Below are 50,510 nucleotides of genomic sequence, written 5' to 3' on the forward strand. Positions count from 1 at the left end.
GCCTGCCACACCAAGTGGTCCTTGGGACCAGACCCTGAAACCACCCTCCCAATCCTAAACCTGCTCCTCTGAAATCTTTTCTCTGCAGGAGAACTTTTACTCCCCAGAATGTTTGGCAAGGCTGTCTGCTAAGTCTTGGAATTTTATCACGAGCTATATGATACTTACGGCCTTCAGTAGGAATTCATGTCAGAAAGGTTTGTTAAACCCCTACAACTTTCAGCTCATTTCATGATTTGTTGAAGCCCAAATTTTGACATTTGAAAGGTTGGCATTAATACCAGATCAGTGTAAAAACTGAATACCACCATCATGAAAAAATAATAAATAAATAAAACACAGGGAAGGAAGTGCATGAGCTCAGCAGCTTGTGTTTGCTCCATCCCTTGGCAGTGCCAGGCTTCTCCCCTCCCGTAGTAGGAGCCGAGGCAGTGACTGATGGGCTCTGGGAGTTTCGGAGGGCTTTGGGAGCGTGTGTCCCCACTGGAGTCACCAGTATTTGGGGGGTTTAGGCTCTCCAAACTGGCAGCACGTGCAAGAAAACTGCTGTGGCTCGGTGCTGCCCCTGAGCTGGGACCAGCTGCACTACCAAGACCCTAACGCAGCACCAACCGGCATGGCTGGGTCCCCAGCAAGGGCAGGAGGAGAGGATATTTTCTGTGACTGTTTTATACAGGATTTTGAAGGAGGAGGGTGGTAAACACATAACATGGTGGCTCCCGCAAAGCCTGCTCCCAGGGCAATGTGTTCCTTTGAGACATAATTGATTCCTGCCATCAGGCACCAGCCTGCTCTCCCCCAGGGTCAGCGCTTTCCCACATCCAACCCCATTATCCCACAGACCATGCCTTTTGTACAACACACTCCAGCTATTCATGTGCAAAGCAGCTGTAATCCCCAGACCTTTCAGAGTCAATATACCAGGAAATAATAAATCCCTCTTGTGCACTCTTGAATATGCTGAGAGGTGACTTGTGGGAATTTCAGCTGGGCAGAAAAATAATAAATTCTCCTTAATTTTTAATTATTTGTAATACTCACTGTAGTAAGACTATGTCATTGGGGCATGACGATTTCAGGGTGACCCACACAAGCAGCTATGGAAATTGCTTTTGCCTCTAACAACCCTGAAAATGCAGATCGAGTTGTCTCATGTGTTTCTTAATGATCAAAGTCCACTTTCCTCCCCTTATGCACCTGGGAATGGCAGCATATTAAGCATTCTGAATCCAAAGAAAAACTAATTTTAAAGGTTAAACATGTAAAGAATGTACTTTACAGTAATTAAAGGTATTTTTGGCCAAGGTTCTGATGTCTAAAGAAGGCAGGATGATGCCATGCTAATGACATTTAATGTAATATTTTATACAGTCAGTCTAACAACAACATAACCTTTTCTCCTGGAAGAGGCAGGTTTCACTACACTTCCACTCTGTTGGTTCGGATGGAAGAATTATGTTTGGCTTGTGCTAGTGGAAGAGGCCAATCCTGAATAGCAAGCTCTGCAAGGTAATTTCTGGCAGGCAGGGTGAGGTGCACCTGGAGGGCTGGGAGAAGGGACCTTCCTCTGTGACACAACGGCAAGCAGTGGCTCATAAATTAAAAAAAAGTGTCAAAGAATTATTAGGGATCCCCTCCAATAGACAGCACCCTGTCTTTTCAAACCTCATCCAAGAAAACACCATGAAGCAAATCACAGGAGGATAAAGCTGAAGGGGTGTGGTGACACTGCAGGGATTTGAACCCCTAGTGCCAAAACCTAGGAACCTCAGACACTAGGTCACGTCTGCACACGAGTGTGGCCCAACAGACAGACCCTTCAGTTACACCAGGCATTCAAAGATACCGTCAGCAGAGATCTATCAGCATTGGTCTATGTGTTCTAGGTGTTCTCACTGCTGTCTTCCTCAGCAATACAGTTGCTATCACGGTACCCATGAAAGCTAGGGCAGAGCTGGTGCAGTCCTGAATCTCTTCTCTTTTACGTGTGCCCACAAACCTCTCCAGCAGTGCTAACCAGGGGCTGGCCTGAGGGAGAGGAGCTCACCAGAGGTCAGGCTGCACGCAGGACAGATCCTGCCCGGCCCTGCTTTGCAGCAGCGGTGACAAAGGGATGCCCCAGTACTGCAGCTGGCCACCCCGTGTGCGAACCTGAATCCCTGCCCCCTTGCCCCACGCTGCCCCTTTCTCCCGGTGAACACAAATCCCTGAGAAACTCCTGCCCGCATGGCCAAACACGCGCTTTTCAGCCGTGCTGAGTGAAAAAGCCGTGCGGGTTCAGAGTGCCCTGCTGACAGCGCGGGCTCCACAAAGGAGTTATTAGCACCAGGCTGTGTGGGTCTGAATTTCTCTGCGTTTCCCATACTTTTCCCCTATTGATAACATTTCTTGTTGGGACAATAGAAGTGTGCCTCGCAACTACTCACAACATTAGTGATGGTGCTTGAACCTGAATGATTTAAAGGGAAAGGATCCAACTCCCAAAAGACCATCTGGCTATCAGTTATAATACAGCAATAAAGGTCGGGGCTGCTTCTCAGGAGTTGGGAGAAAGATGTTCTTTGACATCGAAGAGTCTCTTTAACCAGCTTGGTACCATGCCTACCTGTCACCTCCCAGCTTCCAGGCCTGACACCCCTGCTCCCTTCTGAGGAGAGAGCGAGCACAGGACGCCCAGTGCTGGAGGAAGGCCAGTCAAAGACTACAGAAGAAAGGGCAACACCTTATTGTAGCTGGCAAAACCCAGGGCATGGTCTCTGAGCCGTATCTTATCTTGCATCATAATCTTTTGACCGGTTCAAAGTCTTCCTGAGATGACTTGTCTCCTGGCTTTCCCACAACATGGGGATAAAGGGCTCGGAGGACAACATCTGCCCTTAACAAAGAGCTAAGCCCATTCAGGCTGCACAATGCGAGCCATGAAGCTGGCTATTGCGGTGACACCTCCCTCCTTCCTTCCAACTGCCCCTTACGCGGGCTTTGCTTCAGGATTTCCAAGCAGGAACGTGTCTTTGGCTGTCTTACCTGGCCACACGCTTCCCCTCTCTGCTATTTCCATTTCCAGACCCTTCCAGGTGTGCAGGGAGCAGATGAGCCCACCTCCATGCAGCTTTGCTCTAGAGCTTCCCGGCTGGCTTTCAGTGCTGCCTTGGGACAGAAACCAGAGACAGAAACCAGAGGTGACTCAAGTGTCCACAAAGATTCACTCTTTTTCTTGCCTTTCCTACAAAATAGGTAACGTTGGCTTAATTTTTAGCCCAGTCTGCAGCGGAGCAGGGCGATGCTCCTGGCTGGGACAAGAATGTGGCATGCCAGGAGCTGCTTGGCTGCCCTTAACGAAAGCAAAGGGAACACTGGTGCGATGGGCTCACTGCCCCGTGTGTTAATGGGGAAGAGACAGAGGTCACAATCTCCACTGGCTTCCCATTACTTATTTATTAACCCTGTCCACCACCCTGAGTGGCACACGTTGGGCCAACAGACCTGTTGTTTCACCACCTCAGCTCACCCATTACTGCTGCAAAAAAGTGTAAGAACCGTATGGAGAAGCCCAAACACACGCACAGCCCCCAGCAAACTGCAGCTGGCAAGCTGGCTGCAAAGCGCCCTCTCAAGAAAGAGCAGCGAGATGTCCCTGGTGCTGTTGCTTTTCACCCTAAACAGCATTTCCCTCTCTTTTTTTCCTGCCTTCCCCCCAAAAGTGTGCCTCCTCCATGCCACAAATGTGCCTGGCACATGCAGGGCCTCCGGAATGCCACCGACCCCAGACAACCAGCTGGAGGCTCGGTGCTTTCCCAGATCCCTGGGCAGCCCCAGAGAGCTGGGCTGCACGCTCCACCAGTCGGCGTGGGCAGAAGGTTATTCTCTCCGGGGCATTTAGGATCAATGCACCGTGCACTGATGGATGCTTCCCCTATTGTTCGGCTGCGTGCCCGGATTGGCTGGAGGGCTGTGGGAAACACCAGCGACCCCGAGACTCACGTAGCTGCCAAAATGCTCCGAGGTATAAATAGAGGCGGCCGGTCGCTGCCAGAGCACAGCCGTGTGCTCAGTGCCCAGGCTGGAGAGCACCAGGAATGGCTCCCAGTAATGCTCTCATGATCCACGTGGAGGAGAAACTGCTGCCAAAAGAAAAGAATAAAGTAAGTAGAGCCCCTAATGGGATCGGGCAGGTATGGTCAGGACTGGCCTGTGCCCCGTGCAAGGCGCTGCCTCTATCAAACAAGAATGACACGGGGAAAGATGAGATGAGGAGGGGGCATAAAATAGGGTAAGGAGACAGAAAGGGAAATACAGATTCTTTAAAATGAGACAACAGGTAGGCAGCATGGCAAAGGTCTCCTACAGAAAGCGTCCTGGAACTTTGAGCATGTCACGGCCTGGGTCAGGAGGGGCCAGCAGGCCAGGTGTCAGAAAACCCTAAACACCCTGCCCTGTCTCTTCCAGCTCAGGAAGCCGGTGGTGGAGAAAATGCGCCGGGACCGGATTAACAGCAGCATCGAGCAGCTGAAGCTGCTCCTGGAGAAGGAGTTCCAGAGGCACCAGCCCAACTCCAAGCTGGAGAAAGCCGACATCCTGGAGGTGGCTGTCAGCTACCTGAAACAGCAGAGCCAGCTGCAGGACCCAGGTGAGCACAGACACATCGATCACGGCCCACAGCCCACTCCCCTGGCCAGCACCACGCCAGCTCTGGTCCCACAAGCAAGGCTTGTGGACTTGGGCTCTTGGAAAAAGCTTCATGCATGGATCTTAACCCCCTGAATGTGCTTTTCTCTCTCTTTTCTAGCATTTGTCCACAAGAATCCAGAGCAGGACTTTAACAGCGGATACCTGCAGTGCCTCAAGGAAGCGATGCATTTTCTGTCCTACTATGAACCCAAGAGGGAAACCCAGGCCCAGCTCATCAAGCATTTCTGCAAAGCCCAGACGGGTACAGATGTCACGTACTCTCCTGCTCCTCGTAGGCCACCTCTGTCACCCTGTCTGCTCGCCAGAAAGCAGCCTGCCCAGAAGACCCCAGCTCCTACCATCTGGAGACCCTGGTAGACCTGCTGATGAACTTTGCTTTATTCCTATGTTTTGTTACAAAAAAAAAATAGAGGGACCTGTGATTTAAGAGTCCCTCTTTACAGTAGGAAACATTGCTTTCCAGAGGTGGGAGGTCGCTCAGTAGTTTCCCTTCACAGTGAAGGAGTGTGCTTGTATCTGGCAGCAAAGCTGCTGCTCCTGGTGGTGGCTCCTTGCCAAAGAGAGGGCTGAGCGCTGTGGGGACGTGGAGCAAAATGCCCTCCAGTTCCCACCACCCCTTCCCTTGGCTATTGAGCCCGTGGCTGTCAGTGGAGATCTTTCTATGAACTCCCTGGGTCACTGGTTCAAGTGTTCCATTGTCTCCCGACAATGTGCTGGCCTTCCTAAAGCAGGAGCACTTTGGAGAATGTACTGTGTATCATAAAGAGAGTATTGAGCCTTTACCTTTTGAGTGAAAGATGGCATTCAGGAACGCCGATTCTTCTGAAGTTCCTGTGCTATTTTTAGTGGACCTCCTCACAGATCGTTATTATGATAACAGATAGCTGTAGGGAAAATTCTCTTCATGGCCAGGATGTGCTCTCTCCGTTGAGGGATAATTGATGCCTTTTGTAAAGGAAGTACCTGGGATATATCTTAGGTGAGGGCTGGGGAGGAAGGCAGGCAGTAAGTACTGTGTAAGCATTCACTGAACATGCTAATGAGCTTAAAAAGCTTTTATAAAGTCGTGATGTATTCATCCTGTGTGATGCTCAACTTTGGAGTCTTCGCTGTACAATACAATAAAAATGGTTTGAGTCCTTCAGCCTTTGGTTTGAAGTGATTAAAATGGATCATGTTCCAGGACTAAGAGCTGCACGTAGACACCGCAGTGGGGCAGCGAGCAGGAGGTGTCATTTTTTGAGCCCCTCATCCCCCTATTTGTGAAATTCACTTGGCAGAGCAGGGTTTCAGATCCTGCAAAGAAGCAGCCCCTGGAAAAGCTATCAAAACTAAAGATGGAGGTGAAGTGGCACACTGAGCGGTGTGGCCCCAGGTACTTAACAGCAGCCTGTTCAGACCTCAGCAGATCACTGCTTTCACAACCAGCTTATTTCCCCCATTCCCCATTAATCTGCTCACCAACCTGAGCCCAGCCTTATGTTTTCTGTCCAGTTAAGAGGTGCTAACATGCACAGCTCCTAACAACTTCCACAGTTTGGTACTTGGGGATCTTACCCAAGTAAGACTGTACCTGGGGATCTTACCCTTCTCCTGGAAACTACCCACAGTGGGGTGAGCTAGTTGTTGTCTCTTAATTTCAGCAACCACCTTCTCTTACCTAAACGTGGATTTTTTTTTTTAAGCTGAAATGAAAGCTACCCACATATGGCTAAAAGAACACACACTTTGATAGCGATCAAAGATTAAGACAGCATTTCTTCTCCTAAGTTATTTCCCCATAATCTTTTCTTCAGGGATGTCGCTCTCTTCCTCTGACACCCACCTAAGGGTCCCAAACACGCCTTGGAGCTGAGATGCTCCGCCAGGCTTCAGCGGGTTTCTACCAGCCTGGTGAAGAGTCAGCTTCTGTGCTAATTTTATATCATCCTCCCTTGGTGTTTTCAGCCCACCCCAATCCAGAAAACAAACCTGCCATATCCTCTTAAGGGGAGATTTACCAGAGGCTGCCTACGCGGCTCGCACCAGCTGGGCGACCCATGGCAAGGGATTTGATTTGCAGCAGCACAATTCCTCCCTCCTGAGGGCAGTGAGAGCTGCACGCTGGTGAGGAAGACGAGCACCTGTCCAGAAGGATGAGCTTGTCCTCCTCCCACACAGCTACACAGAGACTGGGCAGGGTGAGTGAGCAAACACGTTCAGAAGGTAGAAGCAGGAAGAAAAGCCCAAGAAGGGGCTCCTTGAGTCACCCCAGAGCACCTGGACACCAGCAGCCTCACCAAAACAGCGCTCCCCACGGCAACATTCACTCACTTCTCCTTAGAAGAGTTCCCATTTTGTGCGTGGTCAGGACTCTTCACCTTTTGTTTTCCCTTCTCTTCAAAGTAAACTAAACCTGCACAAACCATCAGCTCACAATACTATTACCTAATCACAGTAACGTAATTACAGTAAACACAGTAATTTGGATATACGACAATTCTCTCATTCTTTCAAAGACATGCTAATGGCATAGAACTCCACTGGTCAACACTTCCACCTCCCGCCAGAGTGCCTGGGAGGGATGCCCTTGAAAAACTTCACTTCTGGCACATGTTTTTTTTCCCTTGAACGCGATGAAACCAAAAATAGCTGATGTCATCAAGTGGCTGCTTATTTAGGGATCAAACAAACTCAGATCTCCTAGGGTGACCGGATCAGAGTGGATGCACACGTCACTACCTGCACCTGGCCAGTCCTCACCTGGTTTGGGATGCAGCCCTCAGACAGACAGAAAAGGCCAAAAATCCACCTCCTGGGCACACGGAGAACCTCTTCCCCTGCCTCATTATGGCTGCATGGAGCCCTCTGGTTCTTATTTTACCCCCAATGCACAAGCTGCTTGCGTGCTGTTCACCTGCCTGCCAACGCAGCGCAAGGTGGGCTCTTTGTACAGCTCTGCAATCCATCGGGAGCTGCCACCCGTGCTGCAGAGAGATTTGTTCTTTCTAACAAGCTCCTAAATAATTCAGAGGAGATATTTATAGATCTCCGTGTTGCTTGGTGATCTTGAAAAAGTCACTTCACCTTGCTGTGCTTGACTTGTCTTTGCCAATTAGTACAAGCTCCTGAATCCCAGCAACATTCAAGCTGTTCACCTATGCCTGTGTTTTTAAATTAAGCCTAATTAAGGCAGCAGATTGACAGCAGGCTGGGGCAGTCAGGACTCAGGCAAAGGGTCCCAAAGCCCACAGCACCCTGACCAAGAGTGGTGGCATGGGGCTGCTGCTGTTCTGTGCTCTGCCTTGTTTGAAACACATGGGGAAAGCAGAAAAGGGAGATCCACACCTACTGTTGGCAGGGCAGGGTGAGGGAGCGAGGGTGAGCTCCTGCTCTGCGGGCAGCGGGGGGATCCCAGCCCCTCCAGGGGTTCAGCACCGCCATACAAGTGCAGCACTTCTCATTTTCGCCTTCCAACGCCGCCTTCCTCCGAGCTCAGGCTCCCCAGTTACTTGCGAGCTGAGAGGCAGACCTCCGGTCCCTGCGGTCCCTGCGAAGCCGAGGTTATGTTTACAGTTTATTAATTATTATCACTTCTAATAATTGAATGCAAAGCTGCTTATTGCTACTCCGTCCCCTGGGGTGACGCTCCCCTGCCCCGACACATTCCCACCCTTCGGGAAGATGTTGTTCATTATGCTGATCCCACAGCCCGGGAGGACTCCCCCGACAAAGCCCCTATTAACCTCAGAGTGTGGGCCTGAGTTTCGCGGAGTTTCCCACACTTTCTTCCCCATTTATGACATTCAAAGGGCCCACAAAGGAAGCGTGCCTCACAACAGCCCGCATTAGTGACGCTTTTTGGCTCAGCATTGTGGTGACCAGCAATTCCTGTCCCGATGGACCATCTGGAGGGCTCTTTTCCCAGGGAGCACATTGATCGATCAGTACTCTGCGAGCCCTTTTAGAACTTGGGAATGTTATGCTCTTTGACACTAAATAGGTGTCTTGAGAGGGCTTGTCAGAAAGATTTTAAACCATTTAAGGAAGGGCCAGAAAAAAAAAATAAATAAAAATCGTAATTATTTCTTCAAAAACGCCATCAAAAGCCCTCATGAGACAGGCTGACATCAGTGGAGGAAACGGCCTGGAATAAAAACGCTCTGCAAGCAACAGGGAAAGGAAAACCCTGAGCCAACAAGCAGAAAGCCCAGCCCCAGCTGTACAGAGGGCTGCTTTCCAAAGCCACCTGAGCGCCCAGGAGGGGCTGAAACGGGCACCTGCCAGGCAGGGCCTGAAAGCTCCCAGCCCTGAGCTCCTCCAAATATTGAGCTCTTACCTTTTGGAAGCTGGGGCTGGTGCCTGACACGCAGCACCCACGAGCACTGCCTGCAGGTTTCTGACCCCTAAACCCTCCAACATCTGCACCAGGCGAGGCCGGGAGACCTCCCTCTCCTCACACCTGATCTCGTGCTGCACCCAGCTCCGTAACAGACGGAGAATTTATGACCCGGAAACATCAGCTGGGAGATACCTTGTCGCCACCACATTCCCAGCTCTCAATAATCAAAATAAACTGGAGAAAAGGGAAAAAAAAAAAGGCTCTGGAGGGTGGGAGGCTGGCTCGGGAGGAGCTATGGGCTTGCTGCCCTTCAGCCGACAGCGGGGGGGAGAGAAGCCGGGGGCCGCAGCCCCAGAGGGCCGCCAGGCAGCTCGCCTGGTTCACCATTCACATGGGACGGCGCGAGCCGAGGGCTTCCCGCATTGTCCCGTTCACGGTGTTAAACTGCCAACAAAAGGCGTGTGCCTCCGCGGGGCCTTGCAGAAAGGCAGCGCCTGCTGCGCCAGCTGCCCGCGCCCAGCCAGGGGTAAAGCCTTCCTCGGCGCGGGCTGCGGCAGCCTCCCCGAGCCCAGGGGCTGGAGTGATTTAAAAGCGCTCGTTTCAGAGCTCCTGAGCTGGAAACGGGGTCGAAGCCGTGCTCCCACCGGGCCGGGCCCTTCGCTGCGGGTCCTGCACGAGACCCCGTGCCCCACAGAGGTGCCCCAGCTGCCGGTGATGCTGCCGGGGACACGAGGGCAGAATAAATCAGGGAGGTGATTTTCTGAGCGGGGCTCGTGCTCTGTGTTCAGTGCTGGGTTTTTGCCAAGTGCCACCAATGAAAACTGTGGTCCAGGAAACGTAAAGCGGCTCTAGGCTAGGAAAGGAGAGCAAAAATCACGGTCACGGGAAGCCGGGAAGCTCCAAGGGGCTTTGTGAGCACCAGTTGCTCTCGTTGCTGGGCTTTACTCAGGGGCTCCGAGCCAAGGGAACGGTGAGGTGTTCGCAGAGTGCCATGAAATCAAACAGGACGTGTTGGGGACGGCACGGGCTGCCACGGGAGAGCCCAGCCCGCCCAACAAAAGCAAGGAAGAGCTCTTCACACAGCCTGTGGAGGGGCTTCACTCATTTAGACAAGGGAGAGGGAAATGTTTCAAGCTGGCTGCTTAGAGCAAGTTGTTTTAAGGGTTCTTCCCTTGATTTCAGTCACTTGTTGCCTGAAAATTATCTGGTACTGTATTCATCTAAGCATGGTTTAATGTCAATGAAAGGCTTTAGCCCCTCTAAATCTGCGTCTTTTCCTTTTCAGCTCCTCTTTCGGTCATGGGGACCGAGCATTATCTCTTCCTGGGATCAGTCTTCTGTGCTTAATTTCAGCACGGCCTGGGAAAAGGCAGCACATTGAGACGTTGCCGTCCCCAGCACCGGGCAGAAGCTGGGTTATAATGCCGCCAAATGCTTTCCCACGTCCTTACCCCAGTGCCCTCATGCCAAGCCCTATTGTGTCGCACGCTCCTCAGTCCACCTGCTCCTTTGGGAGCAGGGTATTATCCCCAGGCAATTCACAGTCAATTTACCATGCTGTAATAGATGCTGGCCCTATTGTCCCACCGCATGCCTGGATTGGCTATCGACTGTGGGAAACTCGGAGAAGCTTCGGCCCCAGACATTTGTATGCAGCTACAGCGTATAAATAGAGGAGCTCTCCCTGCCTTCCCCAGTGGCCCTGCAGCCAGCCACTCGCGGTAATGGCACCCAGTGCTCTCTCCCTGGAAATCCTAACACCCAAAGAGAAGAACAGGGTAAGTAGCCGCTCTCTGACCGCGAGGGTTTAATGATGAGAAGGGCTGAACCGCTTCAGCAGCAGGTTATACAGAGATGGAAGGGGGAAGTCTGGTCACTAACCGTCCTCCTGTTTTGTGTTACAGCTCAGGAAACCCATCGTAGAGAAGCTGCGCCGCGATCGGATTAACAGCAGCATTGAGCAGCTGAAGCTGCTCCTGGAGAAGGAGTTCCAGAGGCACCAGCCCAACTCCAAGCTGGAGAAAGCCGACATCCTGGAGATGACCGTCAGCTACCTGAAGTACAGCCGAGGTCAGTATGCTCCCTGATCACCTGCCCTTACTTTTTTACAAACCCCCAGCCTGAGTGTGCCTGTCTAACACCTCTCTTCCACTCGTTCAGCTTTTGCAGCATCTGCCAAAAGCCTTCAGCAGGACTATTGTGAAGGGTACGCCTGGTGCCTCAAGGAAGCTCTGCAATTCCTCTCTCTCCATTCGGCAAACACAGAGACCCAGATGAAGCTGATCTGCCATTTCCAGAGGTCACAAGCAGTGCCCAAGGACTCGGGTTCTTCCTCTGCACCCACTTCCAGCCAGCAGCCCTCTGCAAAACAAGCACCAGCGAAACCCTTCTGCAACCTCTGGAGGCCTTGGTAGGCCGAGAGCACGCTTCCCACCTGGCCTGGACGTTGGCTCATTTTCCAGAGGAGACCGTGACTCGCTAGAGAAGTCCCCTGGCTCCTCTCCTATGTGTAGGGAAGAATGTTCTCCTTTTACAGAGCATTACGGTGCTCGGATGCCTCCCTCCCTTCTTCCTGAAGGACTGCAACGATCCCACCACGTGGAGGGAATGTAATTCTGTAGGAATGCAAAACGTAACCCTCCTGCTAGGAGGAGCGGGCCGTTCAGAGAGGAACGCCGCCGGTTCTTAACCTTAGTGAGGTTGCCCGGGTACTTCTGGTCAGAAAGCTGTGCCTCCCGAGACGCTTGGGCTAGAGTTTTCAGGGGTGTCCACCCAGCGGGAGCCTTTCCCTGCCCCCCTGAGACCCCTGAGGTCCACCAGACACCTCTGAAAACCTAGCCCTCGGGGTGCCGTGAGGGGTTCTATGATATTTGTAGACCGTACTAAGCGTGCTCTGGAAATGGTCGAACCATTCCCCAAAGGACGTAGAGGAAATTCCTCGGGATGTCTTGCTCACAAAGCCAGGGTACTGCTTGTGAGGTGCAGGATGCGTACGCCTTTTATAAAGGCAACAGCTCATGTTTATTTCCTTATAGGAAAGGAAGTTACGGCTGTGCTGTCGATTTTGCAATAAATATTTATCCAAGTCTTTTATGAAAGGCAGGTGTACAAATTATATTTAGTTTGGTACCCTACCCCCAGGGCAGGATGTAAATTCAGCACAACCCGCGGATGCTCTGACACACTGTGAGACGCACCAACCGCATAACCCGCGACAGAAACCGCTGTGACCTTCAGAAGTTGCACAAACTTTCACTGCCATGAAAATAAATAAAAAATCTGGCTAAGAACGACTTGCTGGCTTCATTGCGTGGTTTGTGGGGATGGTTTCCCCGCGGTGCCGGGCTGTGGGGGCTGCAGGAGGAGGGACCGGCTCGGGGAGGGCAGCATCACACTGCCTGGGGCCTCAGCGCCTCACGGCCCTGAGACCAGACCGCCGGGCACGATCGCGTTCGGGCGGCAGCCGAAAGGCGCTTTGCGACCCGTGGCCGCCACCAGCCTGACGCGGGGGGATTCTATTGCAGGCGTGAAGCCCCCGATAGCTCTCGATACGTCCCGATATCGCCCGATAGTCGCCGACAGCGCCGCGGCCCCCTCCGCGAGCCCGCTGGGGCGACCCTCGGCCGCCGCCGCGCATGCGCACGCCGCCAGCCGCCTCATGGCATAGTGCACGCGCCCCGCCTCATTGCCATGTAAATCTATGCGCATACATTTGCATACCGAATGAGCCCCCGGCGAGGAGCGGGCTGCGCTCAAAATGGCGGAGCGGGGCGGGCGAGGGAGCGGCGGGCACGGCAGTTTGGACAAGAGCATCACCCTGCCGCCCGACGAGATCTTCCGCAACCTGGAGAACGCCAAGCGCTTCGCCATCGACATCGGTAACCGCGCCGGAGCCGCGGGGGGGCGGGGGGGCCGCAGCAAGGAGGGGGCGGCGGCGGAGGAACGGGCGGCGGCTCTCGCCCCGCTGAGGGGACTCGCCGGGGCCCGGCGGCCCACCGCGGCGCGGGGCTCGCCGGGAAATGCAGTCCCCTGAGGCGCCTCGCCCGGTGTGGAGTGCCGGAGGCGGACTACGGCTCCCGGCAGGCTGCGCGGCTAGGGGGGCGGCGCGGGGCACGGCGGGACTTGAAGTCCCGTCACTTGGCGGCTGCACGGTGCGGGCGGGAAGTGGCACTACGAGTCCCGGCGTGCTGCGCGCGGCCGTTAACGGGCCACGGGGGGGACTCTCTGAGGGACACCCCGGGGCTGCCCTTGGCGGCCGAGGGGAGCCCGGCGGGCTGAGGCGGCGGCCGGGGCCTGCCCTGCCCTGTCCCGCCCCGCTTCCCTTCCCTTCCCCTCGGTGCCTCCGGAGCAGCGGGGCCCGCTAACAGGGGCTGCTCCTCCGCACGCCCCGCGGCGGGGCCTGAGGGCTGGCCCCAGGCCCCAGCGCAACGAGGGGGGTGCCCCCTGGGGAGAGCCCGGGCACGCGTTTTGCTTCCATTCCGTAAGTTCCAGTCAGTAAAAGGGCGTACAAGCACAGAAAATGAAGTGTTCTGCCGTCATGGCACCATGCGGTCACTCTGCGCCCTTAATCCCCTGGGTCCTGCCCTGCTCTGGGTGCTGGGGGCTTGCAGGGGGAAAAACGCACCCTAATATAAGGGCTTTTACCACACAGCAAGCCTCTGCACCCTCAGAAGGAAGCTGTTTGTTTCATGCTAAAATAACAGCTGGAATGGGCACTTCTGAGGGTCAGAGCAGAATTAGAGCTGCAGGATTAGTTACAAAGCCTGGCTGCGTGGCTCAGCTGGTGTTCCGAGTGGATTTAAGTCTTCAAAAACTGATTGAGGAAGGGAAGGACATATAAGCATCACTAGGTGAACATTCACATAGCATTTACCTAGTGATACTAATGTAGGTACAATGGCAATTCATCTATCAGTGCCGTACAAACTATTGTATTTCAAAACAACCATTGCAATTGGTTTGAAGGAAGCTTTTCCTCCTAGCAGAGAAATATGTATATATATATATTTATTTTTTCCTCCCCTCCCCCCCCCCCCTTTTTTTTTTTTTTTAAATCACCTTAATGCAGTAAGCCAGCAGACAAGTTTGGATTTTGTTTACCAGAACCTTTAAAGCATTGGCCAGTGACCTGAAACAAGATCTGAGAGCAGGCAAGCTTTACTGCTTTTGTTGCTATAAGTATCTGCCAGGGATCACTCCGAATTGACCTCACTTGAATTTTGCTAGAGAAAGCCTTTCATTTTCTTACAGGTTGTAAAAAATTCCTTGTTTATTCAGCATTATGGAAGAGTTGAGAGTACTGCTACGTAGGCAAAGCTACGAGCACTAACCAATTATTTTTTCCACTTGCCTAAACTGCATTTCTTAATTTCATTTGTTTGTAAGGCAGAGTGTAGGGCCACTGCATGTAGTCATTATGTTATGATCCAACAGACAGATTTTTACTTACTGTTGGGACTTAAGTTTTAACCCAGAAGCTGCTCATAATTACTTGCTTGGTCTTTCTTACAGCATGTTCTGTGAGATTGCATGGAAAAATTGCCAAGGGGGGTAACATGCCAAATCTTTGTCAAGAGGCCAGTTACGCATACAGATTTAAATCCAACCACATGCTAGAACTGTAGCACTGAGAAGTACAGACCTTCTGCCTGCCTCGTACTCGTGTTCGCAACACGGGTACCAAGTCAGAGCTGACTTTCTGTATTAGAAGTGTGGTTCTGCAGCCCAGGCTACTTTTATTCGGAGTTAAAAATTAATGTTTTCCTCAAACAGCCACAGCAGCTGAGAGTTTTATGAAACATACTGATACCTTAATACAGAAGTGGGTAGCAGACTTCCCCCACTTTTCTGAGGAAATTAATGGCTTCATGACTTTCATGGTCAAATACCTACTTGATTAAGTTACCACCAGGTACTGTTTTGCCCTAAGAAAAATGACTTAATACATTACTCAATCACTGCAAATGTACAAATAAAATCCTCTTACAAGCAGCAAATTTGGAGGATTCTAGGAATCTTACTAATAACGTAAGCAAGTAGATGCTATACAAATCCATGCTTTACCCTCAGTTCTCACTTAGCTATAGAGCAGAAGTTCATGTTTCTTATTTCTGCTCATCTTCAGCAGCCTCCACATCAGGTGGGCACATGCTCATCTTGGGGAGCTTTACCCATAGAGTGCTGCATTTGGAGTTAGCTAAGCAAAATCAGTTTTCCAGTCAAGGGTTCTTTGGGTCACTACAGCAGGCACCTAGCTTAATTATATCTGGCTTTACTAGAGGAGAACTCAGCTAAACAAGAACTCTTAGGCAAAGCATACATAAACATAAGTGAGATTGTTTGCTCTAAGGTGAGGCATTCATCATTACTTGTCATCTTTTTAACAGGTGGTTCATTAACCAAGTTGGCTTATTATTCGACTGTGCAGCACAAAGTGGCAAGAGTGAGATCCTTTGATCATTCTGGAAAGGTGAGAACTGCATCATCACTCAATTGCATTTGATAGACTCATAAGAAGGGTACTGCCAGGACTGGAAGTGAAGTACTAGGCTGGCTTTTCATAGTACGATAGAAATCTTACCTGAAATTGCTACGTTTTCTAAAATACACGATCTAGTTTCTGCTGACAGAGTTCACAATATCCTTAAGCATTCATACAGCAGCTCAGAGTCTGGCTTTGGTTAAAAACCTTTTAGCGTATTTCACAGGAAACCAACCCTTAGCATGGGTTTGGTGGTTACTTTTGCTTTGCAAGTTTAATCTAGCTCTAGGTACAAATTCACGTGATTGTACATTCATCGTACATGTTATTTGCTGAAATTGCAAGGCTTCAATGCTGTACAGCACATACATGAGCAAACTCAGTTATGTTCATTGTTTTCACCATAGATACGTGTGGATGGTGCAGTTAATGTTTCAAATAGTTATTTTCTAGACCAATTAGTATGACACTTGTGAAAAAACAAGTAAATATAACTGTTTCATGCTTCAATTTCATGCGTGTCTAATACATGCAAGAAAACTGATTATATTCCCAGCTTTAATAATACTAAGATGTGTTTAAATTGTATTCCTTTTCAAAAGTAGTTTGTGACATTATGTTTAGCAGAATTAACAAGGTTATAATGCCTAGGAAGCACAAGTATTGATGTTTTGTAATTCAGCATATATCCTTGTTTCTTCAGGAAGGATTTTGAATAATCTGTAAGAAATTGCTTTCTTTTAAAGGACATAGAAAATGAACCTTTGTATGAAATATCAGTTCAAGAGGAGATTACAGCTCGACTTCACTTCATTAAGTTTGAGAACACTTACATTGAGACTTGTCTAGATTTCATCAAAGACCATCTTGTCAATACAGAGACTAAAGTCATCAAAGCTACAGGTGGCGGCGCCTATAAATTCAAAGATCTTATTGAAAAGAAGCTGGGGTTGAAGTAAGTGAAACTGTTTAAATTTAGTTATGGAAATGCGTTTCTTTGAAGTGTGTTTTAGTAGACTAACTCTCCCTTTTGCCCTTAAAAGCCTTTTACATAGCAAAACTGAGGCAGGAGAATTTGTGCATGTGTCTTGGTCAGATCAGACTGAACATAAGTTGCAGAAAGATACTGTATCATGAGCTGACACAGCAGGAGTCCAGTAACAGAGCCAACAGGAAGGAACCCAGGGGCTAGGAGAAAGGCAGTAACAAGGAAGAAAGCATGGTATTATCGCAGCTTTTTGTATAAAGGATTTGGCTTGCACCCATTCCATTTTTAAACCTAAACTACTCTGTATTGTAATTACAGTGATTTTTTTTTTGTTTGTTTTACTCTTCACCTCACAACTAGCAGCATTTCAGTGGTGGTATCCTAGATGACAGTAACATGCTTTTGAACTCTTAGTCAACACCCAACTACACAAAACCTACAGTAACATATAAAGTACAATAACATTTGAACTACAGCAAGTCAGTAGTGAGCTTGTTAGTAACAATTTTAATTGAGAGCTTTTGAGAGCTGTTAATCTGAGTTGTGTTTTTTTAATTATGAGTCAGTATTTCAGATCTAAAGGTGAAATCTACAAAAGGCAGACAGTATTATTAAAAGCCAAAGTATTGTTGGCAAATGCTTTTTATTCTGTGTGTACCTAATAGCTACAGTTGCCTGGTTCTCAGGTTACGAAGCTTCTAACATTTTTCCTTGCATGCCCAGAAGTAAATAATTGAGGCAATATAGTAATTTACTGCATAGGTCATGCCTAAACTTCATGCAGCATAGCCTTGTAGGAGACAGAATGGTAGTTTCCTGAATTTACAGCCTCATAAGTTTACCGTTCAAAAACTTTATCAAAAGCCATATGCTAAAAAAAGCCACTGTAAATATAGATAAACATATCGTTCATTTACACCAACATAAAACATTACCTGCTGCTACTGGGGAAGAACTTCAGAGCAGCTCTCATACAGCATATTCCTCAGTTTCTGAGGTACTCCATTCATCTCCTTTTATATTGCTTTTTCAATATCTTTCTTTTCTGATAGGTAGGATTCTATTACCTTTTTTTTTTCAAACCAGCCTTATTGGCTGTTACTAAGTACCAGTTAATCAAGACTAGATTGAAGTCCCCCCTCTTTTCTTGAGCTATGGGGCATGTGTTGATTTTTTTTTTTTTATGGGCAAAACCATACTTGATTGGTCCGTAGAAGCGGCTTCTCTTTCCTGACAAACTGAAAGTATTCTGTATTAATTGAGATGTATGTTTGTGCTTTGCTTATGTGCTTTCCAAAAAAAGGGCTTATGATATTTCCTTTTGGAAATTCAGCATACATCAGCAACAATACACAATACAGAAGTTCACAAAAGTCACTTTTCTAAGTTACGTATCATGTTCCTAGTGCTCTTGTTCGGGATATGTATGGTTGTGAAGCCCATTATTCCTGTGAAGTCTCTCTTCTTGTGTTTGGTAATGCCAGCAGTAAGCTCCTTGCAGTCGTTACAATCTGTTGTAAATGAGTGCTGAAATGTTGAGGTGGCCTTTTGTCCTTTTTGAAGAAGGCAGCAGAAGAGCAAAAGAATATTATGCTGGGTTAGAAAATTGGTTTGTTCCATTAATTGCCAGATAAGTTTCTGACCTACTTTATTGCATGGGTGCACACAGAGTTGTGTGAGCACTGGCACACTAGAGAGGCAATAGAAACAAACAGACAGGAACAGACTTATTTTTACTGACAGCATGATTAATGTAAGATCAAAGTTACTGGGTAACTGCAGTCCAGTGTTGGACTGTGTTCTGTCACTGAAGTTGAATGTCAATACATATGCGGATCTCGGTTTTGTGGTTTAAGAGATCTGGGCTTTTGCCATATGGTGTGGGTTAGTATCTCCTACGTGTAAAGTCTTAAAAATTAATGTAATGGATACTTGCTTATCAGTAGGGCTGTGAAAGTTATTATAAGGTTTTCTCTCTTTCCCCTTCAGAGTAGATAAGGAAGACGTAATGACCTGCCTCATTAAAGGATGCAACTTTGTGCTAAGGAACATACCCCATGAAGTGTTTGCATACCAGAAGGATTCAGATACAGAATTCCGATTTCAGACAAATCACCCAAATATTTTTCCTTATTTACTGGTGAATATTGGCTCTGGGGTTTCTATAGTGAAGGTGAGTGGTTGCTAAAACGTTTTGTTGTAGAATTTGACAGACATAATCTGAAACATTACTATTTTAAATTTGTAGTTGTTTCTTCTTGGGTAATACAAAGTTTAGAAGGAAAACATACATATTTTTTTAAATTTTCTTACATAGTTATGAATGTTTTCCCATTCACTATTGCAGGATCTTTTTAAATAAAATTCAACTTGGTGTTTAGAGAAGTTGTTATATTAACTGACAGGACAAAGGCTGTCAGATCAGAACTAATTTTGTCTTTCAATACACTGCTTGGGGGGACTAAATAAATGTAAATAAAACCTCTATAAGTAGGATTTTTGGTCTAGAATTAAATATAAAGATTTCAAATACTACTTGTGTTGTAGGTGTGTGAGAATTCCAATTCTCAAAAACCCCACATGCTCACATATTTTACAGTGTGTTTGTAGCTATAATATGATTTTCTGGACAAATCTGCCTTGTTTTATTGACAGGTAGAAACAGAAGACAAATTTGAATGGATAGGAGGGAGCTCAATTGGAGGTGGAACCTTCTGGGGTCTTGGAGCACTGCTCACAAAAACAAAGGTATCAGAGAAACGGTTTTCAGGGGTATGGGATGATAAAAAATGTGCTAAGAGGTGGAATGCTAAAACTTTAAATAAGGAGAAATAATGATTTTAAGTGATATTTATGTAGGAAACTAGAAACCCAACATCAGTGCACAAGAAAATGAAGAAAAATATCTCTCGTGGGGCGTTACATTCTATTCAGAGAGCTGCTGGCCTTGTACAGACACAGAACAGGCAGTTCTGCAGCGCTCAGGGTGATTTTAATACCTCTCCTTTAGGTGCATGTGGTCCTAAACTGTCAGAAAAAGGCTGAGTCCTTGACTTGTGTTTGCGTTTTCTGTGCTTCTGATGTATAAAGGGAAGCTTTAAATGCAAAAAGTATTAGTAGAACAAAGGCAAAAATGTTAAGATGCTCAGCAGTGGCAAAATAATGATCCTGCTTGAGTCAAGGAGTTGGTCAACAAGGACGAGTAATGGCTATAAGGCAAAGAATAGCCTGCTAATTTTCTGTACTCTTCTTCAAAATGAAATGCCTGCATAGTACCTGGAATAGTATCCACAGAATCAAGAGAGAGAACTCCTAATTATTGCAAAATATCTGGAGGTAGGTAGGAGGAGTTACACCTCTCTTACATTACACTTTACGCTTCCAGGGGTTCAACACTTCAATCCCAGGTTGGTCATCTGCCAGAATAAGGCCTGATCTAGTACTACTCTGCCTAACTCAGCTCTTAAATCATGCTGTTTTTTCCTGTCTCAGAGATCCATGTGACTTAAATATGCGCTCCTAAATGTCACCAATGTAGAAAAAGCTAGAGTTACATATGCACCAAATAAGAAAATGTCAAAGGGAAGACCCATACTTACAATACTTTTGTCTGATGCATTTAAAAACAAGTCTTAGAATATGACAATGTCGGCTCCTAACTTTTTTTATAATTTTGTAGAAATGGAAATTAGCATTAACAGATCTATAAATATTAATTATTGGGATAACGCAGATTTTGTGCAAGTTTAACTTCAGGGACATTAATGCATTTCTTCACTTGTAAAGACAGACAACTGTTTTTAAGCCTTTTTTTTTATATGCCTCACAAAGACATAATTCTACTTGCTGTTAGCTACTGTGTTCCTGACTTCATTTGAAGATAAGAGATATATGAGGGTTCTGACTTTCATATGCTCTAATCTGGAGGAGATTAAAGGTGCTAGACTAAGAGAACTTTTTGGTAATTTACTTGCCAAAATATTATAAAATCCAATCCTTTTGGCGATGGTGGATAAAGTCCTTTTTATTTATGCCTGTACAACCTATGGTCAATTCCTTACTCAATGGAGTTGCACAGAGAGCAGAATTTGGCAAATTTTGCTTTATTTCATACTGCTCAAGTTTTGTATGGCATAATTCTGCCAGAGATTTTTCAGTTCTCCAGAATACTGCAAGACAGACAAAGTGATTAATTGTGCACTCTACTTCTGCTTTTATGGGGAACTTCAACTAATTATTTGTAGATAACAGAATCACAGAATGATTGATGTTGGAAGGGGCCCAACTTAAGATCGGTCTGTTTGATAAGATGTGGGCTTGGGATAAATCCTTGTTACTAGAAAAGCTTTCTCTTTTACTGACAGGGTTGGTTCCAAGCCAAAGCCCCTGTTTCGGTTTGTTCTTTTTATTTTATTTTATTTTTGTCAGTAAGGATGCTGCAGAACTCAGTTTGTGGGTAAGGTTCTCTGGCTGTCCCAAAAACCTAGAGTAACTCTGCTTCTCATCCTCAGAAATTTGATGAATTGCTGCAGCTCGCTTCAAAAGGACAGCACACAAATGTAGACATGTTGGTGAAAGATGTGTATGGAGGCGCCTGCCAGACCCTGGGGCTAAGTGGAAATCTGATAGCTAGCAGCTTTGGGAAATCTACTACAGCAGATAAAGGTATCAGTATAGACAAGATCTTCCCAAGATTTGCTCTACAATTAGTAGTTTACATTGCCTGTCAGCATGGATTTGCTACTTGTACAAGCTTCCTCTGAATGCTTGTCAGGATGGAAAAACAGTTGCCAATTCCATCAACATAAATGTACGCTGCCTTATCCATTTCCCTGTGTTATGTGTGTGGGCTGAGGGGGGCACTGAACGCTGCCTGAGTCGCTCCAGTTATTTAGAGTTGCTCTTTGAAGCTAATGAGGAGAAGAAATTCAACCATGTCCTCCAGCACTTGGAAATCTGGTGTTCGTAATGTTCTCCAGGCAAGTAGAGCTGGAAAATAACTACCAGTGCTTTTTATGATCTTGCCTGGGTGTATTTTGCCTGCACAATACTTTATTGATTAGAGATACCATCCAGTACTGCCTTGCAAATAGGCATTCAGTTTTTCAGTTTGGTATTCCATAAGCCTAGGCAAACAACAAAAATAACTGTCTAGTTAGCCCAATGTTAATTTTTTTATGTGAAAAATACAATTGGCTGTGTTGGTCCAGAAAAAGACCTGTGGCGGTGATTTACTCTTAACTTGCGACTTTATTTGCAGTGTTCTAATAAAATGCTTGCAGCACATCACGTGTCGAGATGGATGGATGAACCATTATCCATGTTTCCTAGAGAAGAATCAGAGTTCCTGCCATTTACTATTGACCTTTCAAGCAGACTTCTTTCAAGCAATATTTCACAGCAGCTCAGTGCTTTTCCACAGTGTTTTCAGTCAAATACACGCTGCTTGTTGTTTGAAATACTTTGTTAATAACAAGATTTTGGGTCAGGGGGTAACACCTTTATTCTACACACACAGACTGGTGAAACAAAGGGATTTTTTTTCTCTAGCTGCAGGTTCTTTGTTAAAAAAAAAAAAAACTATAGGATTCCTTTGAGCATTCTTCAGCTGTGTTTAATTTTTCTTGCTATTTTCTTCTTTTAAGAGTTTTCCAAAGAAGATATGGCAAAAAGCTTACTACACATGATCAGCAATGACATTGGTCAACTTGCCTGCCTCTATGCTAAACTCCATAATTTAGATAAAATATATTTTGGAGGATTCTTTATTCGGGGTCACCCAGTTACCATGCGCACAATAACCTACAGTATCAACTTCTTCTCAAAGGTAACGAAAACAGAAATTCTCCTAATAGCAAATTCATGTGCCTAGGTATCTTCTTCTAGGAGGTTGGGACTTAAAATAGATTCTCACCTTAAATCAGCTTAAAGGACTGCTCTTAGGTAGGTAAGGCAGGGCTAGAAGGATCTGTTGTGGGAGGGGTGAAATAAATGTGAATTGCCTAGGAGTTCTCTCTGGCCTCTTTCTCTCTCTGTATTTATTTATTTTTGATTGACAGTAATTGTCACTATTTTCTTAGATAGCTGCCACTGTTATTCAATTCCTCTTGCTGACTTCTACTATTTCTTTTCACCCCCCAGGCTATGCAATGTAGGATTGTTCTGCTGAGATAATTAGAAGCTAGTATCGGTGGTGGTAGTTTGGGCTTTTGTAGATGGTTTTATTAAAAAAAAAAAAAAAAAAAAACAAGCTGTAATTCTTTCCAGGTTTTGAAGATGTGGCAAATACTAATGATATTTCAGTTGAAAACCAGTGCAGTCCAAAAGCTCACTTAATGCTTGGTACGGGTAGATTGGTTCCTGCACCTTTGCAATGCATGTCGCAGTTTTATAGAACCAATGATGCTATATTTTATCTCATCTCAGTGCTTCAAGCAAGCGACTCCTATATGCTGCTTTATTTTCCTTTGTTTCACCATTACAGTCTTTCTGTAAAACCTTGGTTGCGTTTCAAGAAAACTACCACAAAACTGCAGCTCTAGATTGCTGTAAGCATGTTATCAGCAATTCAGTCTATACAAAAATCTCACTGTAAATTATTATTTTTTTCCCCTCCACTATAGTTAAACCCAGCATTAACTTTTCTGATATTATCTGCTCTAGACCTGGCTTACTGTCCTTTAGAGGAGGTCTCACTCAGCCTTGTCTAGGAAAGCTACGGGTGCTAGGGTGGGTGGTGGTCCTGTTTTCCCTGGCATTCTTTTATATGTTTACTTTTAAACTAACCAACCTGATGGGGAAAATGCCTATGGAGAACGTACAGGGTGACTGTATATTGTTGCATGTTAAACAGTAGCAGAATGAAATAAATAAAATGAACAGTGGCTCGAATGTGTTGGATGCACAGTGGCACACACCTAGGTTGATGACCTAGAAATCAGCTGACCTTATATTTCCAGCCTGTTCAAGCAAGAGGAGTTGAATATTCATGGGATGATGCAGTGGTCTTTCCTGGCGAAGCATTCGCTTCCCTCTGCTTCTGTGGTTGCACAGGCTTAGAATACGCACCACTTCTGCATGTATTTTTTTCCAGCTGTCTTAGAACTGTGGAATGATGTGTGTAAGCAGTTCCTCCTGAAGCTGTGTTTCAGAAACACCATTTTTGGAGCACCATTAAAATTACTGAATGTGTTAGAATGTAGCACAAATGAATATTATCATCTTTAGTTGTTTCTATTAAATTTAAGTGTAAATCTAGTGACAAAGAAGTACATATTAGCCATCAGGGACCATCCAATTGCAATGTTTCATATTGTGGCAGGGAGAGGTTCAGGCATTGTTCCTGAGACATGAAGGCTACCTGGGAGCCATTGGGGCATTTTTAAAAGGAGCTGAACAAGACAGTAAGTACAGCATTGCTATGTTCTGTATATGCTGTGTTCTGAAATGTCAGTGTAATGTCCAAGTTTCTCTTAAGAGGCTGCATGTAAGTTGTTGCCTACATAAATACATTTGGCACTAATAAACACAGATGCTGGGCTTTGCTTTTATATATTCTGGCAAGAACATGTTAATTTCTCACTGTTTTCCTGCTCACCTTTGAGAATCCAGCAGGATTTGGCTCTTCTCTTCTCTGCATTTCTGCAAAGAGCAGTCATTACCTCAAAATCAAATTGGGGAAATTGAGTTACTGAGAACTTTCCTCCTCTTTAAGGGGCCAGCTTCTGAATTCAGTTAATGTACTGCAGAAGACCGGCGTCTCAAAACTTACTCTTTTGAGTGAAAAGCCTCAGAGATTTCTATGAAGGATGAGACACTTCTTTCCAGCATTCTTTGGGTATAGGATGCCTTGGTTGAATTTTGCCATTTGTATTTTCCTTTTTTTTTACTTTCTTGTTGATGTACTAGCAAGCCATTCAGTACCTTACTAATAGTGGAAAAAATAATGAGGTGGTTAATGATGCTTAGTTTTAGTAAATATCAAATGTACCTCAGAGCAATGGATGTGGAAGTCATTTCATACCCACTTTATAGACGTGGGCAGGTAACCAGCTACTGAGGAATTAAAGACATTACTTCTGTAGCATGTTCTGTACATATGAACTTAAACTTCTAGAAAAACTCTAGAAATAACTAGTATTTATATGAACCTTACACTATGCCTTGAGTTTCGCAATATATTCTGTTAATAATGGATTTATTTTTAGAAATAAGACACTAGTTCTGATGACAGAAAAATTAGCCATCAATAGTGCTTTGAAGACATCCTGCTCTTATAGCCATTAATGATTAAAAAAAAAAAAAAAAAGTGGTTTAAAAATTATTTTAGAATTGTAATTGTCTTGTGTCTCATTCAGTTTAATCTGAAGCTCTTTAGAGATAGGTAAGTCACCAAGAAGTTAAAACATACCTACTGGGGCCTAGAGGGAAAAATCTGATTTATGTATAAAGACAAGGAGAAATGGCTTTTGCAGTGAACCAGCTTCTCTGAAGGGGTGCTGACTCTAGACTCGTGCATGGGAGTATTTTCAGTTTTATTTTCAGATTATGTGTCTTTCTCTCTTTCTCTTTTCTAGATCCAAACCAGTATAGCTGGGGAGAGAATTATGCTGGGAGTTCTGGTCTCATGAGCACATCACCTGATGTTTATCCCATGCAGAGAACCAGGAGTGGTACAGTATGTGGTTGTCTTTCCTAAGCTAAGTGCTTTCTCTTGGCAATGGTGCTTTAAGCCTGGACAATTATTCTAAAGCTACTTGCTTCATGCCCCTGAGACTGTGCTGCTTGCCGAAAGAAGTGACTAACACAGTATCTTTTATCATGTGTAGTGGTGTCATGTTGTGCACGATGTCTTGTGTCATCTGTGATGGTTTGATGTAATGCTTCATAAAAGCAGATGACGGCTGCTACTTTGTCTTGTTCTGCCTCACCAAAGGTGGGAGAAAACATTAGTCTCCTGCCCTTTCTTTGAAGTAGCAATACAGTAAGCAATTAGAAAATACTTTCAGGTTCTTAAAATATTCTAAGACTGGATCTGCTGAAGTGCTTTTGAAAAGGGAACAATGGTGGAGCTCAGCATATTTTACTGTCCTCTGTTGATCAGCATGCCAGTGTTTTTCATGTCATTTTTTTTTTTTCAAATTTCCTCTATCATTGGTTTATCTCCTCCCAGTCTTCAGAAGGTAGCTTCCTATACTTGGGGGGAAAGGGGAGGAAGCGAACTTGGCTTTAGTTGGTTATTTTCTGTTTGTTACTTGGCATTTTTAGACCCAAAGATGATGTATAAAACTCTTACAGGCTTGTGTAGGCCTTGTGCTAGTTTCACTTATTATGAATCAATTTCTGAACAAGCTCTAATAATTCTTTCATTTTTTTTTACCTAGTTTGACATGTTTGAAATGGATAGGCTGGAGAGACCACTTGTTAACCTGCCACTGCTAAAGGACCCATCGACCTATATTCCAGACACTGTTGACCTCACAGATGATGCCATGGCCAGAAAATACTGGCTTACCTGTTTTGAGGAGGCACTGGATGGGGTAAATATCACAAAGGAGTTGTATGCATGAGTGATAATTGAATAATAAAGCAAATGGAGGGGTTGTTTCTCAGCCTGAACTTTAGGTCAGTTAAAAAGAAAAAGTCATTTGATTGGTAACTTCAGTCTTCCCTCTTCTCTACCAGGTGGCAAAACGTGCTGCAGCCAGTCAACCAGATTCTGTTGATGCACCTGAGAGAGCTGAAAAGTTCCGACAGAAATACTGGAACAAGCTGCAGACACTCAGACAGCAGCCTTTGTAAGTGTCTTTCATTTTCCTGCTTTCATCACCTGGCTGCTTCTGTTGAGCAGAGCAAATTAAAAGCAAACTATAAACAAACTAAAAGCTAAGTAAAAGCTTTTATTAAATATTAAGCAGAACAAACTGAAATCTGCTTAGGCTGGAGCAAGTTGATGTGCCAAATATCAGGTCCTCTGAACAGAACCACAGGATCTCCCCTATTAGAATTTTCGAGTTAAATTCTATCTCAGCAGAAAAATGACTAATGGTCTAGAAGTTATTTAAAGCAGTAATGTGTTAGTTCAGTTGTCTGGCAACTTTGCTTTGAACATTTCCCCTCTCTATTTAAGTAGTCTGTTGAGTAGATTCGCCACTTAAGAGACTGTTTAGCACATGTGGCATGTGAAGACTTTTAACTGAAACGTCTGTCTTACGTGCCGTGACTTACTGGAATTCATCCTAATTATGGAGGAAACAGGAGAAAATACCTTTTTTCTGTTTGAAGTAGTTGATCTGTTTTCCCCTCTCCCTTTTTAAAGTGCATATGGTACCTTAACAGTTAGAAGTCTTTTGGATACAAGGGAACACTGTTTAAACGAGTTCAATTTTCCGGATCCCTATTCAAAGGTAAGTTGTTCTTGTTTTACAGGGTGGACAATGTGTAAGTTCAAGACACTTTTTCCATACTCTAAAACTTTGTATAAGTAATGGTTTATAAAGGGAGAGTAGTGACTACCTTGCAGCAGCTTTAACTGGTTGGTGGTTGCTGCTCTGAGGAGAAACAGCAGTTGCTGGTGGGATTTAAAGCCTTTGACCTCTAACCTGCTGAATGCCGTCGTGTTGAGGGTAGTGCTAACAAAAAGTTACCAGCTTTGGTTGTGTCATGCTTCTGAGAAGGGAACTGGTGGTGTCCATCCTGCTCCTGATGAGTACATGGTGTCCTTCATCAGATGCTATTGTAACTTGCTCCTTCAGTGAGGATCTGTTTCCTTCAGTTTAGAAGTAAGGAGACTACATGGAGAGGCTCCACTTCTGCTCATGGATAACCTTAGAAGTGACCTGAGTAATCAGTTTACTTCCTCTTATACTGAGGCTACTACTGCAGTCTAGCAGACTTCAGGAATTTCTCTTTCCTGTTTTTCTCCTCATGGTACAAAAACCATTTTCAAAATTAAGGAAAGTTATGTGTAGCTGTGTAAGTACTTCTGAATAAATCTGAGATTTTCAGACAGTTGTGAAAGGCAATTGGCATTATTATCTTGTAGAGCAGTTAACAATTTCAAGAGCTCCATGCAAAAGTCACTAATGCTATGAAGTTTCTGTGTTCTTTTAGTTACCTTACACTGTATTTTCTTTCCTTCCTCTGCCCCAAAAAGGAAAGAAAAGTAAATTGAGGACAGGGAGAAAGAGTTTCACAAGCAAAGTCATCCTCCCCCACACCATCACTCCCCAAAAAGGCCTGAAAAAACAAAACAAATCTGTTTGCTGTGTCCCTTAATTGCTGAGGCAGTCTCTCCTTACACCAAACTGTGCCACTTTCCTGCATCTTGTCTCTGGGTTAATTTCCTGCTGTGCTGTAAAAAGTTTGATTGCTTTTGTAACTGCTGAGATACTTTGCTGAGTTGGGTTGGAGTGTACACAAATGCATAACCTGTAGCTCTTAAAAGAATTTGTTGCTATTCTGCAGTTGTTCAGTCTTTGGGGTTTATTCTATGATGTACTATTGTTAGGGGAGAGGACATGTGAAGTCATCACTTCTCAAAAATAGCTTTCTGTACTGGTGATCCTCACCACTTTTGTGCAGACACAGGAACAATAACAATACCAGAGCCTGATTAGAGACTTTTTTTTTTTTTTGACTATTGCTCTGTTTCTGCAAAGTATGTAGAAGCTTCTGCATAGCTGCACTGTTACATGTCACATTCACTCCAAGAAAAAGTTAGAACTGTGTGAGGTGGCTTTTACTTTTTTTTTTTGCCTTTTTTTTTTTTTGTAATTCAGACAAGATAGTGGCAAAAAAAGATGATGTAAAGATGGCAATCAATACCATTTGTACATTTTTAAGTAGAACTAGCTATGTAACACTGATCTCACTGGAGGTAGAAGTGGAGGAAAAAAAAATCAAGAGCTTCTAGGCATCTGGGATGATGAACCTCTTGAAACAAAAATTTAAGAAAAACAAACAACACCTCCAGTTTTACAAAAACTGCTAGTGGTAAGCCTCCTCATGCAGATCACCTGGTTTTGGTGGATCGTGTTGCTGCTTAAGTGTCTTTTTTGTGTGTCTATACTTCCATTCCCCAGTCTGCCCAAGATCTATCATACCTCTAATCTATTTGTTGGTTTTTGTTTTTTTTTTGTTTTGTTTTGTTTTTTTTGTTTTTTGTTTTTGTTTTTTTTTAAGTAATTCTTAGGCAACAGAACACATTCTAGCACTAATAAAGCTTTTTATTAGAATCCCAGGAAACTTTTTTCTTGTTGTTACTAAGCATGCTGATAACAGTAACTTGTTGGTCCATTAGAGGCCATGAACGTAGAGGAGAATGCTTGAACGTGGTCTTGGGACTGAGACAACCAATGATGGGTAAGAATTTTTTGTCTATAAATCCAATGTTTCATGTCTTTCTTACAGGTAAAGCAGAAAGAAAATGGCATAGCCTTAAAATGTTTTCAAAGCGTAATCGAATCTTTGGATTCATTAGGCTGGGAGGAGAGGCAGTTTGCTCTGGTGAAAGGACTTCTTGCGGGGAATGTCTTTGACTGGGGAGCAAAAGCAGTCTCAGAGTAGGTGTTAAATATTTTAAAAGCACCCTTTTAAGACACAGAATATCCACTTGTTCATTTTAAAAATAATTAAATAAAGTGCACCCATCTAACTTTAATTATAGTTTGTATTTTACCTAATCATATGTTGGTTGTTTATTTGCAAGCATTGTTGTGGTGCAGCAAAGTTTACATTTCCACCCTTTAAAACCTGGCAGACACGTTGCTGTGAGTGTTTGAATTAAGTGATAGAGCATTTAATATTCCAGCCTGGCTGCTTTGCTTGTAGCATGGTTAATAGCCTTGCTTTTGGGTATATGTTGTACTTAAACCGATACTATGTACCTCTAGGAGAAAATATGCTGTTTTTCTGCAACCCACAGTTGTCCTGATATCACTCATTCAGTGGGCTGTAAGCTAGATTGGGTGGTCTCTTCTGATGACTAAACACTAAGTATTTTTGATCAACATACATTCCTATTGCTGTTTTTAGAGCTTTTTTCCTTACATCCTTTCAGCAGCTATGAATTCACGTAAGGATATAAATGCCAGCTGTCTTAAAATATTTTTGATTTTGCAACTCTGGATTTTACAGCTGTTTTTGTGGGGTTGATCACATAGATCCAATAACATGGGAAAGGGTGTCACTGCCTCACAGCAGACATTCAGCTCTTCCTTTCTTTTTCTGCATCTTTAAAGTTTTCCCCTCTGAGTAAACCAAAAAAAAGTCCACTCAAAACGAGGTGATTCAAGGCTGCCTTGGCGCTCTTAGACTTGGGGTACTTCTGATGCTGCCCACAGCCACAGAAACGAATTGCCACCTGTAATAGCAGTTAGTCTAGTTGCTCCTTGTGGTAAGTGCAGCTCTCCCTCTCTTTGAGGAAGGAACTAAGAGATGTACAGGCTGAGTTACATCTGGTACTAAATGACACGTAAGGAACTTTGAGACATGACTGGCAAGCACTGCCCACATGGTGTAACGTTTTAACTGGCAGCTTTGAATCCAGCCTCATTACCTGTATGCTCATCACCACCTAAGTGTTTGGAGCTACTTTGCTGTATGTACAGCCAATAGCTCTTAAATCCTGTACCTAGTTAAGGTGGTTTTTTTTTTTTTTCATTTTTCCCTGCCTACACAGGTACAACTTTAAAATATTTTTTGTCAACTAATCTTCAAATTAGACTTTGTATAGCACTGGTTTCCTGTGCAGGTATTTTAGACCCTGACTACATTTATGGCAGTTTGCAGACCAAAAGTCTTCTTTTTTTGCCTGTAGAGTAGTTCCTACAAATGTTTGTATATTGTTGGAGCTTTTTTCTTTTAGCATAATAACATTCTAATTTAACATACATCTGAGCTTTTTGTGTTTAACATCAGAACAATGTGTCTGTTTCTCAGTCAATGGACCTACCCACACTCCTCATAATAATCAATGCAATAAAATTGCTGACCACCTGCTAGAGGAATGTTTGAATTGTGTTTTTATGTGATTAAGTTGCTTAACTACGTACCCTTTATTTCTCTCATGATACAGCGTTCTGGAATCTGAGCCACAATTTGGATTTGAAGAAGCCAAATCAAAACTGCAAGGTACAGGGGGAGATGTGTGGTGGTTGGAACTGGATATTGCGTTAATGTGAGTGGAGGAGAGCAGGAAGGTAGTGATTGTGATGGTTCTGCTGCCCAGATGATGAGGACCCATTCATACTTGCTGGGTTTGTCTGAAATACAGATTTATAGAGTTTCAGGGGAACGTTGCTCTTTGCATTCCAAAGGAACTGGAACCTGAAAGCCTATCTCCTTGCACAGAAGTCTTAGCTGCACAGGTGTTTGGAATTTCTCAGCTGTGCTATTTTTGTAGTGTTCTAATCCTGTCAAAGCAGTAGTGTCCCCTCAAGTACAACCCCACCCATCTTAGGGTGAGCCATAATGGTATTTAGCTCACGTGACTCCATTGGTTTATTATGAAAATTCCATTTCAAGAGCACTGTAATTGAGCTATTCCCATAATTAAGACCTTAGCAACTTCTTGAATATACAGTTTTAACATTCAAAACCTGAGCTCAAACTGCTTCAGCATCTTTAAAAAGACCAAACATACAGATTTGCTCCTTGCCTAAAAGTAACACTAATATGATTTTCTTTGTGACACAGAACGTCCCTGGTTAGAAGACTCCTACAGTCAGTGGCTAGAGCGACTGAAGGTACGATGCCACAATTGTTACTAACCATAAGTAATTTAATACATTAATCTTGAGGGGAAAAAAAAAAGCGTTAGCTTGTTTTTAACAGATTTAATAGAACCCTGTTCAGGCAACTCAAAATAAACTCTATTAACACAGTACCAGTAATTCAGCAGCCTTACTATAAAGACAGGAATAAAAGGGATTTGACACTTCATTACTTACCAAGTTTCTTAGCTGAATTTCTGCAGGAACTGCAACATTCATAACCCAGCTGCTTTCAGAGTTCTTCCAATGTACCCATAGTTCCCTTCTTTATCAGGGCACTTTTATTTCTACACAGCTGGACTTGTAATTTTGAAAACTTAAATCCAAACGTAATGTCTGTATTGTTCCTCCATCTCAGTAATCAAGCTAAAATCTGCATTAATTAAGGAGATTTCTGAAAGTAATTAATCAATTACCAAAGCTTTTTGGCTCTGTGTGATGTTTATTACTATTTAATTAAGGTTCACTGAAAAGCTGAAATGTTTTTTTGGTTCTCTCTGTAGATCTATGTTGGAAATGATAGACAAATGCTTGGTGTAAGCGGACCGCTCCAAATCATTGCATATTGTGTCTTAAAAGTATCATATAATCATAGAATCACTTAGGTTGGTAAAGACCTCTAAAATGTAATCCTTTATGACAGTGCTAGTTAAGGAAATTCAAGCACTGTCCTGACCATTTTTTTTCCTTAGGAATTGAGCATTAGTTACAGTAGAAATTCATCTGCTGTTACAAACTGCAGTGAACTAAACTTTATAACATCAGATTTAGAATAAATCAAAATGTTAATGGAGAATAGGAAATATTTTTTTATTTTAGGATGTCACTGCCCCTAGTAGTCCATCCTGCCCTTTCCTGGCAGAAGGAAATCCTGTTCACCCTACATCATGCTAGCTTAAAACATCCACAAAGGTAGGTTTACCCTGCTAACCAACATGTTCATGTAGGCAACTGTCCATGCTGCTGCTTCTGTTTTAGGGAAGGTTATTCTCCAGCTGCATGGCATAATGAAATGGGATTTCTAATCTAGCCTCCCAAGGGTAGGATTATAGGTGTGACTACCCACCCTTCAGAGCCCTCTGAAGTAAGTTTCTGTTCCCAGCTGCTGGAGTTACACACATCTTTGGCAGCTGTAGCTTAATTAACAGAGTTTGAGACAGCTCTCGAATGAAGTGAAGTAATTATAGGTTGTTTTAAATAACTGTGCAAAGACAATCTTAGGGAAACTGATTTTGCTTAAGATCAGAGGTAGATGAAGTACTATGCTGCTGCTAGATAATGAAAATTGCCAATCATTTAGGGGTATAAAACCTGGGGTCTTAAAATGAGTGTTCCTAAATAACACGAACTATTTAATGACCTGAACTATGAGCTAAAGCCTGAATGAATTGTTTTTTCTCTTGCAGGAGGGTCCCCCTCATAAATGTGCCTTAATTTTCGCAGATAACAGTGGAATAGACATAATTTTAGGAGTCTTTCCTTTTGTGAGAGAGCTCCTCTCTAGAGGGACAGAGGTAAGTGTTTTTTGTTGTAGAGTCAGCACATAATGCAGCGTCTGTAATTGGTAAAAGGTTTGTTAAATACCTACTAGCAGTGCACTTTGTGAGACTGGCTCAGCACACCTCAATTGAGAATGATGCAATTTAGGGCAATGAGCTTCAGGCCCCAATGGTACTCTGGCCCCTGGTACTCTGAGGTCTAACTTTAAGTAGACTGCAAAACGTAACAGAGCAAAGGGAGACTGGCAGATCTAAGTGTGCTAAACCAGGGTTTATGATGTCAAAAGACCTGATGTAGCTGGTTAACCTGGGAGGGGTGGGGGGAAATGAGGACTGGGCCTCTCAGGCCTTCTCCTCTCTCAAGGCCTCTTTTATTTTATAAGCCAGGCAATGACAATCTTTAAACAAACAAGAAGCTCTAACACCGTATTGCCTGCATTAATCAGTGAACTACTCTGACATCTTTGCCTCAGGTTATATTGGCTTGTAACTCTGGCCCTGCCCTAAACGATGTCACCTACAGTGAATCCCTGATTGTTGCTGAGAGGATAGCAGCGATGGATCCAGTTATTCAGTAAGCCTATAACCTGTCTTCATTACGTAGCATACAAAAGGGGAAAAAAAAAAAGTTTCTTCTAACACACATAGTTGTTATTTGTGTTTATTGCTGTCTGAACTCTGCAACCTGGAAGTAAGATACAGAGGATGATCAGCTTAAGGTGAAAAAATCTACAAAGTGGTTCTTGTTGGCACGTCACTCTATCTCCTGCTAGTGTCATCCCTGATAAGGACTCAAGCTACTAAACCCCTGTACTTCTTATGTTAAAAATGAATAGAGGAAAATATGCATCATGCACAGACTAGCCTATGTAGAGGATATATATAAATATATATATGTGTGTATGTATATATATAATATAACTAAATAACCTGTTGCTTAAGGAAACATGTTTCTGAGTCCTAGCAGGAAAAGAAACCTTTGCAAAGTACACTCAACTATTCACTGTCTGGCTTATTACCAGAGTTGCATGACTATGTTTGACAGACCATGTAACGCTTTTTATTTTTATATTTTTTCAAATAAAGATCTGCACTGAAGGAAGAGAAGCTGCTGTTGGTCCAGACAGGTTCAAGTTCTCCGTGTCTAGACCTAAGGTATATTGGCAAAGTACCAAATTTGTTTTCATCAGGTGAAGGATAACCAGAGACTATTAAGTGTTCTGGAATTTCTCAGCCACACTACACAGAAATCGTTAAGAGGTGCTCAGTCTGGATTTGCAGACTTGTGATACTGATCAAGCCTTCCTAGTTGTTCTACAGCTTATGTTTCATTTTGGTGTTCAGGAATTATATGTTGTCAGTTTCATGGGCAACTTAATTATTGCTGATGTAAAATATACTGTGTGCAACCAAGACATCCACTTGAGCGTAAGAAGCATTTCATGTTGTTAATTTATTTATTTTTTATTTCTCTACTGCAGAGAGAACTTAACCTGTGTTTTCTGGGAAAGCCCAATTCTGTATGCATTTGATGAAGCTTTTAAAACTACATTTCAATCCCATTTCCTTTGATTAAGGTGTTCCTTGTTTAATGCCATCAGTAATTCCATACCCCAACACCTTTTCTATAAAAGCTAAAGCCTGTAGAGCATCTAGTCTTTATATGTAGCATATGTAAGTATGACTGCTTCTAAGTAGACCTCTCATTTCAGCCGCCTGGATAAAGGCCTGGCTGTGCTGGTCAGAGAACGGAAGACGGACTTGGTTATCATTGAAGGCATGGGTCGTGCCATCCACACAAATTACTACGCGGCTTTGAAGTGCGAGAGCCTCAAGCTTGCTGTTATCAAAAACTCCTGGCTTGCCGATCGTCTCGGAGGGAAAATCTTCAGTGTCATTTTTAAGTACGAAGTGCCATGTAAATGATACGGATCCGGTCGACAGGGTGAACAGGAGCAGCAGAATGGACTTGCACTAGTTTTACTTTAACTGTAAAGAATGTATTTTTATTACAACAGGGAAAAGAGGTCACAGGAAATTCCATATTTATATTGTGCTTTTGTGACTTAAAGCAACAATATGATTCACTCTATAGTATACACACTCAAATATATATATGTATATCTCACTCATTGTTTATTTTGGTAAGTGTTTATTTTAATGCTGCAGTATTTGTGATGAAGAGACTTTATTTTTTTGTTCTGTGAGACATTCATATAGAAATATATTTAAATGTCAATGAAACCTTTTTTTATATATCTCTGCCTACTCTGCCAGCAATGCCATGGCACATACCAAATAGTTTTTAAAGTGCTAAGTGAATCTGACATTGTATTTTTCCATGTCAGCTTTTAAACTTACCCAACCTGTTTCATGCTCCGTAGTTAAGTTGGTTGAAGGACTGATCCACCTCCTACTCTAACCACCATTGCTTAAGCTGCATTTAAAATAGAAGTGTCATGATTTGAGAGCACGTAGCCAATAACTGAACAGCACTACAGCAGTTTGAAGAACTCGTAACTCCTGCTGCTTCCACTGTTTGTTCTTGTTGCCACTGAGGGGTGGCAAGCTGCACCTATACTAAATTCTGGGCAGCTATCAGAAGTTTAGAGTCTACACTATGCTTCAAGTGACTCTGTAATGCTTTATTCAGGAACACCCAGCTATTTCCCCATCACAAGGCAGATTAGTGTCTGCTTTCTTCGGTTATTTAATGCTGGAGCTGATGTGAATTTGTCTCTTTGTTCATGCAGCACAGTTAAAAAAACACTTCCAAGTAAGTGAATTTGCTCCCTCCCACCCCATCAGATGTGCAGTACATAAATGCAGTCATTTAACCATGAATTTACAAACCAGCATGTGCATGCATCAGTCATTCCACCTCTGAAAAGAAAACCATCTTAATTAGGAAACTGTTAAATACGCAACTGAAATAACTTCCCCATGAAGTTCTACTGTTTTTCTTTGACAGCAAGAGAATAATGTAAAATACCCATTACTCACTTGCCCTTGCTTAGTGAGTTTGTACTTCCTTTAATTGACTGATTACCAAATTTCATGCTGGTGAATTTTAATTGTTATTCCTAAATACTTCCTGATCAGGTTAACTAAGACAACCTAGGAAACATCTGATGGGAAACAGACATTTCTTAAATCTAGTTCCTTAATTGCATCATCCCCTTTCTTGGATTTTAGGCTACTGCAGAGAATGCAGTAAAGTCCTGCATTTTGGGGGATTATGCAACGGTACTGTCCTTTCTGATTCAGAAATTACCTTCACAGTGACCATCATCTGCCTAGAAGAGAGGAAGAGTAGTCTGTAACTAAAATATTTAAGAAGCAGTTGTTTGTGATTAGAACAATCAGGTGAGAGCTTTAATTTTCAAGATTGTTCCTCATACTTTAATTAGTAAACAGAGGCATCATGTTAACCTATCCTAACTCCCTCACTCCTATAGGCATTTATGCACTTACATAGTAAACTTCTAAACTAAATATAGGTGTGATTCCCCCATCTTAACCTTCCTTAATTTTTAACAGTTGCACTCCATCCTTCATCAATTTAAATTTCTCCCAGCTGCTTAGTTTTCTTTTGAATCCAGCTCCACCACCAATCCAGAAGTGCTGTGTGTTTATGATTAGGAAACTAACACTCTAGACTTGCAGAAAAATACGTTTCTACAGTGATGTAGTTCCTATGAAATACATATGGTAGAACCCTAATACACACCCATTCCTTAACAATTTTTTAAGCATTAGCTCTTCCTGAAGTCTCCTGGCTTTGTCTTGTATTTTCTTTTATACGTAGACGAGTGCACATTTCTTCTGTGAAAATGGAGCAACAAGACTTCTGAAAAACAAAAGGGGAGAAAACAAGGGGGTGAGTTCTTCTGCATCATAAAATCCACTTTTAAAATGTGTGCTACCCATCCATTCCAATGGATGGAGAACAAGAACACCACAATGCACATTCAGATACCAGTGCAGTTTTACTTACATGTGGGTTCCTACTTGTCAAATGACTTGAAAATAGCCATACTTGAGAATAAACTTGTTATTGGTGATTTACTGTCCTCTGTACACACTCAGAGTGTTGCAATGCAGTTTCACTGCATTACAGTAAATATTTCTACTTAATATTTTAGGCTTCATTTTATTATTTTTATACTGTTTTGGCTACCTGCCTATCACACAGTCCAAGCTACAACGTTTCAAAGATGTAAAGAGTGAATACTTAGCAGTCTCCTTGATCCCATTACATTCCTTTCCTTAGACAAAGCAAGATCATGATGTTAAGGAAGCTGGTATTCTGCCCAGTGGGGCAGAACGGTACCTAACTTGTCTGTGCTAAACAGCAGGGATCCAAGGAGGGAGGACAGGAGATGACCATCACCTACCTTGACGTGTCCAGCAGCGTGTCTGCTCTTATTCGACAGCTCCACCACAGCTGCAATCACTCCCAGTGCAAGGCCAATTGCAAGAGTAAGGAAGAGTCCACCGAGGGCTTGGGGCTGGAGAGGACTCCATCGCTCTCTGCTTTTGTGAAGGCAGCTGGTCTCCCACCACTTGTTCCGCAAGTAGTCAAGGTCACCTGACTCACGCAGTTTGAGGACCGCAATGGAGAGCTTCTTAGTCCATGGGGATGCTAGCAGCAGTGGAATGAAAAAGTATAAGACAGATCATGAATATTATAACATTTTAAAGCAGCCTGGTGCTACCCTACCAAGCAGTGTTAGCTGGGTGCTGATTCCCAGCTACCAAATGGTCATTCTGCAGAACACCACAGACTAAGCTGAGTGCTTTTTTAGATAGCAATGATTCCTGTTGTATGCACTTGCAGAATAGTAATGGAGTGAAGGTCCTTTAACAAATACAAGCAATCAAGCTCACAAGAAAAATTTATTTAGGAGCTCTGCATCATTCCCGGGCCCAAGGCTTAAAAACTAAGTAAATAAATAAAGGAACCAATGCTCCTGAGTTTCAGGACTTAGCTGTGCCAGGCTGTTTGCTCTCAGTCTGCTATTTCAAACCCATGAAATCCAAGTGGAGAAGTGGGACAGAAGTGGTGCACTGTGACTAACCCTGGGCTGTGGCAATGCCAAATCCTCTGGCTCCAATAACTTCAGGGGCTCTGATCAAATTGCAGTGCCTGGCAGCTGCAAGGTCTTGAGAGATTGATTCACCAATGAAGGCGTAGTTCGAGTCCATCACGCGTTGAACTGCTTCCTGGTAGGTTTTGACTAAAACGTGGTCTCGTCTCTTGTCCATATACTCATAGATCATCTGATGGATGGGATTCTTGGAGTTCTGCAGCCCAAAAAAACAAGTGTTAGACTGAAGAGTAAAACAAATGTGCAGCACTTCTGGATAAATATGCAAAGATTGTGAAACAATTTGGAGAATAAGAGCACATTAATCATTCCCCCTTTTGGGCCATCTCTGTAATGAAAATTATCATCTAGCTGGCACAGATTTCCTCTCAAATCTTACAGGGATTAATTATTTCCCACCACCACCCCTCAAAAATAGCTTTTACAGGCACCTCAGCCCCAGCTTAGCAGCCCTAAGGCACGTGTGTATGTGTGCAATCAGATTCTCTGCACCTTGAAGTAGTAGAAGGTGGAGGAGCCGTCCAATGTCCCAAACTCGAGCTTTCTTTGCTTCACAAGATCTTCAAAAGTCTGGATTGGGAGCTGCTCGCTGCCAGAGCTCAGCAGCGCGGTGAAATTGGCGATGTAGGCAGCCAGCAAGGCTATGGTGAAGAGCCACCAGATGGCGGCAATGACCCGCACAGAAAGAGCTTTGGGCCGAGGGGTGACACCTGCGCGACCAGAGGAGCCGATAAAAAGCAAGGGAGGTGATGTACAGTGAGAGAGACAGCTTGTGTTAAAGCCGGCACAAGACTTCTTTTTAAATAAAGGCCAAACTGCAAAACTTGCCCTGCAGCTACCTAGGAAATGCACAGGCCTGAAAAGCCCTCAGTGGCTGAACAGCACCAACACCACACACTGCGCAGAGAGCTGAAGCAGCATTAGTGGCCAGAGGCAATAAAAAGCCTCCACTCTACAGCATCAGGGCGAAGGTTAGCTTGACTTTCCCCAGAATAAGCGTTACAGCAGGAAAAAGCAGTCCTCAGCTGCAGCCAGCCACCTGTACAACTCCAACAAGTCTCAAACTGCAGCTGAGAGTTTGAGTACTGCCGAGTGTCCCTGCTGCAATGTCCTTCCCCTCAGCAGCACCCAGCCATCCAGCACCCGGTGTTACAGACAGATGAGGGCTGGATAAGCAAGCAGCTTACAAAAATATTCTGCTCCCAGGGCTCCTCTGCTGCAGTCCTCTCAGCTCACCTTGCAGCGCGAGCGCTCCTGCTCCAAACCAGAGGCTGTTTAAGAAGGTGAAGTGATTCTCTTCATTCTTGGGCTCGTTCCATTCACAGGGGCTCAGCCTGTGGGGAAATGATGGGATAAAACCAGACAGTCAGGAAAAAATAACCCTGTAGCATGACATGCAGCAGCGCAGCTAGCCCAGAAATGCCTTTTCCTTCCATGGTAGGTCCTTCTTCACTTGTGGTCCAGTTTAACCAGTACAGAGAAAGGTGTTCCTGCTCAGTGCCTCAAGTATTTCACGACAGTAAAAGCTCAGGAGGCTCCTCTTACAGGTTTGCCAGGTCCCTTCTTGAACCACTGCATCTAGTCTCCCTGGCCCACCTAAGAGGCAACACTGGCTCTGTTCTTTAGTGTAAGAAGAAGGCCGCTCCTTGGAAGGAATGCTTATCTATAAAAGACTACACATAGAACTTGAAAAGCAGCACCAGAGCTTCTGTTCAAGACTCCAGCAGCAGAGAGCCTTAGCGCAGCATAATCAAGAAAGGTGGGAGAAAGCTGAATCTCCTCAGAAGAGGAGGGAGGGGAAGAATTCCTTCCAAAGTCAGTGCAGGACTGAGTGCATAAAAACACCAGGAGAGAGAACTGCACGTACGAACGTGGTCACAGTAAAAAACAAGTTCGAAAAAAGTGAGGAAGAAAAGCTGAAGTACAAACACACAGGCTTTTAGCAACTTGTACTTTCTCTAAAACCGAGATCTCCTCATAGCTGGGAAAACAGTCAACTTTTGAGCAAAACCTGTGACACGTGTTTATACCTGGCAACAAGAAAGAGGCAGAAGCACGTCAGAATATAAGCAAATAGGAGACCTGTCCAGGTCTCCTTACTGAAAGGTGCCAGGAAGTGGAAGAAAGACATCTCCTGCGACATGGTGTCCTTTCGAAGCAAGATTCCAATCCCAGTCTGCAGGAATGGCGTGGTGAAGGAGACCACCTCTTCTCTGGCTGATGTGACTGTTAGGGGAGCCACTGCAATGTCTGCTTCCTGTAAGATGAAAAAAATACTATCAACTATCCAACCTACCTGATGATTTCTGCACTCAGATAGAACACTTCCCAGGCTGAGTGGGCAGATATCTACATGGCAAACAGCTTCTCTGTCTCACTGGACAGCTGTGGGCTTTGACCGAGCTCCAGAGGACAGCTTTCCATTTTGCACTGTTCATAGTGGGGGGCTGGCTGGTGTCTGGGGCCTCTGGTTTCCTACGATCCAAACAAGCTGAGGCTGTGCACCATGAACTACAGTGGGTTTGTTTACAAAAAACAGAAGGCACGTTCCTTACTTTTTCTGGCTGCAGCACCTACGTGGCTGACAGGACATGTTACTGAGTTCAGAGGAGCAAAGAGAATTCGATTCAAGTGTTCCCAACAGCTGGCAGAATGCTGGCTGGAGGGAGTGGTACCCCATGGATAAAAAGCAGGTTCGAGCAGCTATTTGGATAGTCTGAGGGGTTACATTTCAGAAGAGACAGGTTTGGCCTAGAGCTTAAGTACAAGGTACCTTTTCCTTAAAGCCTTTGTTTCATTACAGAGCTACGATGTCTCGTGCAGCCTCTCAGATTACAAAGGCACTGGGCAGTCTCTGAAACAAGACAAGAACTGCAGCAGGAGTGCCTTGTTACAATGATTTCTACTATGGCCATTGTCTCCTTGTTTTGTAGTGTCCGTATCTGTAGGACAAAACCAGCTACAAGTCTTTCTGTCCATCAGTTCTACACAACAGGCAGAACAACTCCCAAGTTGCTCAGTCCCCAAGGAAATTCTAATTAAGAGCTGTGCCAGCCCAGCCCTTTGGTCTCTTTCCTGTTACAGCTGCAGTTTTCACAAACATACGATGAAAATTACCTGTCTCAAAATCTCTCCAATCATCCCTGTCCAGTTTCCATTGGAAGAGACAGCGCCGTACTTCCCATCTCCCACCACCTTCACCTTGTAGCTGAAGTGAAGCATTGAAGCAAGAGCTTTCAGCAGGTCAATGCAGTATCCCTCCAGCTCCGCCCTTCTCACCATGACGTAGGGATCTTCCTGCATAGAGAGGGAAATGCACACAATTACATGCCACGAGTCTGCAGCATGCTATTGACTATGAATTAACCCTTCCCCCCCCCAAAAAAAAAACAAAAACACCTTTCCACAAAGACCTCTGTCCACGTTATCAGGAGGAAAACATTTCCAGTCTTGAAAGATATTCACAGGAGTCATGTGCCGCCGCTAGTAAAAGAATACAGCTCCAGGAAGGGCAGCTGCATTTTGCACAACACATGTACTACATAAACAAGTGATGCCCTCTTCACAGGCTTAACACCCAAATACATTACCTTTGGCCCATCAGTTGAGAGTTACGTGCTAGTGTCTGGCAGCAGAATCAGAAAATCTGCTGGTGTTGCTTCTTCTGAATGATCCTGACTGTGTCAATGAATCTTTCCTTTTTTTTTTTTTCCTTTTTTTCCCCCCATTTTTTAATAACATGTTTTTAATTTGGGCAAATGTGTGATATGTATAATATATCTAATAATGATATAATTCCAGCTACCTCCCAGCCAATGTAAGTATCACGTAACTGCCTTACCAGGATTGTTGTGACAGTCAAAGTTGGAAGATTCTCTTCTGGTCCCCTCAAGTCAGTGTCCTACAAATAAAAGTGAAGAATTAATTGGATTTCCCAGAACTGGCCCCACTTAGCTAGGGTTTACATTACTGTGTGTGTGTGAGTTAAATCAGCTAGAAATCTGCTCCCCTGAGCTGCAGCAGGTCACCTCACCACTACTCTACCTTCTTCAGGAATTGCTGTTCCATGACAGTAATTAATAAATCACAAATGTTTTGCTTTACTGCATGTTATCAGCGTACTTTGTGCAAATAAAACATCACTTTAGATGCTGTCGCAATTCTTCAGATACACGGTGCATACAGTCTTCTGAAAGATAGATCAATTTATGTTGCTGACAAAACAGCTAGCAGCCAATTAAGGCCTCATTAGAGAGCAATTGCAGGAGACAGAACAGTAGGAAACCTGAGATGTTGAGGAAAGGAGACAAAACTTCGCCTCTGCACAGGCACACAATTCAGGAGTGCATCTCCCAACCTTACACAACTCAAGGTGCTTTCTGATCAGTACCACTTCAAAACAGCTAAAGCTTTTGCCAGGAAAGCTGCCTGCCCATCACAGATGAAAAGCCTTGCACACTGTCACATCTACTTCTGCATTTAAAACACTTTCTCACAAACAACTTCACTCATAGCTCTGCACCAGTGAATTGGACGTACCTTATTCGCAGCAGCATCATTCCTCATCGCTCCTGAAAAACAACAAAATAACTCCTTGCAGCATTTATATTTTATGGTTCCTTAAGAGTAAAGTTTCATAAACTCATTTCATGTTGCACTTACACAGAACGACTACCCTTAGCTCAGAAGCTCACAGCACAGCTGACTCACACCAATTTTGCCAGGTTTGTTTCCTCTTTCACAGCACAGTGTTAGTGTGAAGCAAACAGAAGCAGAAATGTACACCGCCAGACTCAGGCTTCAGAGGATTCTGACTGTAACTTTATTATTCTGGTCTTCACACTTTGAAGGACGGATTTTTCAGAACTGCCCTCTAGACAAGTCGAAAAGCCAGCAGTTCTGCTACTTCACACAGCTAAGATTCCTCCCTAATTCCTGCAAAACTCTGCCTGTAACCCTAAGGAAAAGCAGAAGCTCATCAGCATTACACTCCAAGGCACTGGGGTTTCTAATTCTTCTCTTCCCCTAATAACAAGAGGTTCTTCCTGTCAAAGCAGACTGTCTTGCAACTACAGGGGTAGAAACCCTTCTCCAGCTCGTCCTCTTGCATTCCCCCCAGAATTAGCAGCACTCCGATTCTTTCCTTCCTGTGAAAATTCAAACCTCCACAAGGATAAGGACCAAAACCAGGAACCAACAGGTACTGCACTAGAGAAGGGTCTGCAAGTCTGCCCTGTTTTGCCTCTTCTCTGCATCCTATGCAGTAAGGGAAGTAAATACAGCTGAGAGTTTAAACGTGATGAGAGACAGTGCAGCCTGCAGTGAACAACACCCTGCCTGTTGTCAGATCTGCCATTGACCTGTTTTATGTTACTTCTTCTCGTGCCTCTGTTTCCCATTTGTAAAACAAAGGCTCTGATACTTTCCTATTTGGTAAAAATCCACCTGTAGAAGTATCACTAATGGGGTTAGTTGAGTTTCTGGTTCTGCTCTCTGCCCTTTTAATAAATCCTGTTAAATTATTTGATCCACAGCCTCCTTTCTCATAACACTCAGAAGAACGCTGTAATAATTGTGATGCAGAATTAAAACCACAGCCACTATATGGCTTATTAATTGCCCAGGATGTTTTTCTGGAATGTGCACATTGCTCCTCGCAATCAAAGAACACACAGTACAAAGGCCAAAAATCCCTCAAGAGAAAACAAAAAACTGAGGGTGTTCTTGCTCTTCCAAGCAAAAGCTGTGAGTTTTTCATTAAATATAACAACATATTCATTCATTATGTATTATTCATTCTCTGGTTTTGCATTTTCTTGTCTTGTGCTGAACTCTACATTATTGTTAAAACAAAAACTGCTTTTTCTCTCTCCACTACAGTTCTCCACGGGAGCTGGAAATCTTCACAAAGGAGTTTTCTTGTCTCCCTTCAGAAACTCATTAGAGCCAGTAAAAGCCATTTGTGGCTCCTTTTTGAAGACCTGCTAGGGTTTCTTGGAAGAAAACAGCCTGTACTGAGGGCTTCAGCTCCCCCACAGTGGCACTGGATGCAGCTGTTCAAAGCCCCATTGTAAGGGCTCCTGAAAGGACCATAAGTAATCAAGTCGCAGCACTAACCCAAGTGCTAACCCAAAGTTCATGGCAGTGACACTTCTCAGCAGCCAGGTCCTCGTTGTGAGGATCTACAAAAACACAACGCAAATAAAAGGGACTCATCCCTCCAAATCTTGTCCCCTAAAGGCTTGAAACTACTGCCCTGAAGGCAGGAAGCTACTGCGGCTGCAAAAATCAGCCTTGCCCTTACCCCTTCTATTCTGAGCATGAACAGCCTTCTGATGGGAGATGACTCTGCCTGACTTCATGAGAAATGGCTTGTAGCACTGTTAAGAACTGCCTCACCCTGATTTTCTACCCTGTCCTTCCTGTCCAGGCTAACACCCGTGCCTTTGTGTCCTCCACCCATATTTCCCTTTTTGCATATAGATTAAGATACAGGCTTAATCTAGCACTAGTCGTCAAAGAACGAGAGAATTATCAGACTGTGAAGAACAAAAAAAATCAGATTTGGACGCAGCCAGCATTGTTGGCCAAATATTCTCACCTGCGTGGCTTGATTCTCTCAGGAGCAGCATGGTTGTAAGCACAAAGAACGCGAAGTGTTGTCCTTTGTCCATTGGAGCAGAAATAGTCGCTGTCTAGAGGAAATTCCTGCTCGAGATGAAAGACAAGTAGTTAAGGCTGGTTTTATGGTTCCTCAAAGCTGAGTTAAATCAGTTTGTCTTGGATTGTCTGCACCACATTTGGAAGAGTCCCAATTGTTTTGCATTTTAAACACTGCAACAAAATTTCTGCATGACTTGAAATAACTGTACATGTGTCATGGCAAAACAGCAACAGAATTATGAAAGAAAGCCAGTGCCATGTTATACTCCATCTCAAGCTTCTGCTATATTTTTGACTATTTGTAATCACAGTGACAACCAAGGGTCAGGATACCATTGTCACAGAAACTACAAAAGACACACTGAAAAAGTACTAGGAAAAATCACCATTTAGGAGACTATGCAGGTGAAAAAGGTGCTACAGTGTGGTATTATCTGCTTCTGACTGATGTGCTCAAAGAGAGAAAGGTTGCTTCAGTTAATTTTATCTCATCAACTTTTATGAATTTTTCCCCAAACCTGCACACCTGTGAAAACTCCTGACATTACAAAGGCTCAGTGGTTTTTCTCATTCATTCTCTCTACATTTTTCACTTTCATACGAAGAATAAGAAGTGAATAAAATTTACACAGAAGATTATTTGTGTTAAATTTAAATGCTGCCTCTTTTTGTTATTGTTAAAAATACTTCAAAATGGGATTAGTGTTAAAGGATCAAAGGAGAGGACTGACATTCAAGTTAGGGAGCGACCTAAATTTTCTGAAAGTAATTATAGAATACAGACAAAATGCTAGATACTCTTAGCTGTTGGGAGGGCAGCACATGGACAGTCCAATCAGCCACCAAGGCACAGAGAGGAGAAAGCAGCAGAGATATTCTGGTTGAGCCACTAAGGAATTGCTTTTTTCTTTTTCTCTGGGTTCTCTTCTTAAAGCTTTAGATTTAACCTCTAAATTTTTGCTAATTTTCCTTGCAATTGTGTATACGCTATAAAGTGATCTATACTTCAGGCAGCTTCCTTCAATAAGTAAAGAAAAAGCTGTTCAGTATTCAGAGCTGGTAATAAAATAATAAAAATGAAAGAGTTGTTAACACACTGGCTACTGTCTAAGAACAAACACAGTCTAAATATGTGAAGAAAAAAAAGCATTTTTGCAAAGGCAAATATACTTCCTTTAATCTAGTACTGGAATGATTTAAGAATAAACAGAATCAGTAATCAGTTACAGAGAGAATAATGGGAGCACAGAGGGCTTCAGCACCTCCAGCCTGTGACAAGTTCTTTAGCTACTGCTTAAACTAAACTGCAGCATCCACTTACCACATCTACCTGGCGAGGTACTACAAAACTTTCTCAAGTTTGACAGCAAATCAAACTAAGGATTTAAGATGCTACTTTGCTAGAAGCAGCTCTCACTCCTCAGAAGCTTTTCAGCCTTTCAAGAACTAAACAAAAAAGAGACACCACCTACTCCTCTGCCATCCTTCTGCATGCAGTACTGGAGGAAGGCATTAGCAGCATGGAAAAGCTGGGCAGCCACCAGCTAGGAAGGAGACAGCCTGCTGCAGGCAGGCTGGAACAAGCAGAGCAGCAAGTGAAGGCAGCATCTCACTTACAGCAACTCCTTCAAGCCTCTCCCAGCTTGGCTTGGCTGGCTGGGCACCAGCAGGAACACCGATGAGCAGCAGGCACCGTGGGACTGCTGGAGCAGGCGGCGTGGCAGCGCTGGGCTGTTATAAGCCCCGAGGGAGGAGCCGGGGGGGGCTCCTGCAGGATGCCCACTGACAGCTGGCACCGCAGGCTCCCGGGGCACCTGGGGCTGGGGAAAGAGGAGGGGGATGTTTGGAAGCAGTTTAGTCCAGCAGCTCGATGCCACATCAAGGGTCAGAAAAGCTGACTGCTACTGCTCGGTCCTTTAAAAGCCTTTTTTCTACTGAACCGTGCCCTTTCAGCTGTGCCCATCTCCTGTCTACTGGTCCTGCAGGCTTAAAGCTTTCTTCATGCTGAGTGTCTCAGATCAGCTGCAGGACTTGGGTATAACACCAAAACCCTCTCAGATCTGCTCCATGTTTTTCCTCCCAATGCCCAGAGCACTGAGGAAAAGCCTGAGCTTCAAGGTAAACCTGGCTTGCACATAACCATTTAAGACACGGGCAAAGAAGTGAAATTCCTGTTCCCTTCACCCTTCCAGTTAATCATTCCACGTCAGACATGAGCTACAGGACAGCCCTGCCAAGCAGCCACTTCTACTGGGCCAGGTCATTTATAAATACACACACCAAAGTACTGCAATTACAAAGGAGGGCTTTCACAGGAATTCAGAAGAGAGTAAATTATTACAACCCATCCTGCAGGGGAGTTGGAACATGTCCACACTTGAGTAAGAAACAAAAAATTACTTCCCACTTGATTTTAATCACTGTCCAAGATGGAAAACACTCCAGCTGCTTGTGCCTTCTTCCCTAAGCTTCTCCTAGATATGCCACTAAGCAAATCAATCATTAAACGTCACCACAGCTTGTCTTCTGCCACAATGAAAACCACTTACCTTTCCATAAAAAGTGCTTATAATACTGCATTTGGTGATGTCTGCCTTAACAGAGTGAAAGGGCTTGACTCACAGCTCGCTGCAGTTAAGGGGAGCTCACTTTTAATGCACGTCAGACACCAGCTGGTGCAAGTCATCCTCACAACATGGCAAGATGCTCATGTAGGTTATAAACAGTAACTACACGCTCTCTATTCAGCCAAACCAAAAAGAATCTTGTAAGATCCATTCACCTTAGATGCTTTGGGCTGCTTACAGCTGCACTGCCAGGTACTACCTTTGGTGGCCAGCACGTCAGTTGTTTTTCACTTTTCTGTGTGATAGCTTCACCCTAGAGATTCTGGCAAAGGGCTGCATAGCGAGGGAGGTGAGCAAAAAGCAGATAAGCTGAGGTTCCCAGCTGCTTCTCATGAATATTTTTCTAGGCTTTAGTAAGATGCACATTATGGTATGTGATTTGTCACAGCTGGCAGCTAATGAGGGCTAAGCCACTAATAAACTCAACTCCGAGCAGCTGAAAGCATCTCAGCTCTGACAAAATGAGTTTTTAAAGACACAAACATTCAACATCAGTGTTCTTACACACTAAGTTGGAGAAATACGGACCATAAATCGCAAGGCCAACCATGTAGTGTTTGTCATTTGGAAACTTAGGACTCCTAATCTTACACTGTAATGAGCTGAAAACACAGGGCAGGAAGCTGAGACATCACAGGATGAGCTCTGGACAAGGGAAGATACTTGCTGTTACTCTACAAACCAGCAGAAAAAGATAAAAAACAGGCTTTCTCTGGACAGAGATTTAGCTCAAGGCTTTGGAGTTTTCATTTATTTGGCAGTGGGTGGAGCAGGGCAACAAGAAAAATCCACTCCAAATCCTAAAAGATCTATGTACTTAAAAACCTGAATGTGATACCAGATTCAGCATGAATCTTTCCATTTGTAAACACAACAGCAACAAAAATGTAAATAAACTTATTGGTTAAATTATCACTGTGCTAATTATTCTTCAGAGCAAATGACACTTTTAAACATCTCAGTAGCTTTTTACTCAGTTACTGACCTTCTTGAAGAATAGTTTTCACCTGCCTTTCTGAATTCCTTCACACCTGCTGCCAGGCTTTTGTTGTTGCATGACATCCTGAAGGGAGAACAAATACCAGTGACTGTGCAGCATTTGCAAGTGCTTCTGGCCTCCATCTTGGATGAATTCTCGACCCTGCTGTATTAAGGTGTGTGACTGTAGTAAATATTTGCACCTTCTTCATGGCAAGCAGTGATTACTGCAAAGCAAATGCTGCCAGCTGAGCAGCTGGCATGCACAACCTGCTGTGGTTTCATGCTCAACCTGGATCTACGCTGAATCTACCTGCAGTTTCACGAGGGAGATGGAGAATCTGCTTTTTCATCTTGATCATCATATGAATGGTGGAGAAGACTGTCCAGAGAATAAGAGCAGAGAGGTAGTCCTAAAAGGAAAGAAAATCAGTGCTGCCAAGAGCCTTGACTCCAGACTCCCTCCGCTGTTGCTGAATCTTTATCGCTTTCCTTACCTTTTTAGACAGTGCCCTGCCTGCTGAGCAGATCTGAGAGTGTTCCCTCTTCCCTGAAGAAGAACAGATGAAGAGCAAAACTGCACAGTAAACTCCCGCAGTGTTGGTGCCATGAAATACATTCCACTCAGACAAGTAAACGGATACATCATTAATGGTCTTATGTAGTGCGACAAAACAACTTGTCAAGGCAGTTACTATGAATTTGCAGGCAGGACAAAATTCACATGTGCCCTAGTAAATTAAATCCAAGCACAGCTTTTTAAAAATGTGAACAAAGGAAGATGTTTTGAATTGCTGCATGATGCTGCCTTCCGTGAGGTGCATTAATTTAACAAGCATTGCTTAATCGATAAAAGCTCTAAAAAAAAGTGCAACTTGGTCTTCGAAAAGACACAAATAGGCTTTTTAAATGTTAACTTTCTAAAGCTGTCAATTTGCATGTACTTGTGTGCTTTAAAGATAAAAAAGCAGCAACTCCCTGCAGCTCTTCAGCTCAAATCTGAAGTATTACAGGCTGACTTTCCGTCTCGAGAATGTTAATGAAATTCGCTTTGTGTTAAGATACAATGCAAGACTAATCTTGGCAGATCACACATTCTGCTGTTGATTTACCTTTTTTTCTTCAGAGGCTGCAAAGATATTGTAGGGTTACTTCAGTGCATGTTCCAAACCTTTGTTACACAAACCTAAAGGGCCTCTCCTCCAAATTATGAAGACAAGCAATAAAGATCAGAGCCAGGATGGAAAGCTGAGGGAACATGTTTAGACAAAGCACACTGAAGATCATTTAAAAAGATTTAATCACAGACTTTAACCCCTCCCAGCCCCCACCTCCATATCAAGATGAAATCATTACCTACAGTTAGCCTCACATTTTGATATCTCAGAATTGAAATGCTTGTAACCAAATGATGCTAAAATTAGAACCAGGAACTCCTTTCTAGCCCTGCAACCTACAAGTAAACCCAAGACCTTTCCAGGAGAGAGCATGAACTAAGTAATGCACATTTTCGCTGTGTACTTTGCTGGGATAGGAAGGGAAGAGATTTTTGAATGAGATCAGCAAAGAGAAAATTTTTGCTGCAGTATTTTCAGTCAGACTTGAACAACCTCAGTAATGAAACAAGACTATCTATCTTACGTGGAAAACCATAGAGTTTATCTTTGTATTGTTCTGTACAACATTCACTGCTTTGGCTGTGACAGAATAGATCAGGTCCTTGGATTGTCTGTCTGACTACCAACTATGTGAGTCTTGCCAGAATTTTCATCTACACAGCCATTACTGGCTGCCAGACACTGCTCCCACACAAGCCACGTGCTGTGTGTCCCACAGCAGAACGCCACTGTACCAGTACTTGCAGGTGCTTTGCTGGACCTGAGAAAATTTTAGCAGGACCTGAAATGGTTACTGCTCTGAAAAAGAGTAAAATTAAACATCAACCGCTAAGGAATTTTTAAAGCAAAACAAGTAGAATTAACCATGTTTGCATACCACAAATTCTGGACAGCATTAAAAAAAAAAAAAGCATTATGTTACAGCTAAATAGTCAGCAGCTGGAAGATTAAATATGTTTATTTTAGTAGTATAAGGTGGTTTTACAAACAATTTTTTCCGTTTTGCAATATACACAGAAGAATCATTACAAACAAAAGCAAAATATCTTCTCAATAATAGGGACTCTATGCAGCCTGAAAATAAAATTAAATCTCTGTTTCTCTTTAAAATGCATCTCAGTAAACATTCTTCTCCATCACTGATAAAATGCACATCTATAATAAATGACTTTTTTTGGAGCGGGGGAGTGGGAAGGAAGGGGAAGGTTAGAATAGGGGGACATACCCTAAAATAAAACGTAAAAAAAATGGGGGGAAAAAT

General features: G+C 43.8%; 4 protein-coding genes across 4 annotated transcripts; 3 read left to right on the forward strand and 1 right to left on the reverse strand.

Moving 5' to 3' along the window:
- Positions 1 to 4,073: 4,073 nt before the first annotated feature.
- LOC311217741 (transcription factor HES-5-like) lies at positions 4,074 to 5,046 on the forward strand (the record flags this gene model as incomplete). The annotated part of the gene is made up of 3 exons (XM_084300009.1): positions 4,074 to 4,142; positions 4,447 to 4,627; positions 4,787 to 5,046. Exons 1-3 carry the CDS (start codon positions 4,077 to 4,079, stop codon positions 5,044 to 5,046), a joined length of 507 nt encoding a protein of 168 aa, XP_084156135.1. The 5' UTR covers positions 4,074 to 4,076.
- Positions 5,047 to 10,576: 5,530 nt separating this feature from the next.
- Positions 10,577 to 11,424, forward strand: LOC311217963 (transcription factor HES-5-like; the record flags this gene model as incomplete). The annotated part of the gene is given in 4 exon segments (XM_084300379.1): positions 10,577 to 10,687; positions 10,690 to 10,788; positions 10,915 to 11,080; positions 11,171 to 11,424. Coding segments are annotated over 4 exon segments (630 nt in total).
- A 1,321-nt stretch (positions 11,425 to 12,745) lies between these two features.
- PANK4 (pantothenate kinase 4 (inactive)) lies at positions 12,746 to 34,880 on the forward strand. The gene is made up of 19 exons (XM_084300427.1): positions 12,746 to 12,888; positions 15,397 to 15,479; positions 16,238 to 16,446; positions 18,469 to 18,652; positions 19,135 to 19,227; positions 20,991 to 21,144; positions 22,125 to 22,306; positions 23,801 to 23,882; positions 25,056 to 25,156; positions 25,863 to 26,018; positions 26,164 to 26,276; positions 26,798 to 26,885; positions 28,891 to 29,042; positions 30,557 to 30,612; positions 31,177 to 31,226; positions 32,660 to 32,767; positions 33,226 to 33,326; positions 33,839 to 33,907; positions 34,465 to 34,880. Exons 1-19 carry the CDS (start codon positions 12,768 to 12,770, stop codon positions 34,676 to 34,678), a joined length of 2,316 nt encoding a protein of 771 aa, XP_084156553.1. The 5' UTR covers positions 12,746 to 12,767; the 3' UTR covers positions 34,679 to 34,880.
- Positions 34,881 to 35,029: 149 nt separating this feature from the next.
- LOC311217991 (putative glutamate receptor) lies at positions 35,030 to 44,543 on the reverse strand. The gene is made up of 10 exons (XM_084300428.1): positions 44,465 to 44,543; positions 42,403 to 42,434; positions 41,705 to 41,764; positions 40,981 to 41,160; positions 39,894 to 40,120; positions 39,100 to 39,197; positions 38,356 to 38,573; positions 37,834 to 38,059; positions 37,150 to 37,397; positions 35,030 to 36,602 (listed from the first exon to the last, which is right to left on the reverse strand). Exons 1-10 carry the CDS (start codon positions 44,535 to 44,537, stop codon positions 36,501 to 36,503), a joined length of 1,464 nt encoding a protein of 487 aa, XP_084156554.1. The 5' UTR covers positions 44,538 to 44,543; the 3' UTR covers positions 35,030 to 36,500.
- Positions 44,544 to 50,510: the final 5,967 nt, after the last annotated feature.

The sequence above is a fragment of the Netta rufina genome (genome assembly GCF_964035555.1).
Source record: "Netta rufina genome assembly, chromosome: 22".
Taxonomy (NCBI): domain Eukaryota; kingdom Metazoa; phylum Chordata; class Aves; order Anseriformes; family Anatidae; genus Netta; species Netta rufina.

Bases quoted from the DNA above. Each gene is read 5' to 3' on its own strand.
- LOC311217991 (XM_084300428.1), bottom strand. From the start codon at position 44,537: ATGGACAAAGGACAACACTTCGCGTTCTTTGTGCTTACAACCATGCTG. The intron at 41,765-42,402 runs GTACGTCCAATT...TTTTATTTGTAG, and splicing joins ATGATGCTGCTGCGAATAAG to GACACTGACTTGAGGGGACC. The intron at 36,603-37,149 runs GTAGGTGATGGT...TTTGTTTTTCAG, and splicing joins ACGCTGCTGGACACGTCAAG to AAGTCTTGTTGCTCCATTTT.
- PANK4 (XM_084300427.1), top strand. From the start codon at position 12,768: ATGGCGGAGCGGGGCGGGCGAGGGAGCGGCGGGCACGGCAGTTTGGAC. The intron at 16,447-18,468 runs GTAAGTGAAACT...TTTCCCCTTCAG, and splicing joins GAAAAGAAGCTGGGGTTGAA to AGTAGATAAGGAAGACGTAA. The intron at 21,145-22,124 runs GTATCAGTATAG...TCTTCTTTTAAG, and splicing joins ATCTACTACAGCAGATAAAG to AGTTTTCCAAAGAAGATATG.